This window comes from Papio anubis, chromosome 1 (assembly GCF_008728515.1).
Source record: "Papio anubis isolate 15944 chromosome 1, Panubis1.0, whole genome shotgun sequence".
Taxonomy (NCBI): domain Eukaryota; kingdom Metazoa; phylum Chordata; class Mammalia; order Primates; family Cercopithecidae; genus Papio; species Papio anubis.
In genome coordinates this window covers 127105056-127174915 of record NC_044976.1, presented here as the reverse complement: position 1 = coordinate 127174915, position 69860 = coordinate 127105056, and the positions used below count along the sequence as shown (strand labels likewise).

General features: G+C 50.1%; 2 protein-coding genes and 1 long non-coding RNA gene across 31 annotated transcripts in view; 2 read left to right on the top strand and 1 right to left on the bottom strand.

The window, feature by feature from the left end:
• Positions 1 to 3854, bottom strand: part of LOC110741079 — an 8253-nt gene extending 4399 nt beyond the window's left edge. The window contains exon 1 of the long non-coding RNA XR_002516747.2: positions 2926 to 3854. This is a non-coding gene — a long non-coding RNA (uncharacterized LOC110741079). The remainder of the gene's footprint in view (positions 1 to 2925) is intronic.
• A 28104-nt stretch (positions 3855 to 31958) lies between these two features.
• LOC101005783 (protein CROC-4) lies at positions 31959 to 58450 on the top strand. 29 transcript variants are annotated; one of them, XR_002516685.2, is made up of 8 exons: positions 32003 to 32248; positions 32727 to 32899; positions 35388 to 35462; positions 35728 to 40737; positions 45508 to 47501; positions 54445 to 54578; positions 55219 to 55336; positions 58098 to 58450. XR_002516685.2 is itself a non-coding variant. In XM_017947933.3 (8 exons), exons 1-7 carry the CDS (start codon positions 32191 to 32193, stop codon positions 55331 to 55333), a joined length of 669 nt encoding a protein of 222 aa, XP_017803422.2. In that variant the 5' UTR covers positions 32027 to 32190; the 3' UTR covers positions 55334 to 55336; positions 58098 to 58450. The 29 variants fall into 29 exon arrangements, 9 of the variants coding, with proteins under 9 accessions (XP_021780560.1, XP_017803429.1, XP_017803432.1 ...); XR_002516686.2 differs by lacking the exon at positions 35728 to 40737 and having other exon boundaries at positions 32027 to 32248; positions 45426 to 45521; positions 47402 to 47501; XR_002516684.2 differs by lacking the exon at positions 35728 to 40737 and having other exon boundaries at positions 32027 to 32248; positions 45426 to 45672; positions 47402 to 47501.
• LOC108581774 lies at positions 49147 to 50276 on the top strand. The gene is given in 3 exon segments (XM_017947985.3): positions 49147 to 49732; positions 49735 to 49978; positions 49980 to 50276. Coding segments are annotated over 3 exon segments (549 nt in total). The 5' UTR covers positions 49147 to 49548; the 3' UTR covers positions 50101 to 50276.
• Positions 58451 to 69860: the final 11410 nt, after the last annotated feature.

Genomic DNA, 69860 nt, shown 5'->3' with positions numbered 1-69860 from the left:
GGCAATTCACAGTCTAATGGCCACAAGAGACAAGTGAACCAACAGTTTATACTTGAGTCTGTGTTAAATGTCACATAGAAAGAATGTAAGTGGGCTTTTGGGATCAGAGATGTGGTACACCCAAATCCAAACTAATGAAAATGAGAGGAGGCTTCTTAGAGGAGGTGCTTGAGCTGGATTTTGAAGACATATAGGAGTCGCCTGGGCAAATGAGAGTAAGGAAGACATTCCTTATAGCAGGAATAACACATAAGGTATGGAGAGACTATGGTGGCTTCAGGAAATCAAATACGGTGATGCAGGTCAAAGGAACAGCACATAGAACCGAAGAGGTGGGCAGAGGCCCCATTATAAAGGGCCTTGATTGCCAAGACTTGGACTTTATTTTGCAGAAGATGTTTGGTCATCAAAAGATTTTAAGTAGAGGAGGGATTTGACCAAACTTGCATTTCAGAAAGCTCCTGCCAGTAAAAGTTGCCCTCTGCCAGTAATGCTGAAAATCAACTGGAAAGGAATGCCGCATTGGAGGCAAGTGGCCTGTCAGGATCCTCTACAAGTAGAAATAGTGAGAGCCTACACCCAAGGAAGGCGTAGACAGAAGGATGGAGAAAAAATGAGTTTTGTAGATACTGAAGAGAACACTTACTACTGCTACTAGTCAAAGACATGAAAATAGATGAACTTACTTGGTTTGGGTAAGAAGAGGTCTAGCAAAAAACTGCTCTGCCACGCCTATTTCTATCTTTGAAACCCTTCCTATCTTTAAGGTTTTACTCCTACAATTTTCCCATCATGAAACTTTTCCTGATTTCTCTCCCTCCCCTGTCCCGCCTAGCTGGCTGTGGTATCCTCCAATGAAGTGTCTTAGGAATCTGCCCCCCGCCTTTTTTTTTTTTTTTTTTTTTTTTTTGAGACAGAGTCTCTGTCACCCAGGCTGCAGTGCAGTGGCGTGATCGCAGCTCACTGCAAGCTCCGCCTCGCAGGTTCAAGCGATTCCCCTACCTCAGCCTGCCAAGTAGCTGGGACTACAGGCGCCCGCCACCACGCCCGGCTGATTTTTTGTATTTTTAGTAAAGACAGGGTTTCACCGTGTTAGCCAGGATGGTCTCGACGTCTTGACCTCGTGATACGCCCATCTCGGCCTCCCAAAGTGCTGGGATTACAGGCGTGAGCCACTGCGCCCAGCCAGGAATCTGCCCCTTCTTTATAGCACCTACCTCATTTTACCTGGAAATGTAGGTACCAGTTTCTGTTTTTTCTCTACAGCCGTACTGAAGCTCCTTTTAAAAATGTACTGCCGGCCAGGCATGGTGGCTCACACCTGTAATCCCAGCACTTTGGGAGGCCAAGGCAGGTGGATTACCTGAGGTCAGAGTTCAAGACCAGCCTGGCTAACATGGTGAAACCCCATCTCTACTAAATATACAAAAATTAGGCCGGGCGCAGTGGCTCAAGCCTGTAATCCCAGCACTTCGGGAAGCCAAGCTGGGCAGGAGTTTGAGACCAGCCTGACCAACAAGGTGAAACCCCATCTCTATTAAAAATACAAAAAATTAGCTGGGTGTGGTGGCACCTGTAGTCCCAGCTACTCGGGAGGCTGAGGTAGGGGAATCGCTTGAACCTGGGAGGCAGAGGTTGCAGTGAGCTGAGATCATGCCACTGCACTCCAGCCTGGGCAGCAGAGCAAGACTCCTTCTCAAACAAAAAACCGGGTGTGGTGGTATGCACCTGTAATCCCAGCTACTCGGGAGGCTGAGGCAGGAGAATTGCTCGAACTCGGCAGGTGGAGGGTGCAGTGAGCCAAGATCGTGCCACTGCACACCAGCATGGGTGACAGAGCAAGACTCTGTCTTGGGGGGAAAAGAAAAGAAAAAATGCACTGCCTTGTCCATGTTTGTATCTGGCCCCATGCCTGGCACACAGCATGTGTTCAGTGGGGCTACAATGAAATAATGCATGTGAAAGTGCACTCTGTAAACTGTGGAGAGTACTACAAACCCTATAGATGTTTTAAAATAATACTCAAGAGCATATAACTTTTTGCAGCTTCTCCTCTGCTTTTCAGCTGCAAGATCAGCTCCTGAAGCAGCACAGATCATTAGGGTCCCAGTTTCCTGGACTCAGATATGGGTCCACAGAAGAATTAGCACCCACTAGGCTCCTGTACCCAGAGGCAGGCGGCTCTTGGTAGGCGGGAGGCAAAGGGTGGTATTTGTTCCAGCCAAGAAGGCCAGACTGCCAGACTAGTTCTCTGTAGCTCATCTTCTTCTGACTCACACCCCTGAGTCCCATGGGCTGAGTAACTTTTCCAGCCTTGTGATTGTGGAAACTTGTTTCAGAACAGCGGATGTGAAAGGGACACTTGGGCGACCCCACCCCAGGTTCCAGAATGGCTCGATTCTACTGGAGCCAATACCCAGGCTGAAGTGCAGTGGCGCCATCTCGGCTCACTGCAACCTCCACCTCCTGAGTTCAAGTGATTCTCCTGCCTCAGCCTCCTGAGTAGCTAGGCTTACCGGCAGGCGCCACCACACTTGGCTAATTTTTCTGTTTTTAGTAGAGATGGGGTTTCACCATATTGGTCAGGCTGGTCTCGAACTCCTGACCTCGTGATCCGCCCGCCTCAGCCTCCCAAAGTGTTGGGATGACAGGCGTGAGCCACCGCGCCCGGCACTCTGTTTGCAGTCTTAAATCACTGTGTCACTGCCCAAAGTCCATTCCCCTGCCCTATTTCACAGTTGGTAAACCAGAGGCCCAAGAGGAAAAGGAGGCACTAGGAAGCTCCTATAGCCTCCCGCTCTTCTCCCAGCTAGGTCTAGTTCAGATCAGCCTGGGGGGGGCTCAGGATTTAGTGCTTCCAGTCGGACTGATTTACGTTTGACAATGCTCCCGCCCCCCTCCCCGTCACCCTCTCCACCCTGCCACCTTTGCTTTGTACTTGCTGCCAATTGTTTACAGCTCCAAGGGCTTCGCTCGGGCAGTTTGTTTGGTCTCATAAAGTGCGGTCCCCGCCTTCGCAGGGGAGAGTCACTCCTATTTACTGCGCATCAGCCGCCACGTGCCCCATAAAAGCTGGTGACGACGACGCCGGCCGGAGCTGGGAGGAGAGGGACCCCGCCTACGGGAAGGTCACGAGCCCGCCAGGTCCCGCCCTCACGTGACCTGAGGGGAACGTCCTCGCCTGTGTCACTACCCTCGGCGGAGAGCGAAGGCTGGCGCCGGCCGAGGCATCCAATCCCTGCCCTGCCAGCTATAGCCGGGCGGGGAGGAGGGAGCGGTTCCGGGTTCAGAAAGAGAAAATATCCATCTAAGGCGAAGGGGTAGAAGGGAGGTCGAGGGAAGGCAGTAAAGTCACTTGTTTAATCTCCTCTACGCTGTAAACTCCCCGAAGGGAGAAATCACCATATTCCTATGTGTATGGCACACAGGAGACGCTCAATAAATGGCTGACTGGCAACTGGTCCTCGGACCCCGCTCGGATGCAGCGCCAGTCCCGCCGCCCTACGTAGCAGCCCCTTCACCCCTCTTCCGCGGCGTCCTCCCGGCTGTGACAAGGCAAATGAGGCAATGGTTCGGCCAACCAACGCTTCCAAGCCTGCGGCCCGCGGCCGGGAAGGCGCCTCAATCCGCTTGTCCAACACTGCAGTGGGTGCGGACAAAGACCCCAGTCCACTCTCCGAGCCCCTGCCGATGGGCGGGAAGCGGAGCCTCAGCCTCACTCCGCTGGCTCTGCCAGTGACAGACGGAATCATCAGCCAACTGCACCCGGGCAGGACGCATGCGCACCCAGAAGATGTAGCCCTAGATGGGGAAAAACCGAGCTGAGAGAGCCAATTTTGGCTGGGTCTCTCAAGGTCTTCCCGGAGAGGGTGCGCATGCGTAAATCTAGCACCTTCTGTAAATCCAAAGCCCTGCTCAGTTCGAGGGGGGACAGCGCCCTCTGTCCTCCTGGCCGTTTTCCTGAACTCCTAACCTCAGTCAACACCGCCTTGAGGACCTGGCGCTGCCTGGGAGATCCAGAAGAAAGGAAGCATCTTGGCCCCTGCCTCGGGGGTGACACGACCGTCCCCAAACACAGCGAGTCAGTGGCCTGGGTCTTTGTGCAGTGACCCCTCTAGGAGCCGGGGACCAAGGATGGCACGAACATTGATTTGAGGAGGATGCTTCGCAGTTTACGAAGCGTGTTATATCCATTGTCTCAGAAGTTCCTCACAAAAAAAAAAAAAAAAAAAAAAAAAGGTGGTCAAGAAGCTGATGCTCAGGAAGGTGAAGGGGACGAGTCCAAGGACACTGCCTGTCAAGATGAAATGGCCTGGAACCCAGGCGACCCAACTCCCCATTCAATGCTCTTTGTTTTTATTTTGTTTTTTGAGACAGGGTCTTGCTCTATCGCCCAGGCTGGAGTGCAGTGGCGCGATCTCGACTCACTACAACCCCCGCCTCCCGGGTTCAAGCGATTCTCCTGCCTCAGCCTCTCGAGTAGCTGGGACTACGGCGCCCGCCGCCACGCCCGGCTAAGTTTTTGTATTTTTAGTAGAGACAGGGTGTCACCGTGTTAGCCAGGCTGGTCTGATCTCCTGACCTCAGGTGATCCGCCCGCCTCGGCCTCCCAAAGTGCTGGGATTACAGGCGTGAGCCATTGCTCCTGGCCCCATTCAGTGCTCTTTTACCGTGATAAGCAGTTTCCTTGCTCTCCAGGAGCTTGTGTTTAGTTGGCCTAACAGCACATAAGATCAAGGAAAAGGCGGTTTCAGTCTTTTAAAATTTTTTTTTAATAGACAATGAGTGCTAGAGGCGTTCAGAAACGGGACAGGCCACTTTGTGCTCCTGTGATCTGAAGGCAGCGTGAAGAAGATGAGGCTTGGAAAATGGGTACAAAGTACATAATTGGAGTGGATCAATCTTAGGAATAGGCCAGGCTCACTGATTCACACCTGTAGTCCCAACACTCTGTGAGGCCAGGGCGGGAAGATCACCTGAGCCCAGGAGTTCCAAAACAAGCAAAATTAAGCAATATAGGGTTTACTTATATATGATAAAACTTTGGGAAAAGCAAGGAATGATAAGCACAAAATGTATTAATAGTTACTGTAGAGAGATTGGGGATGGGAGGAGAAAAAACATACAGGTGGATGCCATTGGTAATGGTGCAGTTTTTGGGATAAATGGTAGATTTATGGGTATTCATCTAATTATGTATATAACACATATATCCATTATAATTATTCTTTTGTATGTATAAAATGTAATTTAAAAGATGATAATGGAATCACAGCCTCCCACCCCAGTACATTACACAGTTGAAGAGAGGGAAAGCCAGCCAGGCATGGTGGTTTACGCCGGTAATCCCAGCACTTTGGGAGGCCGAGGCAGGTGGATCACTTGAGTCCAGGAGTTCGAGACCAGCCTGGGCAACATGGTGAAACCCCGTCTCTACTAGAGATTACAAAATTAGCCAGGCGTGGTGGCGTGCACCTGTAGTCCCAGCTACTTGGGAGGTTGAGGTGGGAGGATCGCTCGAACCCAGGAGGTCTAGGCTGTAGTGAGCCGAGATTACACCACTACACTCCAGCCTGGGGGACAGAGCAAGATCCTGTCTTCAAAAAAAAAAAAAAAAAAAAGAGGAGGGTGCGGGGAGGGGGGTGGAAAGACTTATATGTATTGTAGTTGGTTAAAGAGCATTTCTACATACTTTATACTTTATACCAGGTGATTCTCACAAGAAGGATTCAATAATCTGCATGTTAGAGATGAAGAGACTCAACTGAAAGTTACTTAAGGCCAATGGGGACCCTGTGCAGCTATATACCCAGTGTCCCAAGCACTGTGTCTGGCACATTAATAAACACGTTTCATAGGCGAGTGACAGAACCTTGTAATTACCTTGGTGTCTGCTAGAGAAATGAGCTGCCTCTGAAGGTAGGGAGTGCCCTGCACAGCAGCTGGCTGACCACTGTCAGGATCAGAAGTCATATAGAAACAATTCTGTCTTCAGCTGAAGTTTGGATATAGATAACCTCTAAGGTTCTTTTCAACTATAAGGCTCTATGAGTCTTTCAGAGGCTGAAGGCAAAACCATATTAAGATAATAAGTCTGTCCACTTCCACTGGGGTCGTAGAAGTGGTTGCCAAATAAAGGCCTAGATGAAAAGACTTTTTTTTTTTTTTGAGACGGTCTCACTTTGTCACCCAGGCTGGAGTGCAGCAGGCATGATCATTGCTCACTGCATCCTTGAACTCCAGGGCTTGAGCGATCCTCCCTCCTCAGCCTCCCAAGTAGTCGCTGAGACTACAGGTGCACACCACTGTATCTGGCTAATTTTTAAATTTTGTAGAACAAAGTCTTGTCATGTTCCCCAGGCTGGTCTTGGACTCTTGGTTTCAAGTGATCCTCCCTCCTAGACCTCCCAAAGTGTTGGGATTACAGGCATGAGCCACTGCACCTCACCCCCAAAAACATTTGGAAGGACAAGTTAACAGGACTTATTGCCAAAATAGATATGAAGTATGTTGTTATGGTTATGTATATTATTGCATGTTGTGTGTGGTCACAGGATTTTTGATCCACTGTAACTGGAAGAAATGCCTAACGGGCAATTAACAACATAGGATAGTGCTCAAGAGAGATAAGGGGTGATATGTCACACTGAGATATGAGGGAAAGAGCACTGGAGTTGGAGTTAGGAGACCTGATTTCTAGACCTAACCTTGTCTTTAATTAACAGTGTCATCTTGGAAAAATCCCTTCATTTGCCTAAGTCTATTCCCTCATATACTAAAGGTATATACACACAATGATAGCTATAAGGAAGAATGTGCCCATCCCCTTCTTAAGATCCTACTCATCTAGTTAAAAAAACAGATATCCAGTATTAAAACTTGGCTTCTGTGGTGAAACTCCATCCCTACTAAAATACAAAAAATTAGTCGGGCATGGTGGCGGGCACCTGTAGTCCCAGCTACTTGGGAGGCTGAGGCAGGGGAATTACTTGAACCCAGGAGGCAGAGGTTGCAGTGAGCCAAGATGGTACCACTGCACTCCAGCCTGGCAACAGAGCGAGAGTCCGTCTCAAAAATGAAATAAAATAAAATAAAATAAGACACTTTGCTTCCCTCTGTTGTCCCATATTATGTTCGTTTTTCCATTATAGGACTTACCACATTTTACATTGTATGCATGTCTGTCTGCTCCAACAGAAGTGGCTTTTTTGAAGGAAGGAATTCTACCTTGTTCAACTTTATATTCCCCTACAGTGCCTTGCAGAAAGTAGGAGCCCAGTAAATGTGTATTGAATTGCTCAGAATTGTGTGGTGAGGTAGAAAGTATTGCTTAATCTCTCCGAGACTTCAATTTCCTTATTTGTAAATTAAGCTGCTGGTTAATTTCTAAAGTTCTTTTGAGTTACAGAATTCTGTTACCCGACAAGGTTTCACAGATTGAGAAGATTGAATTATTTGATTTCTAAATTCCCTTTCAACTTCAATATTAAATGATTTTATAATACTGAGTTTCAAGTGATCTACATGGAAGTTGAACAAGTTATCAGAGGAAAAACATGTGCAAAAAGACTGAGAACAGGCCGGGCGCGGTGGCTCAAGCCTGTAATCCCAGCACTTTGGGAGGCCGAGACGGGCGGATCACGAGGTCAGGAGATCGAGACCATCCTGGCTAACACGGTGAAACCCCGTCTCTACTAAAAAATACAAAAAAACTAGCCGGGCGAGGTGGCGGGCGCCTGTAGTCCCAGCTACTCGGGAGGCTGAGGCAGGAGAATGGCGTGAACCCGGGAGGCGGAGCTTGCAGTGAGCCAAGATCACGCCACTGCACTCCAGCCTGGGGGGGAAAGAGGGACCCTGTTCCCAAAAAAAAAAAAAAAAAAAAAGACTGAGAACAGAAGTAACATCTAGCTATCCAATACGAGAGAGAGAGAAGCTGAAAATAACATGGAAGAGTCAGTCTGAAAAGCAGGGGAGATAATAATAGAAGGAGTGACAGAATCAGATGCCTAGAGGACTACCATGCAAATGAGTGAAGTGGTCCAGTGGTAAGCATTAGGGAGTTGTGGAGACTGGAGAGGCCACGGCCCATCTAAAGTCAGCTGTGTCATGTTATCGATGTGAGTGTTGCCACATCTTCCGGGTTTTTGTTTGTTTGTTATTGTTGTTTTTGTTTCTTGTTTTTTTGAGACAGACTGGCTGTCACCAGGCTGGAGTACAGTGGCATGATCTCGCCTCACTGCACCCTTCGCCTTCTGGGTTCAAGCGATTCTCCTGCTCAGCCTCCCGAGCAGCTGGGATTACAGGTGCACACCGCCACACCTGGCTAATTTTTGTATTTTTAGTAGAGACGGGGTTTCACCATGTTGGCCAGGCTGATCTCAAACTCCTGGTCTCAGACGATCCGCCCACCTTGGCTTCCCAAAGTGCTGGGATTACAGACATGAGCCACCATCCCTGGCCTAGTTTTTAAGAAGCTGGTAATACAGATTTTTATTTGAAATCTCATTGTTTGTAAGTGTTAGCAACAAGTTCAGTTTACTTTACAATTCTGTGCAGGTCAAAACAAAAACAAAAAGGAAAACACATCATTAGGCCAAATATTTGGGCCACCTATCCATAACCTCTCCAGTATAGTACCAAAGGAGGAACTCTTTTTCACCGTCAAATCATGCATGCTTAAGTATGATGTTAGTGGAAGAGCTCCCCCTCTCTGTTCATAGCAGCTCTGTGATATGCATCCCAACCCTTCCTGGTACTTCCAGGACTTTGCCCCATTGATTATCTCCTCACTCTCCTCTGTTTTCAACGTCTCCTTGTCTACTTGCACCTTCTCTTCATTCTAAGAACATGCTGAAGTCTCTCCACATTCTGAAAACTCACTGCTCCATTGTCCTATAGCCACTTACAGGCATTTTCTAGAAAGTTCTTTCTTTTTTTCTCTTCTCCAACAAATTTCTTGACAACATCAATTACATTTGCTATTTCCTCTCCCTCTCTTCCCACTGTAAGTTGGCTTTACTCCTCAACTCACAGAGTTTGCATCTACCACTTCAGCCTTTCTCAACAGGGCAAAGATCTCCGCTGTGAAATTCATTGACACTGCCCAACTAGGTTAAAACTTCTCACACTCAGATATTAAGTATTATATATTTTTTATTTTAGCACCTAAGAGATGTTCAGTCAGTGTTTATTGAACCAAAGGGGAACCAGTACATGTTTATTGAACCAAAATGGAAAGAGTTTTCAAGAAAGAAGGATGGTCAACGTCATCAAATTTGCAGAAAGATCAAAGACTGTGGTGGCCAAATGAAACCCACTGGATTTTAAGATAAGGAGATTACTAGTAACTTTTGAGGGTGCAATTTCAGTTTAGGGAGTTGGTTGACTTTGCCGTGGTTTATAAGGAAGATGGCTGTGGAGCGAGTGTAAACCATGCATTGGAGAAGTTTGGCACTATAGGGAGGAAACAGCAGGAAATATTGGAGACAATCATGCCAGTTAGAGTTCTCAGGATTGAGAAAATCCTGGCATATTTGTAAGTAAAGGAGACAAAACTAGTGGCATAGGAGATGCTGAAAATGTTTGATAAAGAGAACACCGGAGAGCACACCAACAGAGGTGACGGGAGACAATTGAGAAGTTAGCGGATTCAAGGAATTGGTTGGCCTTTACAAGGAGGTGAGAAGTCACCTCTGAATTAGGCAGAAGGGTTAAAGGCATGAGTCGTAATTATACACAGACCCTTGAGTGAGGAAAGGTGGTGGAGGAGAGCTCCTGCGCATTTTATTTTATTTTATTTTATTTTTATTTTTTGAGATGGAGTCTCGCTCTGTCGCCCAGGCTGGAGTGCAGTGGCCGGATCTCAGCTCACTGCAAGCTCCGCCTCCCGGGTTTACGCCATTCTCCTGCCTCAGCCTCCCGAGTAGCTGAGACTACAGGCGCCCGCCACCTCGCTCGGCTAGTTTTTTGTATTTTTTAGTAGAGACGGAGTTTCACCGTGTTAGCCAGGATGGTCTCGATCTCCTGACCTCGTGATCCACCCGTCTCGGCCTCCCAAAGTGCTGGGATTACAGGCTTGAGCCACCGCGCCCGGCCGCATTTTATTAATAAAGTGGAAACAAGGTTACATGTTTCCAGTAGTCGGCTGGGGTAGTAGAACTATAGATTGCTAGAAATCTTAGAGACTATTCTTTGCAGGCTTTACTCCTTTTGCCCACCTTGTAAATAGTATTGTTTCCTTGCTGAGGATGGGGGTGGCGGTCTGTCTTTGACTGCCCTCTCTTCTTTTTTTTTTTTTTTTTTATTATACTTTAAGTTCTAGGGTACATGTGCACAATGTGCAGGTTTGTTATGTATGTATACATGTGCCATGTTGGTGTGCTGCACCCATCAACTCGTCAGCACCCATCAACTCATCATTTACATCAGGTATAATTCCCAATGCCATCCCTCCCCCAACTCCCCTCCCCACAATAGGCCCTGGTGTGTGATGTTCCCCTTCCCGTGTCCAAGTGACCTCATTGTTCAATTTCCACCTATGAGTGAGACCATGCGGTGTTTGGTTTTCTGTTCTTGCGATAGTTTGCTGAGAATGATGGTTTCCAGCTGCATCCATGTCCCTACAAAGGACATGAACTCATCCTTTTTTATGGCTGCATAGTATTCCATGGTGTGTATGTGCCACATTTTCTTAATCCAGTCTGTCACTCCTTTTCAGGGCAGTATCATCTAGTCCTTAGTTTTAAGCAACCCCTAGAGGCTGATGGCTCCTAATCTACGTCTATAGCTGAAATCTCTCTCGAGCTTCAGACCTATGTGTGCAGCCATGCTTGTGGCATATCCCTAGGATATTTCACAGGTTAAACCTAATAGGAACCCTTTATTTTCAGCACCGACACTGCTAATTTCTCCTAAATTATTTGTCTTAGCTAATGGTCACACTACCTCCCCAGCTGCTCAAGTCAGATACCTCTCTCTCTCCTTCCCTCCCTCTCTCTAAATATGTGTGTGCATGTATCTGTGTATGTACACAGGTAAGTATTTAAAAGAATATGAACATATTTATATTTTATGTATTATATTATGTTTTCTTTTACACTTACTAATGTCATGATCATTTGATCATGCCAATAAATACTTTTCTACATTTTTAGTGCCTGATAAGTATTATCTTCTAACCATGTACTGTATTCTACTGGCTTGTGGAAAATTTGTTTGTTTCCTCTTTTTTTTTTTTTTTGGCTATTAGGAATAGTACTGAGTGAGTCTAGGTGTGGTGGCCCATGCCTGTAATCCCAACACTTTGGGAGGCTGAGGTGGGAGGATCATATGAGCCCAAGAGTAAGACCAGCCTGGGTAACATAAGGAGACCCTGTCTCTACAAAAAATAAAACAATTAGCCAAGAGTGGTAGAGAATGCCTGTGATCCCACTTACTTAGGAGGCTGAGGTGGGAGGATCATATGAGCCTGGGAGGTCAAGGCTTCAGTGAACCATGATCACACAACTGTACTCAGCCTGCGCAAGAGAGTGAGACTCTGTTTCAAATAAATAGAGAGCACTGAACATACTGTACATATATTTTACTTCCTTAGATTGAATACTTAGAACTGCAAATGGAGGGCCATGAAGTATACGCATTTGAAAAATATATATATATATATCTAGATAGATAGATAGATAGATAGATAGATAGATAGATAGATATTTTTTTTTTAGACGGAGTCTCGCTCTGTCGCCCAGGCTGGAGTGCAGTGGCACGATCTCGGCTCACTGCAAGCTCTGCCTTTCGTGTTCACGCACTTCTCCTGCCTCAGCCTCCCCAGTAGCTGGGACTACAGGTGCCCGCCACCACGCCCGGCTAATTTTTTTGTATTTTTAGTAGAGACGGGGTTTCACCATGTTAGCCAGGGTGGTCTCGATCTCCTGACCTCGTGATCCGCCCGCCTTGGCCTCCCAAAGTGCTGGGATTACAGGCGTGAGCCACCGCGCCCGGCCCCCTGAAAATATTTTAATACATTTTGCCAAATTGGCCTTCCAGAAAAATTATACCAGCAGTATATGATAACATCCTTGCCAATATGGATATTATCATTTTTAATTTTTGCCATTGTAGTAGATTATATCTGACCCTCCAACTCTCAGCCACACCTTTTCCCTAAATCCTTCATCATTCCCTTCCATGTACCCTCACAACTCCCCTGGGACACATAACTTAATTGAAAGGCAGAGAAGAGGGACCAATTTCCCATAAGGATAATTTCCAATCTTCTCCACTTTCCTCTAACCCCACTGTTGCTGCTCTTGTTCATAGAGGTTTCTAGGCCAACCTGCGCAAGCTTCCAAAATAATTTTTTTGTATGTGACGGAGTCTCACTCTGTCGCCCAGGCTGGAGTGCAGTGGCTGCTCACTGCAAGCTCCGTCTCCCAGGTTCACGCCATTCTCCTGCCTCAGCCTCCCGAGTAGCTGGGACTACAGGGGCCCGCCACCTTGCCTGGCTAATTTTTTTGTATTTTTAGTAGAGATGGGCTTTCACCGTGTTTGCCAAGATGGTCTCGATGTCCTGACCTCGTGATCCGCCTGCCTCGGCCTCCTAAAGTGCTGGGATTACAGGTGTGAGCCACTGTGCCTGGCCCCAAAATAATTTTTTTGTAACTCTTTAGTATCTTCCTCTAACTCCCTCTCTTCCTAAATTCCTGTCTCTGAGAGATTATCTTCCCCCTCCTTGTTGAGAGTGACCTTTCAAAAGCACTTTGTCCTTCTTTCCTCCCCTAACCTTTGCATTTGTGTTATGCCATTGCTGCCTCCCATTAATAGAGTATTAACTTCTTCCCTCTGCCAAAAACATATTTAAATCTCTTCTATGCAAGAAAAAAGAAAAAGAATTCCATTATCCTCAAACTACCACATTCTTTTCTCCTTCCTTCACCATCAATTTTTTTTGAGATGGAGTCTTGCTCTGTTGCCCAGGCTGGGGCACAGTGGTGCAATCTTGGCTCACTGCAAGCTCCACCTCCTAGGTTCGAGCGATTCTCCTGCCTCAGCCCCTGGAGTAGCTGGGATTACAGGTGCCTGCCACCACGCCTGGCAAATTTTTTTATATTTTTAGTAGAGATGGGGTTTCACCATGTTGGCCAGGCTGGTCTCGAACTCCTGACCTCAGGTGATCTGCCCGCCTCAGCCTCCCAAAGTGTTGAGATTCAGGCATAAGCCACCACGTCCAGCCACCATCAAACTTTAGAGTGCTGAGAAGTGTCTATTGACTCTCATGTACCTCTCAACATCTTGAATTCTGGGGTCCAGCTCCTTACTCCTGAAATTACAGTCTTCAGGGTCCCAGGCAACTTTAAAGCCCTATCAAAAGCCTTGTTCTTCACCTCGTGGTAGTGTGGGGTGCAGGTCACTGCTTTCCCTCCTGAGGCTGTCTTCTCCTGGCTGCATGGTTCGCCCTCTCCTGATTCTCCTCTCTCAGTGGCGGCTGGGATCCTGCAGTTCTGCAGGCCATGTTCATGAGTCTCAACTGTAACTCTCCTAGCTCTTCCTTTCCTCTGGGTTTTCTCACCTGATCCTGTGGCTTCAGTTTTCTCCTTTATCTTGCTGATTCATCGCCCAAATGGAATCCCAGACCCAAATTATGTAGTTGCCTCCTAGACAGCTCTACCTGAACGTGATTCCTCGAATTCCACAGATCTCAAACTGAATTTGTTAGCTAGTTTCCCCCACCATTCCCACTGCCACACACAGACAAAGAGAAAAACCCACCCCTCCCACTGTGTTTCCCATTTTGGTCAATGTCATCATCAAACTTTTAGTCATCATGTTCAAACCCATAAAAATAATAGTTGCCACATACTGAGCGCCTGCTTTATTTGCCAGGTGCCTTACATGCAGAATCAAATCCAATCTTCCCACAATAACTGTGTAAGGCTGATTTACTATGTCCATTTTTATAGATGAGGAAACTACCCGAAAGTGGTGGTATTCAGTAAGTCTAGTTAGTGCCCACACCTCTGCGTGGGGTTTCACCACATAACCTCTCCCTACTCCTCAGTACCATATCCAGCCAGTTTCCAGGTCCTCCATGTTCACTGTATAGTACATCTGCCCTCTCTTTATCTGCCCACCACCAACTCCTTAGGCCAGCCTCACTGTTCCTTGCCCCCCAATACCTTTTTTTTTTTTTGGTAGAGACAACATCTTGCTCTGTTGACCAGGCTGGTCTCAAACTCCTGGCCTCCCAAAGAGTTGGAATTACAGACATGAGACCACAGCACCTGGGCTCACTGTTCTGTTGCCTGGAAATTAGCAAAACTTCTTCAACTATCACTGACAGATGTCATTATACAGCATACTTTTAAACATTACTCCTTGCACGTGAAAATCCTAAATGGTTCCTATTGCTGTGTGGGGTTCTAACCCTTTAGCCTGGTGTCCAACACTCTCTACCCTCCAATGCCAGCCTTATCTCCTGCCTATGCCCTTGGTGAACCTTATATTCCATCTAGCCGAGAACACAAGTTTTCAGCATGCCCTGCACTTCCCCCCACGACCCAAGTCTTTGTTCTTACTATTGCTTCTCTGTAATTCCCTTTCTTCCCTATCTAATCCCCCTCTCATATGTGTCTGTTGAAATCCTACCAATACTTAAAGCCCAGTTCAGCTGCCACCTCCACAGAAAACCCTTTCTTTTTAAAAATTAATTGCCAGGCGTGGTGGCTCACGCCTGTAATCCCAGTACTTTGGGAAGTCAAGGTGGGTGGATCACCTGAGGTCGGGACTTCGAGTCCAGCCTGACCAACATGAAGAAACTCCATCTCTACTAAAAGTACAAAATTAGTGGAGTGTGGTGGCACATGCCTGTAATCCCAGTTACTTGGGAGGCTGAGGCAGGAGAATCGCTTGAACTCGGGAGGCGGAGGGTGCGGTAAGCCAAGATCGCACCACTGCACTCCAGCCTGGGCAACAAGAGCAAAACTGCACCTCAAAAAATAATAATGATACTTAATAATTAAATTTTGAGACAGGGTCTCACTTGTTCACCAAGGCTGGAATGCACTGGCGCAATCATAGCTCATTGCAACCTCGAACTCCTGGGCCCAAGAGATCCTCCCGCCTCAGCCTTCAAAAGTACTGGGATTACAGGCTTGAACCACCATACCCGGCCAGAAAACCCTTTCACGTCTTCCAAGGAGTCATTTAGGTCTACCTCTTCCAACTCCCACTCTTAGTATTTTTGCTTTTTTTAAAACCATATTTTTCCTCATCTCAGAGATACTTTTGTAAATGTTTGTCTCCCCCTCTAGTCTTTTATGTTCTCAGAGGATATAGACTATTTCTTAGTCATCTTTGTGTCTCGAACATTATCTCCCCCACTAAGCAGTGTCCAGAGTAGGCATATACAATGTACCAATTTTAGTTTGACTGATTCTAATTAATCAAACATTCAGTCCACTCTTGCTAATCCTTCCACTTCTGCTTTCCAGGTTCTGTCAGGTGAGCTGTTGTGCTGTATTTCTGACCTGAATTGCCTTTTAGGAGGGAATCAGTACTTGGAAGCTGGAAGATATCAGGGATACCCCTAAAACGAGAGACTATTTTTTTTTTTCCATTGGATTCTGACATAAATAAATTTTGCCCACTTTGACAGTCAGCTGTGTCCTGAGTGTTGGGAAGATGGAAGCCATGTTCTGGGCTTTGAAGTCATGCAGATCTGGGTTCAAGTCCTGCCTCCACCACTTTCTGCTTGTGCGATTCAATGCCCATTGGTTAACCTCCTCATGGAGTTGAGAGGATTAAATACAATGCAAGTAAAACACTTAGAACGGTGCCTAGTAAAGATTAAGAGCTTAATAAATGTTAGGTATAGTAATCATGGGAATAAATAAAATACATTCAAACTGGGTTTTATCTGTTTACACTTGAGCATGAATATGTCTGCGTTTCTAGAAATTCACATCAATGTCAATTAAATGATGCTACTTCCGGGACTTTCTTCTCAACCCAGCTCAGCCCCTCCAGCCGGTCTCCTGCCTTTCCTCTTCCCTGCCATAGCCTGCTGCGGCCACCAGGAGGAGCATTTGTGCCACAGAAGGAGTTTCACTCACCTCTCAGGCAGGAAAAAGCCCTCCTCACTCTCCAGGCCATATCCACTCCCCTCTGGAGAACGGCTTGTGACACCGCTGCCTTCTGCCTGTCTTCTCCTCCCTGCCTGGGAGGAGCTCTCTATTCTAGGTTTCCATTCTCTCATTTTGGACAGCCTGCTGTAAAGACATACCCTCGGCCAGGCGCAGCGGCTCACACCTGTAATCCTAGCGTTTTGGGAGGCCGAGGTGGGCGGATCACTTGAGGTCAGGAGTTCGAAACCAGCTTGCCCATCGTGGTGAAACCCCGTCTCTACTAAAAATACAAAAAATTAGCTGGGCATGGTGGTGCACGCCTGTAATCCCTGCTACTCAGGAGGCTGACGCAGGAGAATCACTTAAACCCGGGAGGCGAAGGTAGCAGCGAGCTGAGATGCTGAGATCGTGCCACCGCAGTCCAGCCTGGGTAACAGAGCAAGACTCCATCTCAAAAAAAAAAAAAAAAAAAAAAAAAAAAGACATATACCCTGAATGAGAGCCAGGAAACCTGTTACTTGCTCAGCTTTTCCACTACATCCCTGTTAATCAACTGCTTGACTTTCTTTTCTTTCTTTCTTCTTTTTCTTTTTCTTTTTTTTTTTGGACACAGGGTCTCACTCTAGTTGTCCAGGCTGGAGTGCAGTGGCCCAATCTCAGCTCACCACAACCTCAACCTCCTGGGCTCAGGTGATCCTCCCACCACAGCCTCCCGAGTAGCTGGGACGACAGGCACATGCCACCTTGCCCAGCTATTGGCTTTCTTTAGCCTGTTTCCTCACCTGTGAAATGGGAATGCTAATACATGCCCTGTGACCCTTGGTAGGGTGCTGTAAAAATGAAATATCCTGACATATACAGACCCTCTTTATAAAATGTCAAATAGGTGGCAGCATTGTCTAACCTCACACTGTGTCATTTCTCTCTCCTGCTGTCTTCAGTGGACACTCTCATCCACCCAGAGCCTTGACTGGAAATGGATTGTTAGGAAGGGATTACAGAGCACCTAGTCTCCACTTATGCTAACGGAAGGGAATGAGTCTGAACCATAGCAAGAAGTACTAGAATTAAATTTACCTGGAATATTCAGAGAAAGGTTAAAGTCACTTTTCACAGAAAGCAAAGGACAGCAAGGGAACTGTCTAGAACAGGATGACAACAGGAATTCCTAGAAACAACTGGCGGGGTAGGGCAACTTGCCTTCATAGCTGGCCAGAGGGAAAGTTTAATATATTTTGCTGAAAGATGGAAAGAATCAGTGAATCTGAATGAATGAAATATAGGTATGATATTTTAAGGTCTTGGGACACTAGGTGGCAGCACAAGGCAACAAACCAAGAGAAGACCAGCACTTCTTCCAATCTGGGGGGCTGCCCCAGGAGGGGCACCTCCTCTGTATTCCCCAGACTTTAAGCACCCTTTCCCCATCTATATCTGTCTTTTCAAATGATGCACTCTCTTCAGTGATAAAGACATTGAAGCAGGCAGGGAAGAGAAAACTGGGGGAGCCAAATACATATTACCTAAGGTTTCTTCTTTTCAGATAGCCCGTGGAATTAGAGTTCTGCGTCTCCAAAAAGGGCATACAAAAGGAACAAAAAATGGGAACATTGCATGAGAAATCTGGATTAGGGTGAGAAGGCATTTAGATAGGGTTACCCAATCTACACTGATTGGGGAAAGATCTGGTGACAGAATTTTTTTTCTTCTTTTTTTTTTTTGAGATGGAGTCTTGCTCTATCGCCCAGGCTGGAGTGCAGTCGTGCGATCTCAGCTCACTGCAGCCTCTGCCTCCTGGGTTCAAGAGATTCTCCTGACTCAACCTCCTGAGTAGCTGGGATTATGGGTGCGTGCCACCACGCCTGGCTAATTTTTGTATTTTTAGTAGAGATGGGGTTTCACCATGTCGGCAAGGCCAATCTCAAACTCCTGACCTCAAGTGATCCTCCCACCTCAGCCTCCCAAAGGGCTGGGATTACAGGAGTGAGCCACCGCGCTTGGCCTAGCATTTTTTTTTTTTTTAAATCAAATAATAGTACCCTGGGGAAGTTACTGCTTCACTCGTTTCTTCCTCAAGACACCACAGACCCCTCTCCTCCAATTTATTGAGAGAGAGAGAGAGACCGTGACTATAGCTCTTCTCAGCAAAGCAAAAGCCAAGCAGAAATCAGGCTGTGTAACTACTGGAAACTCTTCATTGTATTTTTTCACCAAGTATTGGTTCTGTGATACAGGAGATAAAGCACTGCCAAAAGCCAAGGACCTTTGAATAAATTCTCAGTCAGGAAACCCTAAAAAGTTACTGTGGTAGTAGACGGCTACAGGGAGTTGATCATGCCTTGGCCACCATAATGCAAGCCTTCTGAGTCATGAACATAGTGCCAGCGGAAAGATGCCCCCTTCTTAGCTTCACTCTGCTTCGGTTTGTAACTCTAAGACAAAACTGCCTCTCTGTATCATCTCCATTCCTAATGTTGTTCGGTTCGGTGTCCTATTTTAGCAGCCATCAGTGGATATGCAGCCCAGCCATGCCCCTCCCAGTTTCCTTTAACACAATGGAACCAAGACCACCATCTTACCCTCTGTCCTCTCTTCTGTGGGTGGTAATTCCCTGGCCTTTCCTGTTTCCTCCAAGAAGAAATCCCTTCTTCCCATGGTGAGGGAGGATAAGTAGTGAGCATTGTGCTTTTTACACTGAGCTCCTGTAACACTGTCTTTATAATATGCATATAAAGCACTTGTAACAGAACACTAAAAAAAGTCAATGAGGCCGGGCGCGGTGGCTCAAGCCTGTAATCCCAGCACTTTGGGAGGCCGAGACGGGCGGATCACGAGGTCAGGAGATCGAGACCATCCTGGCGAACACGGTGAAACCCCGTCTCTACTAAAAAATACAAAAAAACTAGCCGGGCGAGGTGGTGGGCGCCTGTAGTCCCAGCTACTCCGGAGGCTGAGGCAGGAGAATGGCGGGAACCCGGGAGGCGGAGCTTGCAGTGAGCTGAGATCCGGCCACAGCACTCCAGCCTGGGTGACAGAGCAAGACTCCGTCTCAAAAAAAAAAAAAAAAGTCAATGATTATCGGCCGGGCACAGTGGCTCACCCCTGTAATCCCAGCACTTTGGGAGGCTGAAGTGGGCGGATCACCTGAGGTCAGGAGTTCGAGACCAGCCTGGCCAACCTGGTGAAACCCCTTCTCTACTAAAAATACAAAAATTAGTGGGATGTGGTGGCACGCACCTGTAATCCCAGCTACTTGGGAGGCTGAGGCAGAAGAATCAGTTGAACCCAGGAGGCGGAGGTTGCAGTGAGCCGAGAACACGCCACTGTACTCCAGCCTGGGTGACAGAGTGAGACTCTGTCTCAAAAAAAAAAAAGAAAAAGAAAAAGAAAAAAAAAGTCAGTGATTATCATGGCTACTTATCACTATCTGCGGTCTTTTCCAGTGTACAAGAACTTTGACATGCATTATTTATTCCATTCATTTATTCATTAAACAAATATTTATAAAATGTATGTTATATGCCCAGTACTCTTCTGGGCCATTGATGAAGAAATGGACCACATGGGCATGATCCCTAACCTTCATGAAACTTTGAGGAAGCTTAAAATTTGTAATGTAAGTTGACATATTCACTGCTTTGTATTAGAACTTTGACATTGGAAAGAATGTTAGAAATCAGCTAGTTCAAATTTTATTTTTTATTTTATTTATTTATTTATTTAGAGATCGGGTCTTGCTCTGTCACCCAGGCTAAAGTGCAGTGGTGTGATCTCAGCTCACTGCAGCCTTAACCACCCAAGCTCAAGCGACCCTCTCACCTCAGCCTCCAGTGTAGCTGGGACTACAGGCACATACCACTAAGAAATCAGGTAGTTCAATCACTTACCCAAAACAGAAATTCATTCTTCTAAATCTTGGTCTAAAATCACCAAGAATTGGTGGCCGTTCTTGACTGAACGTCCTCTGTATTTGGTCTTTTCTGACCATTTGTACATTCTTCTTTATGCCAAGCCCTAATGTGGTTCCTTCTCGTTTCCACTCACTGATTCTCCTCCTGTACCATTCAATAAGTCTGCCCCTCTTCTACGCAGATTGCCCATTAAATAGTTAAAGACAGGTACCATAGCTCCAGGATCAGTTTGTTCACAATCCTTCACTTAATGAAGACTTCTTTTTCAAGAATCAGTTGAAGTATTTCCCATGTGCCAGGCACTTTTGTAGGTATTCTTATACAATTTCATTTAACCCTCACTATGAACCCTGTGCAATAAACTTCGTTCTGATTTTATTGATAAGGGAAATGAAGATGAGAGAGGTGAAGTAACCTGCCCATGGCCACATCCCTTATATATGGCAGAGCCCCCTCGACATTTGGTTAATTCTTTTCTCAATGCTCTCTTATATGTCAGTATCTTGCTTCAGATGGAGTCAGTTACAAGTACAGTAACACTCTTCAGCTTTCTTGATTGGAATGTGATTCTTCTTCCCAGAGCCAAAGACCACATTAGGTCTTAGCAGTTCCATTACGTTACTGGCTCATATTAAGCTTATGATTACCTAAATGTTCAGGTCTTTCCCATATGCGTTACTGTCAAGCCTGGTCTTTCACATGCACTGCTTTGTCCTAGGCTCTGCATGTTCAGGTCCTATCCTTCCTTCAAAGACCACCCAGCTCATGCCCACCTCTTTAGTGAAACCTTTCCTGATTCTACATTACCCCCATTGAACATGATCTCTTTCTCTCTCCATAGAATTTCTGTCTATATTTTCTGAGCATTAATTTGTGGCTTTGTTTTTGATCTTTAATTAGGGCAGATGTCTCCTTCCCCGTATGTCCCTTAGTACCTGGTCCATAGAGTCATCCAGCAAACACTTGTCAAATGAACAAATCTTGTAACTAGAAAATTTATATTTTGTCTCTAAATGCAGTGCTTTACATATCCCTGTTGAATTTCTTAAGCAAATTCTAACTTCTCTGCGGTTTGGGACCCATTCTCTGCTCTGTCTCACACAGTGCTCTGTGCAGAGCACCCACCAGGAACCGTACATTTCCCCAGCAGCCTTATGAGGTAGGCATGATCCTTGTTTTACAAATGAGGAAATGGAGAAACAGAGAGTCCGGGAGCCATACCCAGGATCACATAACTCATAAGTAGCAGAGCTGAGCTTCATTCAAAATGAGATCTGCCTGACTCCGATGCCTATGTTGTTTCTGTCACCCTATGCTCCTTTTCTAAAGTAAAACCTGTCTTTACAGGAGACCAGATGCGTCTAGGACAGAGTTATCCCCAACAGGCAGCTGTTTGCCAGAGTCTGGGAGATCTACCTCTGCAGATTGTCCTGCAAAGGATAAGACGGTTGCTGGAAGCCCCTCTAGTTCCTGAACAGGTTAGAAAACAGAGGCTAACAATGATGACTGAAGAACAAAATGGAGTAGAGGCAGCCAAGACAGAAGGAAACTGTGAGAAGAGACTGGATGTTCCTTGTGTGTGGAACTTTTTCCTGATTTCCTCGCGAATAATTCTCTTATCTCCTCTGTCTTTGCTCCAATGCCAGCTTCTCAATGAGGCCCCACCCGGTCCCCTTATGCTGTTTTACATTTCATTTATCGTCCATAGCAGTTATCACCTTTTAATATATAACGTGCATAATCTAATTTCTGCAGCCCAGTTTGCACATACACGCTCCTGGTTCTAGTGATTAACTTCCCTGAGACCTTGGGCTAGAAGGCACTCCCCCAGCCCCTCTCTTGCCCACTTACGAAGCCCCTTTCTGCAACAGAGTAATAACAAATAAGAGAATAAATGTGAAAACCTATAGAACAAATGACTCTTAGATGGAATCAAATTAGTGTTTATGTGGATTTTCGTGTCCTTTTTCCCACAGTTCTGCCAAGGCAGGGATGAAAGTTAGATTTTAACAATTATTTCCCAACAGTCATAGGTGGAAGAAACTCAAAAAGACTAGAAAGGGACCAAAAACGGGCTGGGGTAAGGTGGCCTCAGAGCAGAGACAGCAGGACGGTGGGGCACAGAACAGCCTGTCCCACACCTCCGCAGGGGGCTGATCCTGAGAGACCTCCAGAGCCCCGGGGCCCGCCCCTCTCCCCAATTCCCATCGTCGCAGGCTCCCGAGAAGAATGCAGGTCAGGATCGTAAGTGACCTTTCACACCTCAGACAAGCTAAGTTTGTTTTCTCCTTTTCTGTCCAGCCCTCAGCGGGAGGGAGGGGGAAATGGGATGGGCCTTGTCGAACTTTCTCCTGCTACAATACCCCAGAGGAGTTGAAGTGGAGGGAGTAAAGGATCTATTTATTTTGGCTCAGGAGGGACAATGTAAGCAGATGGTCTTTGATGGGATTAGCGGCGTAATCTCTAAGACCCTGGTAAATTGGAAAATGATCCATTATATTCCACGAACCTTTGGCGGCTTCAGCTCCTGGGGAGGGAGGGGCAGGGCCCGGGGGCACCTTGTTAGAAAGGACCCCCTCTGGGAGCAGCCAAATTCCGCACAGAGAATTTGGGAAAAAGTTCGTTAGCTTCGCAGTGCAAGCCCCTCTCCTCTTGAGAGAGCACAGAAATAAGAATTCTCCCTGTGCCCTCTCGAACCTCTTTTTTCTCCTTTCCCACTCCCCCTCTTTCGGGTGTGCTGGGGTGTCTTCTCTACCACCCCCTGCCCCAGCCCTTTGCATTCCCAGGGTGTTAGGGGACTCTTCTCTGGGGAGAGAATGTTACTGGGCCTCTTGCCTTGGAAGGTCAGAATTCTTTTTAGAATCCCAATAACATCCCTTCCACTGTAATGTCAGTCCATTTCCCACCCACTGTCCTCCAATGCTACAGCCCACAGCCCAGGAGGACTCTTCCACTGGCCATGTATGTCAAGGCAAGGCAGAGAAAGCGCTAAGTAGGGGGAAGGGGCAAACTGCTGGTGAGTGAGGGCTGAAAAATGTGAAAAGGGAGATAAGGTGATAATGAACCATGCTGCCCAACCCTCCATACTCTCACCTCACCTCCGTTCCCCAGAGCTCAAGCGCCTCCAGGCCTCAGATCCCCTCCATCTGGAGATCCCAACCGCAGAGATGGGGCATATGGGAGGCCCATTCAGTATGAGGCGTAGTGTGGTAGGACGCATTGATGTAGTTTGGGTCACATAAGTTATTTGCAGTACGTATGATATCATGCATTCATAGAGCATTTGTAGATTATAAAGAAACTTTGATGTGTAGAATTTCATTTGGATCTTGTAACAACTGAATGAGAAGGGCATTCCAAAGACTGGAAAACAAGGTCAGTGACATGCCTAAGGTCACCCAGTTTAGTAAGTGACAGAGCCAGGACCGAAACTTGACTATTTTTGACTCTTAGTTCACAGCTTTTTCCTTTCTTCAGTCTATCATCTTCCACCACAGAAACTTATGTTTCCTCTTGCCTACGCTTTCATTTCCTGCGGTCACACACGCATTTTCTTTCTTTGACTGTCTCTCGCAAATATGCAAACATACTACGAATACTATATGTGTATTTCATGTGTTTTTTTATCTGTATAAATAGAATAGTGCTACTTCTCTCATTAACTTCTAACTTTTTCACTCAATATTACACTGTGACATCTATTCATGTTCATAAATGTCTAAATTTTTCCTTTGCTGCACAACATCTTGTTTATTCTTTTCAGTATTCAACTCACTTCCAAAACTTCATTGTTACATATCTATCCTTGAACAGGCATTTTATTGAAATTGTATGAAATGTATAGGTTTAACTTGGGCTATTAAAACCAAAACAGTCAAAATATGCATTTTTCCATACATAGAATCTCCGTAATTCTCTGAAAATAAAGTACAGAAATAAGGAAAGTGGGGGTGGAGTGGACAGACAGAGAGGCAGTACAAATTACTCAATTCCAGAGAGGAATACCATCCCTTTTGAGTATGTTAACTTTAACTGTAAAAGATGCAGCAGGTAACTGGTGGAGATTCCAGGAAAAATTTGACTTCCACAGTGTTATATTGCAGGCTATTTCAATGAATTGAGGGATGTTTTATTTTATTTCAGTGTCATTTTTTAAAAGAGCAACGCTTTATGTTGTATATTTAATTATCTGCAATAATTTGAGTCTGGCACAGGGATTCAGAGACTGGTTAAAACTGGAAAGCAAGAGTGACAGGCAGCAAAATACAGCCATTCCCGACAGGTCCTCTGCTCAGCGCCACCCCAAACAAGAAGATAAAACAATATGAACATGACATTCCTGAACTGGAAACACACACACACACACACACCCCGATTTCTTATCCATGAAGAGTCAAGCAGGTACATTAATTTATTGAGTTCGTATTACCACAACCCAGGGAAGTTGGTTTCCGCTCCTCCATTTTGCCTGTTCAGAAGGAGGTCGGAGAGTTTATTTGGCTTGGAGTAACACAGCCAGCCTCAAACTGTGCTCTTCCCAGCACTAGCACCCTCCACCAAGCTGTCTGGCCTTTATGCCATCCTCTTCTGCCGCAGCACCCTGTCTGGTCATTGATCTCATATCAGGGACCCTCCTGGGAAACCCTCTTGCTCCCTGTTCTCCTGGCCTCTCACAGAAGCAGCCCACTCCTCGCCTCCCACCCTCTTAGCGGATGGCTTTCTTTCAGATTGGCCCACACCCAGCCACGCGTTAATACACAGTATGTTTACTGACGAGGTCCAAAATGTTCTGGGATGAGCTTAACTGACCCACTAAATCTAGGTTGGTCTCATTTGGAGTGACTCTTACGTCCCATTCATTCCCAGCTCTGACCATCTTTCCACTGGAGGGACTTCCATGGCTTCCAGCCCCAGACTCTCCGTTTACAAAGGCAAAAAGGGATGGAGGAAGTGACTTGACCAAGGCCACAAAGCTGGTCATAGCAGCCCTTTCCCCACCTGTCCGGGGATGAGGGCGGGGTGTGGGAAGGGAAGCTGTGGGAGGTATTTGTTCAGTTTGTTTGATTCCTCCCACACTGAGGCCAGCGGTAAATTTATTTATCTTTTTTAGGATGGGCAAGCTCTGAATCAGGCCAGCCTCCCCTAATGTGATCCTAGAAACGGCCCTGGATCCGGGAGTGGGGGGGGGGGGGGGCGGGGGTGGGAGTCTGCTGGCTGGGCCCTTCTCGGAGGCACTTTTTCTGTGCCCTACAATGTCACAGCTTCTCTATAGCCCACAGTTTCTCCATCCCCTTTGCCTGCTTCCCAGAGAGCCACGGCCAAGGTCGGCATCTTTGGATGCTGGCCCTACCCTCTACTGGGAACGTAGCGTCTAGGGACAGAATTCGGCAGCTTGGAAAGAAAAGGGAAGGGGAGCGGCTCCCAGCAGCCGCGCAGGGGAGGGGGTACGGGCGCCTCTGGCTAAGCTCCCAGAGTGGCCCGGCTGCCTCTCCCACCGCCCTTCGCTTCTCTTTTTTCCTTTATTTATCTCATTTTTCCTTCTCCCCAGCCTTTCTTCCTCTCTCGCCCGCCTCGCTCTTAACCCCCTCTCTGTCTTCCTCTGTCCCTGTCTCTCTGTGTCTCTCGGTCTCATCTTCCCTCTCCCTGGCTTGCCAGGCTTCCCGCTCGCCCCGGCTTCTCCTGGTTGTTAATTATTCAGCCCCCTGGCCCCACATCCCAGTCCAGGCTGCCGCGTGGAGTTTGCGCGGAGAGGGACGCTGTCCGCTTTCCCCCAGGCTGGGGTCCCGAACGGCTGGCGGGGAGCGGGCCGCGTTCAGCAGTCCCCGCGCTCTCGGCTGCCCAGGCTGGACCAAGGCACCGCTTGACGCCGCGAACCAGACACTGCGCATGCAGGGCCTCGCAGCCTAGAGCACACGCTCGGGGAGACCCGGCGCTGGGAGGCGGCGGCTAGGAGGATTTCCTCGGGCCGGGTTCGGCGGGCGGCGGAGGTGGAGGCCAAGGAGTCCCGCCGCTGCCGGCCCTCGGGCTCCCGCGGCTCTCTGTGGGTGGGGCTGGCTGACCGTCCAGCCGGCTCTTCGCCCGAGCCGGGTGCCGGCGGCAGGCAGCGCGCGGAGGAGGCCCCGGCGCTGCGCACCCGCCCGGCCCCGCCGCGCCGGCGGCCCGAAGCTCCCAAACGCCGCGTCGCCCCGTCTAGGGCCTCCTTCCCTGAGGGCGCCTGGGAGCCCTTTCCTAGCCCTATTGTTTCTTCGCCTTTTCTATCACTTAGTTTAACGCCTTTAACGTCTTTAGTATGTCTCCTTTTTATTTCATTTAGCGTTACTTTATCCCTTTTGTTGAAACGTTTTATTTCTTTTTGAGTGGGTTTTGTTTTTCCTTTTTATCTGTTTCCGATGGATTCTCTTTTCGCTTTCTGTTCACTTCTCGCCTCAGCTCCGGAGCCCGCGCTTTCGTTTCCTCTTCCCCGCGCGCCCGCGGCCCTGCGGCTGGCGTCGGCGGTGCCCGCGGTGGTCCCGCCCGGGCGAGGGCGCGAGGGTCCTGGCTCTGCCCGGGCGAGGGTGCGAGGGTTCTGGTTCCACCCGGAGCTCTGTCCGCGCGCCCAGCGAGTCCGCGCCCCGTGCCGCTGCGGAGCTGAGACTTTGTCGAAAGCGGGAGCCGAATCGCTGCCGCGGGCGAGAGCGCAGAGCAGGCAGAGGCGCCTGCGGGGGCCCTGCCGGCAGGTTCCAGCCTGGTTTTGGCCTGGCCCAGAGGCACACAGAGGGCCCAGACCTGCAGTTCACACGGAGGCCGCAGGCCCACGCTCACTGAGACTCAGGAGCCTGCAGGCCATCGTGCACGAACCACACAGACACCCTCCGAGTTACCCGCGAGCCTCACCGCCAACTCAAGGTTGCAGGCACACCCAGCACACACTGACAATCACACGCATAACAAATATCACACACACACATGCAGCTCCAAACCACACACATACAAAACACTCACAGAGTGTGGACGTACACATGATCACGGGACACATACACGAGAACAGCGCACACATGACTGCACACTGCAGGTAGACACCACACACAGACACGTAAGCCTACTTGCCAACACTCTGCCACCCCAGGGTGTTTTAACCCTAACTCAATCCATCTAGGTGACTCTTAGGCCAGTGTCGGGCAGCTGGAAGGGGACCTGCCTGGTCTCACCAGCGGGCACAGCAGTAGCCTAGCAACTATAAACACGGTCACTCAGAGTTCAGTACCTCTACCTGGACTGAGGTTGCCGGGGCGCCCACACTGGCTGCTTGTGTAGCTGAGGGATGCAGCCAAAATCTAAGAGCCTGAGCCCCAGAAATGAGCATCAGACCTAGAGAACCCTATTTGAAGCAGATACCAGTACTGCACCAAGAAATGGCACCACAGTACAGAGTATGAAGCAGACATGCCATACATGTGCCAGTATGTGTTCAGTGCCACATGCATCATACACGGTACTAGGATTTGGCCAGTACCCACATAGAGACCGCTATTTATGTGAAAACAAGCAGAAGAGATGTATATGGTTCTAGGAATAAATGTCACGTGTGTACAAATATAGATACCAATCTACACCTAAGGAGATGTAAAGTTGAAAATCTCTTTCCAGCTCATGGGTACCGTTATCAAGCTGGAACACTAGCCTGTGTGTCTGTGGTGAAGTCTGGTCTCCTTTCCAGGGCAGAGGGGGTCATATGGTGCCATGAAAGCATTGTGGTGAGGCTGGATTATGGGAGAACTATATGTACCTGAAATGTAATCAAGCCACTGAAAAGGGAGATTTGGGTAGCTTTAGAGGGGAACCCCATGGTAAAGGGCTGTCTGGGCTGTGTCCTTAGAATTGCTGGAAGGTGCTCTCAGCCACAGAAGCAGTAAAAGTGGTGGCCAGGCCTGCATGGCGGAGGATGGAGCCTGTCTGCAGGCAGGTGTCTGTATGCACAGACTATGCTGGGTAAAAACACAAACCTGTTCATGGTACACACAGATAGATCCTGACAACCAAGCCCGGCAAGAGGCAGACAATGTGTGGCCACAGATGGCCAACTGGATTGTCAGGGAGATAAATTTTGTAGGAGAAAATATAAGGATAAGAGACATTTTTGTGCACACACAGAGTTCCGTAGGATTGGAGCTTAATTTTTGTACAGGAGAGCTGCAGAAGAAGGAAAGTACATAGGTAAAAAGAGAAATGCTGGGTGAGCCTCATCCTAGAAGGCCAGAATGAGTGGAGACAGGTCTGTATGGGGCAGCCCAGGGAGAAGCCCATCCATTGTCCAAATGACTCCGGAGTATTATACCATGACACTTGCAGAGAAATGTGCCTGGTGAAGTAGAAAATATATTTGCCAATTTCTTGGTGGAGCCTGGAGGAGAAGCAGGCAGGAGGGAGGGCCATATATACCAGGTCTCTAACATGGGATGGAGAATAGAAACCTTGCCCCTGGGGCTGGCTGTCAGTCTCTGCGTCTGCCCTATCCTTGACCAGGTTTCTGGTGCCTCTCAGCACCTTTCTTTCACTCTTACAGGTCTCCGTCTCTAAGTCTCTGCCCCTGTCAGTTTCTTTCTGTGCTCAATTTGTCTTTCTCTCCCTAACTCTTCAGCTCTTTTACTATTCTGTACAACATGGCCAGAAAGAACAAGAAGCAGTCAGACCTAGGAGCAAATATAAATACAAAAGCATGTCATAGATGCAGAGGTCATTAGTGATAAAGTCCATCCATCTTGCTGGTCTATGTAGATATACATGACAGCAAATTTCCATTTGTGCATAAAAATCCAAGTATAGCCTTGAAGCTTGTTTCTTTTTAGTCTTTTAACCACTGCCTCTTTGGGTGTCTATCTCTTTATTTCTTTCTGGGACCCTTCTTCCTTATGCCACTCAGGGTCCCTGGACACTGCCACAGTTTCAATAATCTTAACTCTCCCCAATATTGCCTTATTTGAAGTTTGGCTCAGATGGGCAAAGGCTTCTTTGAAATAGAGGTAGCTAGATAGCCACATTGCAAGCAGGGATGTGGAGAGAGACATTTGAAACTTGATGGAGATGCTGGTATCTCCAGCATCTATCTAGTTTTGGGGTCGGTCAAACAGACATACACCATTAATCCACCTGGGGAGTGGAGTGACAGAAGGATATGGTGGAGTGCTGGAACCCCAGTGCCTCATTGGTGCTAAGGGCCAGCAGAATCCCACCCAGCGAGGCAGAGGCAAAGGTACCCAACTCGGTGGAGGCAAGTCCCTGGGACAATATAAAGGAAAAACTGTGAAGGTCCCAGCTTCTCAGCCACGGATCTGGTATAAATAACGTCTGAGTAAGAGAGGGATGGAGTACGAAAAGGGAGGCAGTGCTGCAACTCCTTAGATACCGAGGCACCCTGTGGAGATCCGACTGCGGAGCCTAAGAGTGAACCTACCGAAGGTAGCTTAACCTGGAAGGAAGAGGGGCTTGCGGCTCAATCCTGGTGGAAGAAAGGAGGGTCCAGAATTGGACCGTGTCCATGTGGTTTCTGCTCGTCGTGTGTTGGTTGGAATGAATGCATGAGCACACCAAAAGCCACTGCTTGGGGTCCCATGGCCATTGACTAGGTGGTGGAAAAAGGAGAATGGATTCATAATATGGAATGGGCTCTGGATTAAGACTCAGACTCAGCCTCTAAACCATCATGGGGTGGCCCCATCCTGGCCTCCTGCCGAATAAACCTGGAGAGCTCATCCCTTCCAACTCCAAATAAACAGTTCCTTGTTTTCTTGCCAGATCTGAATTCTCTGTGCCTTGCTCTATGTGAGTTTGTGACTCTATCTCTGGCTCCCCCACTCTCTGTGAGCTGCAGTTCTGTCCCTCTTGTCTCTGTCATTGCTTCGAAGCTTTTCTGGCTTCATCTGTCTCTGTTTTCAGGTCTCTGTCTCTTCCCTCCTGCCCCCCGCCCCCGCTGGAATTAGCCTTTGTGAATTCAAAGGCTTCTCACTGAGCTCCTCCCCACTCTTCCCAGAATAACATTGAGTAAAATGAGATAAAACCCTCCCGCCCCTAGGTTTTTTTCTGTCCTACTCCCCTCCTCAGCCCCCTCCTCCAGGGCTACAACCCCCTCTTATAATGTCAGATAATTGCTGGTGTGCAGCTCTGAGGAGCCAGAGCTGATACCAGGGAAGGAGAAAGGGGGAAAGAAATAAATAATAATCTGCCTCCATTCAGCGTATATAGGTTACCTGATTTGCATATATGCTAATAATGCTATAATTACCCTGCTGTTCTGGCCTATGATCAAGTTCTATAAATACATAGGATAGCAGAGCTAGGCCTAGCAACACCACCCCCAAAATCATGGAGTATATGTATGTATATGTGTGCATTTTATGTACACTCTAAACCTATGAGCCTCTCTTTGTTAGAACACACTTCCTTACAGATTCCAGCTCTTCAGACGTTCAGCTACCCCTCTTGTGTTTTGAAGCTACTCCAGAGGAGGGAAGACACGCCTGAATGAGAAAACATTCTAGGTTTTACTTAATTCTTAGTATTAATTTCATTTTGAATATTATGGCTATTTTTAGGAAAATCAGACTTCCCCAAATTATTGAATTTGTTATTATCACCTGGATTCCCCCACCTCTTACAATCCTACACCTTGGGGTACGGGCTGGTGGGTAGGAACAGGAAGCCCCCATCTCTTAGGCCTACTGAGATGTTTCAGAAGGCGCTGCCTACGGGAGAGGAAGTGGAGTCCTCTTCCCCAAACATGCCCCTCATGCCTTAGTCTCCTGGCACACTCACCACTCGAAGGAAACCAGGGGGAAGATACACAGGGGGTTGTGCAAATTTTTGGGTGATGGTGGCAGAAGTGGGGAGGAAGCTTGGAGGAACATAAAAGATGCAATCCACAGCTGTCTGCTTTTAATTATAATTATCCCCTTCGCTTCCTTTCTGGCTAATGAGGGGGGGTGGATTTAAATTTTTTTCTCCCTTTTCTCCCCCTCCCTCCTTTCCCTGGAATTGAGGGGTGGGGTGAGTTCGGGATCCTCCTCCCCTTCCTCCCTTATCCCCTAGTTACTGGGAGAAAGGCAGACTCCAGAGGGTGGTGACAGTATGAAGAGATTTGTAGGAACAAAAGAAGGACAGGTTTGGATTGCTGGACACGTCCCAGAGTTGGAGAGACCCCCCCCATTCCACTGGCACCCCCTCCCATCAACCCCCCAGCTCCCTAGACAAGGAACTCAATGTCTTCCAGCCGGTGAGAAAGGAGCTAACGGGAGCCCTGGTCTAGAGAGAAGGGGGAGGGAAGGGGTGGGGAGTTGCAGGGGGGTGCAAAATTAGTCTCAAAGGATCTTTATTTCTGAGCTAGTGAAGCAGATGTAATCAAGGGGAGAGCAAAATAATCATAATGGGAGGAATGGGGGAGGGGAAGTGGGGCTGGAATGGGGGGACTGGGCCAGGACAGGGCTGAGAATTGGGGGGCAGAGAACAGTGAGTGGGGAGAGTCTCTTGCCTTTTCTCACCCCTCTAAAGTCTCCCTACTTTAAGATGGAGAAAGAAGGACCCAGTCTATAGACTCTGACCTTAGCCCTCAGAATCCCTCATTCAGAGCTGAGGGATCGCCAGGCCAGAAGGTGGCTGGGAAGGCACCAGGGAGAGAAGAGAGCCTCCCGCCCCCAGTTGAGGGAGGTGGTGAGGAGAGGGGAGACTGAAAGCAGTGGGGGAGGGTGAGAGAGGGGAGCCAGCAGAGACTCAAGTGGCCTCCAGGTCTGTGGGACAAAAGTTGGAGGGAGATTTGTGTATGAGAGAGGAGGGGAGGGGGCCGTGGGGAAGGGGGGGCTTTGACAATGAACTTGAGACAAACTTCATTAGCATGCAGGCCTGCTGTCTGTCACGTCGAGCTCAGACCGAGTTCCCATGCAGACCAGGAAGAGTGGGAGGGAGAAAAAGGGAGGGGCTGAGGGTGGGGGTTAGAGAGAGAAAAGAGACCCGACCATTGTACCATTCTGGGCCCCAGCTTCCACCAAATATCGGGACCCCAGCCCTGGAAACCAACCCCCAAATTCCTCTCCCTCCTCTAAGAAAAAGATAATTTATCTCCCACTTTGACTCTGTGGTCCCGCCCCTTCTCTTCTCTTGTCTAGACTTCCAAGTGCTGGCCTTCATCTCCCTGCAAGATGCGCCCCCCTCCAGCTCCCAGCCTTCATCTTCCGACTGTCACTGTCTCCTTCACAAGTAAGATCTGGATTTGTGATTAGTTAAGCTGACCACGAAAGGAGTTGAGGGGAGGCCTGGGAAGGGGGGCCTGAAATGCCCTGAGCCTTCAAATGGCAAACTGTGTCACCTTGCCATGACTCCTCATCAGCTCCTCGCCTTACCCTCCACACACCACTTAATCATTCTCTCAAGTTCCTAAGCGAATTAAAACTCAGAGACTAGGGACCAAGTCTTTCTGTCACACCCTTTCTCTTGCCTCCCTTGGGGATGAGGGTGGCCTGGAGGAACAATAGCTTCCCTTAGCCCCTTCTTCCTGCCTCAGGTTAGAAAAGGCAGTAGGGGAGGTGGCAAGCAGAGTGGAGGTGACAAAGACCCCTGCCCACACAGGCATTGGAAGGAAGAAGGAGGGGTTTCGTCAGAGTGGGCTGTTATTTTGGTGGTGGTGGTGGTAGTGTCTCCAGAGAGGGGCAGCACCCCCTTTTTGCTGCCTTTCCAGGGAGAGCAGCAAGAGAAAGAAAGAGAGAGGCAAGCGAAATTCCTGAATGGATAGACAGATGCTACGTCATCGGAGCTGCATCCTCCACTCCACAAGAGGCTAGGAGCTGGGGGGAGAGAGGCAGTCCAGCCGCAGGGGCCACCCGAACAGTCTCTCCTCCTCACAGAAGCCTGGTAAGTGCCCATTCGGGTCCAGGGAGGATCCCAGCCCCCTCAGACATCTAGGCTGGGTGTGGGAAGAGATCCCCTAAAATCAGTCAGGACGCCCTAACCTTCCTACTTTACCTACTGGCTAATGGAGGCTGGTGCAAAATCATCACAGAAAGAAAAGGCTGATAAAAGATTTAGGGGGTCCCCAAAATGGATGAGGTATGTGTATAGAGGTGGAGCTGGCAGCAGGGCTCTCACCTCCAGCCTCCTGGGCACCTATCGCTGAGCCCAAGGCAGTGGCTCTGCCCACCCGCCCCAGAGTGGCTCCTGGTTCCCCTCCTTCCCCCAGCCCATGCCGGCTGGAGACAGCTCACTAAGTTTGTCAATGGGATTGTAGGGGGGCTTTAGGGTCACGGTGCTACTGATCCTATTAATCTGCCCCTCCCTTCTCTCCACCAGACATGGCCAACATCTTAATGCTTGCACCAGAGGAGAGGCAGGAAGGAAACTGTAGTGGAGATGGGAAGGAAGGGGAAAAATGGTTCTGTATTTGGACTCCTGACCTTGTTTCCTCGATCTGGCTCTTATTCCTTTCTGACCTAGAGACTTCAGCTTTTAGGAGAGGACAAAGTCTGAGGGACTTGGGCATGGGGGGAAAGGAGCCAGATGTCCCCCCATGAAAGAAAGGTGGAGACCATAATTGGGAACAATCCAAAAACATTTTATAGGATTTAGATTAATTTAATCCCCCTTCCCCCCCCCCTTTTCTATGGTATGAGCTGGCAGGTGGGAAAGGGGCTGAGTGGAACCTAAAGGCAAGTGAGGTGTCGGAGAAAATGCTTAGGTTCTAGAAGGGGAGAGAACCCTACCCCAACCCTCTTCACACCCATCTAATGGAGGGGTTGTGTGTGTGTGTGTGTGTGTGTGTGTGTGTGTGTGTGTGTGTGTGTTTCCTACGGAAGGCCAGGAGATATAGAAAGAAGGCACTTTTCCTGCCCCTAGTCCCCCACCCACACTGTGCTTTCTGGGAGACAAGATTGGGGCCATTGTGGGGTAGTGGAGGCTGGAGCGGAGCAGACTATTCTTGGAACCCCAGAGGCCAGATTGCTGGGAGAGGCTAAGGCTGCCAGCCATCATACGTACACACACATGTTCCATGCCTGCTGGGCTGTGTTCTTCATCACCATGTTCCTCTAGGCATTGTGTATGCTTTGTTGGGGGGTGGCAGGGCAGAGATCAGTGATGAGGGGGATAACTGCCCCAGGGACCCCAGAACTCTCATTGATTAGGGTGGAGGGAAGAGCCATCCTTATGTCTGTTTTCTAGCGTGTCAGCAAATTGGTGTGGGGTGGGGGTAGCCCCTTCTTTAGTATGAAGATAATTTCAGACTGAGACATCCCTTTATGAAATGGATGGGCTGGCAGAGCTGAGGCTGGGAGTCAAGTGAGTATTTGTGAGTGTTAGAAGTGGGGAGGGGGCATTCAAAGCACCCCTCCTAGAAATCAGGCTTGGATGTAAGGCTTGTCCTTGCTCCCCAGCCCCCCTTTTTTCTGATTTCCTACATTTAGGTAGGTTATCTTCCTGACTTAAAAAAAATTAGTTGTGGAATTGAGTTTGAGATGGAAGAAGTCACCAGCATACCCAACCCACACACAAACACACACACATATACGTGTAAAAACACTCATCACAGTATTTTAGGAGCTAGGTCACCTGCAGTATACATGCCTCTCCCCCAAATCATAATTTAACCTGATAGCCAAATTCTGGAAAGATAAAACTATAAAGTACTGAGACTGGGTTCCTATCCAACACTAATGAAAAATAAATGCTTTGTCTTCACACCTTTTGTGTGTATGAAAAAGAGAGGGAGAAAATTGATCACTACAGGATCCTGAGAGATATACATGGATAGGTGATAGGTAGATAAGTCGCAACAGAGATGAGTGGAGAAAGCTAGAGAGATAACATGATTGAGAATATCGTAAATGTGTATAACATTTTACAGTTTACACTGCGTTAGATCTAGACAGACAAAAATATATCTCTAACCCTAGTTCCTTCATTCTATCCTAAGCATGCTCTCCCATAGACCCCAGGCAGCAGGAATCTGCAAGGAGATAATGTCCACTGGGCAGGAGATTACTTCCTTAGATTTAAGTCCAAGATCTCCACAGGCTGTTTGAACAGGGCCAAACTCCTGGGCCCAAAGGTTTTGGATGGAGATGGGAGAGGTTGTGAGGATAAGGCTGGGTTAGAGTTGCCCAGGCAAGATGGAGCTGACAGGCCCAGGCCGGAGGCCCTGCCTGCATGTCTAGGCTTTTCTCATTATCCCCCTGTGCAGCCTCAAGCCTGGCGATTGAAGAGGGGAACATAGACTTTGCAGGTCCTGAAGATGCAGGACTAGGAGAAAAGGAGTGGCTGAGAGAGTGATAGGAAGGTTGGGGGTTGTCAGGGAAGGAAGGCTGGACTTCTCAAAGGACTTTAACCTTTGCATTCTCCTCCTTGACAGGAGCTGGATATCCAAGAAGCAGCAGCCTCATTTGTTTTCTGGTGTCATCGTAGGTGGCCACTTATGGCTTTTGGGGTATTTATTTTCTTATTTATTGTTTCTGATGGTGGAGTGGGTGGGGGAGGAAAAGAAAAACTGGCCCTATGTCACCTATGTTTTCTCCTGTTCTCTGTACCCCTCTACCCCACTCCCTGTCTCTTCCAGCTTTCAGCCCCTAATTTTGGTCTATTCCAATTGTAGAAAGACCTACATAGTCAATGATAGGTCACCCTGCTTCCAGTTCTGTGACAAAGAGGAAAGGCATTGGGGATACAGGGAACTCTTTCCCCTTCTCCCGTAGGCTCTTGAGGGCAGAGTTGGAGGCCAATTGACCTTGGGGGAGATGATTGGTTGGAGAAGGGAACAGAGATACTTGTACCTGGGTAACAGAGGTGAGAAAGAAGAGGAGTGTGGGTTATGGTGAATGGGGACCCAAGGAGCTTAAATAACTGTGAGTGGGTATGTATGCCAGGATATACAGCTGCAAGCATTGGGAGGTGGTACTGCTGGGAATATCTGTGGATTTGTTGTTGCATTGGTCTGAGTTGATAAGTTTGAGTATGTGTGCGTGTGTGCGCGGGCGCGCATGTATGTGTATGTGTGTGCGTGTGCACGCGCGCGTGCATGTGTGTGCGTGTGCGTGTGCACGCGCGTGCGTGTGATGCATAGCACCCTTGCACACTCACGCTTATGCCCCTTAAGGAGGCCATTTGCCAATGGTTGAGGGTCTTGCAGAAAGGACTCAGTCTGGATGAACCAACCAACCCTCTACCATCTCTGCCACCTTGTTCTCACCCCCCCCTCCGGACACATAAGGTTCTCAGGCAAGTGAGCAATGTGTGGGCTCAAGAATAGAACTGGGAGTAGGCAAGGAAGGCAGTGCTTACACAGGCCCAAGGAATTCTCAAGCTGGCCCCTCAATAGGAGGAAAATACCACTCTCGTGGGGAGAAGTGTGACATCCTTAGGGACGATATCCTCCAGATTATTTCTCCATACCTCCTACCTTTTCTGCCCACATGAATAGATATTTTATATATATATATATATTTCACACAGACTCAGTATTTTTTACTGCTAATTCTTGTTTTTGTCACTATCCCATAGACAATGCAGATTTCTATAGCAAAAAAATGTATGATATTGTTCATAATGATGCACTTATGAGACAAATAAATATCTGAATCCACCCTCTCCCAAATGCAGCTTTCATCTGTGTCTTCAAGGCAAATTAACCTGGTAACTGAAACAAAGAAAAAAATATATGCTTTTTATTTAATTACCTGACTATTTCAAGAAAGTGCTTGACTGCCAAAATGTATTCTGGAACCTGAATTATAAAGATCCATCCAAGAGCTGCATCCAGAGAGCGTAATTCTGGCCATGTTTTTCTCTACTTGGGCCTCTTCAGGCACACAGACAATAGGTGGGCATCAGGGCTATAAGGGATGGGGGTGGGGATGGGCACTGGCAAAAAATGCGGGCTCCTAGGCTAATCAAGACACTTACAGTCTCACATCAGCACCAGGGCATCGACGTGCTCTCCCCACAGCCCCCTAGAAATTCCCTGGAAGACGCAGGGTGGGGTCTGCAGTCCACCGCTCTACAGAACACTTCAGCTGACTGCGGTCTGCTGGAACCAGAGGACTCTACTCCAACTGAGACCTTCTCAGGGATGCTGAAGCTGGTGGGCCAAGCCCAAAGGGCACCTAATGCACCCATTTTACTCCAGCTGTTATACTGTTCTAGGCCTGCTGTATCTAATTAGTAGAAGGGTCTCCTCTGGTCAAAGGAGCTATCAAATAGTCACGAACACACAACACAATAGACATAACTCTCCCCTCCCCCTCCCCCACAGATCCCACAGAACACAACTTACCAAGACCCTCACTCGCCGTCCGTAATGCCCTCAATCTACCTGATGGCAAATGCAGACTTGCAGACACACTCACGGTACACAGATCTCTATTAATTGATCAATTACTAGGCACCCACTATGCTTTAGGCGTAGTGTTAGTTACCATAGACAAGAATATGTGTGAAATTGCCCCTTCTCTGGAGAGGCTGTCTCATTTGCCACCATCCAGGTAGTTTCTTTTTTGAAACTGGAACAATGGTATACAAACCAATCCCAGTTAACATGATGGTGGGGAGCTTTCTGCTTCTTTCATGACTGATAGCTCTTTCTCCATTGGAATAAAGACAGATGCCCTACTCACCTTTATCCTTGAGCAGGGGTGGTGGGAGACTGGGTTGTCAACCACACCCAGACAAAACCAAACAAAAAATTACTTCATCAGCAACCTTGACAGAAGTGGGGATTTTATGTGGGTAGTGCCAGGACAATTTAGACTAATCTCCATTTTCCTTTGTTGGGGGTCTCTCCTCCTTGTATTTGGACACTCTGTTTAGGCTGAACTACCTACGTAGAACCCAAAGCCTCATTAAGAGGCAGAGGGATCTTGCTCTTTATCAAGCTACTTGGAGAAACTTAGATATATTTTCAGAAGACATCTAAACATACCCATTTCCATCTTGACCTTGGTTTTTTAGGAAGTCCAGCTGGGTCTGAATTTGACCAATAGAGGTGGAGAGGGGGAGCCTCTGATGACAAAACAAAAACAAAAACAAAAGCAAAACAAAAAAACCTTTCTGTTATCTCCCCACTCCAATAAAAATAAAAATACAGCAGTGGCTGAAAGAGAAAGGAGGTTCATGCTGATTCCAGTTGCCTCTTGCGGCACTGTTTGGTCAGCCCAGGCCAGGATAAGCGGTTGTGCTGATAAGCCTGGGCCCCACAGAGGGCAGAGGACTTGGTTGGAAATTAGTAACAGAGGAGAAAGGGGAGAGTTTTAGCTATAGCAGAACAGCTCACTCTTCCTCAATGGCCCCAGCCTCCCAGGTGCTGGTGAGGGGAGGGTAGATAGGGAGGAAGGTTTGCTTAAGGTGCTTTTAAGGGATCTCGTGGGAGGGCAAATGGGGAGATATTTGTAGGGGGAGTTGGTAGTATGTTTGGAGAAGCATAGGCCCTAGCTAGAATTGCTGGAATGTCTGGAGGGTATTGGGGATCCTAGAAATGGGTATGGCGTGGTTTCATGAGAAATCTTTGAGGGGATTTATAGTCACGGAGGGGAACGGCTGGAAAGCCTATAGATTTTCCAGGCCAGATGGGGTATGCATTTAGGGAATGCCTTTAGCAGCATACCAGGAGGTAGGTCTATCTGTGAGAATATTTGAGAGGGGTTCTGGGTTTTTTCATAACTCTACCGCAGAGACAGGGACCCCAATGCTGTGCTCCCCGAGTGCTTCATTCTAAGCTGCAAGAGCACCTGGGAGGGGGCAGGAGGAAAGAAAACAGGGAGTGGACACTATCTCTGTCTCTTTCCTTCTCTCCTCATCATTGGCTGATGTGTTCCCTGTACTGGAGGGTGAAAAAATTGACATTGTGGAAGCATCTAGAAAGCCTTTCCCTTGGGTAAGGGCCTTGAGACCCTGTGGCAACTGACAGAAGGAAAAAGCTATGCCAAGCCCAGCCCTGCGAGCGCCCTGAGACCTGGGAAATTAGATTGTTTTCTTCTGCCCCATATTATCATCCTGGTAGGGAAACACCCGGCTCCCAGGCTTTATCTTATTCCAAACTGCCTCCCACCCAGCAGTCATGTTGCCAACATCAGTGGAAGCGATTATTCAGACATTCTCCAATCTTTGGGGGACGCACTGAATTAAACCCACTGCCCACAGGCTTGCATCTAACCAAGAACAGCTTTCAGGCTTGGCTTTGTCCTGGGCTGTGCAGACAGGCAGATAAAACAATCCAATGGGGACTGATGACAAAACTGGTCATCCCCTGGTGCATGCCCCTGGTGGCCTAGTGTTCAGGGACCAATGGTTATAGGAGCTGGCCCAGGTTAATCTGGCTGACAGGCTCCAGGTATCTGAGTCATAGTTTTTTTTTAGTAAGGCAGTGGAGAGTAGAGTGGGTAGAAGGGTGGCTTGGGACCAGGAATTCGAGCTGCTCCCTGGCAGACCTCAGGTAGGGGCCCACAGCTCGTTCTTCCAGCTCTACTGGACAGCGGGATTTGGATCCTGCCTGCCGCCTAGTATATACCTCTCAAGGTTGAGACCAGGCATTATTCAGCCCTGATTCCCAGCGCAGAGAGGCTGAGCCAGGAATGTCGCGCTGTGCCAGATAAGGAGCCAGGTCGGCAAAGTCTCAGACGGAACCTTGCTGGAGGGCGATCCTCCTCCCATAACCCCAGCTCTCCAGACACACCTGGAGCTGGACCATGGGCTAGAGGTCAGAGTCTCACCATGCTGGGGAAGGGTAAGAAGGCGCTAACAAGGGCCTCCATGGCTGGATGAAAATCTGTGGGTCTTGCCCTGGCTGATGCCAGCTGGAATCCTCACCCCAGCCTTCCCTACCTGGAACTTTGGTGCTGCGAACACATTCAAGAGATATTCCAGTTTCTGCAAGGCAGAAAAGGGGGCTCAGCACCGCTCAACACCCGCATCTCCCTGTAGGAATCCTAAACTTCAGAATCTTTCCCTCATTGTTTTGGGTTGAAAACCAGCAAGACAGGTTCCTGCCCATTCTAAAAGGTTAAGATCACAGTCTGCTAAGGATCAGAACCCAAGAAGCACAAAGAATATTCTGATGGCAGGAGGCAGGTAGGAGTAGAGTCTGCAGTCATCTGGTTCTTTCTGAGGGGGTTTCACCTGGCCTCTTTTCTATCTTTGTGCCCTGGTGTTGGTGCAGCATACCTAGGGCCAAAATGGAATATGTAGAACCTACAAAATGAGTGAGGTTGGAGATCAAAACCACAAATGGCAATGGATTGGAGGTGGCAGGCGGGTCTCGGGGTGAGTGAGGCAGCAGGAGGCTGAGAATCAGCACAGAGACGTAGTAGTCCCCCCATCCCCATTCTCCGGGGGGGAAGGGCGCCCCAATTGCGCTCCCCGGCCGGCCGGGGAAGGGGGAGGGGCGGGGCCGGTGGGGAACGAGCCGGTGACGTCAGACGCGGTAGAGCCAATCAGAGGATGGCCTGGGGAGGGAGTGTGAAAGGATGAATGAAAAGTCCGGAGCCGGAGCGCGCCCGGGCCAGAGCCGCGGCAGAGGCAGAGGAGGGAGCGAGGAGGTGAGACTCGCTCCACCCTGCTCGCCTAGGCTCAACGGAGGCTAAGAGCACGGCGGGCTTCTCTGTCCGGCGTCCGCTGAGCCCCGACATCTGGGACTCAGGGCCCTGGCGCTCCAGGGGCGGGAACTGGCAGGGAGGACCGCGCGGGAGAGCACGGATGGGCACCCTGGGCTCGATGTAAGTGGCCTGGCCAGCATGGGGCACGAGGTGGGAGAGCGCCTCGGAATCCGGCGTGCCTGCGCGTCCGCCACGAGGGGCCGGCCGAGCCCCCACCCTCTTCGGGGCTGCGGTTTCCCTTTCCTGATCGCACCCCCTACCCACCCCTAGGGCACCGCTCGCCTCGAACCCCCGGCCATTTTCACAACCCTGGGTGATCTCTGGTCCTCTTTGCACAAAGCCGTTTCTCCGGGGCTCTGCAGGGCCTGGGACTCTGGTCACCTGCCCGGTCGCCCTCTGCTTTCCTCTCCTCCGCCCTTCTCCTGGGTACTCTCCCGGATCTCTTCCCGGGTGGGGTCTCTGCCGTTTCCTTCTCTCCTCGAGAGACTCGCTGGGGAGTCTCTGGGTCGCCCCCACCCTCCCCCCACAGCCTTTCCCCTCTCTTTGGGTCGCCGGGATTTCCCTGCTTCCTGTTAGGGCATCTCCGGGGTTTTTACCTCCTGGGTTTGGCTGCCTATTTCCCCTTTTCGTCGGCCTTTTGGATCCAGCTCTTTCCCCGACACGGGCTCCGCTTCGCTTCCACCGCCCTTCTGAGTTGGCGACGTGGCCGGGTCGGAGCCGCGGCTCCCCATTTCCATCCCGCGCCAGGCTCGGGCTCCGCCGAAGGCAGGGCTCTGGCTGTCGGATGCGCCCTCGATCTTCCGGAGGAGGGCAGTGGAGAAACGGCGAGGCTGGGGAGGCCTCTGCCTGGGTCCCTGCGGTCTTCCCGGGTGGCACGAAAAGCCCGCGCGTCCCTTCCACCTGGGACCAGCGGAACTCTTGCTCCTGGCCCGAATGAGAGAGCGGGAAATGGGGTACCAGAAGCTTTTTGGGTCTGGGTCGGGGTCAACTCCCGGACTTCGACGCCACCGGTCATTGCGTCCTTTCCACGCCTTTTTCGGTCTCTGTCGTGTCTGTATCCCGGTGTCTGAGGTTTTTGTTGTTGTTTTGTCTCGGACTTCATTTCACTCTTCACTCTCCCCTCCAACTCCACTCGTGTCCCTTCCCTCCTACTCCCGCTGGCGGGCGACCGGGAAGCTAAGGAGGTGCTGGCGGCGGCGGCGGCGGCCGGGAGGCTGCGTGGAAGAGGCGGCGACAGCAGCCAGGAGGCGGGGTTGGTTGTTATCTTTGGTTATCTAGCTGTATGAGTGGTGTGGAGTCTTCATAAAGCTAGATAACCGAAAGTAAAAATAACCCCATACACTGCGCAGAGGGGCCCGGAGAAAGCCGGTCTCAAGGGCCGGAAGGGGAGGCTTGAGCGAGGGGCTAGAACCGCGAGGACTGACCAGCACCAGAGGACACAAGAAGAGGACAGAGACTTCACTGGTTCGGGCGACATTTCACCCCCCAGCACCCCAGTCGGCACAGGTAGGAGTCACAGTCCCATTTCACTTTAGCCAGGTGCCATGTTTTTCCCCCAGCAGAGTTGGAGGGGAGCAAGGAAGCCTCATTGTGGTGCCCTCTGGTGGTCCCCGCTCAGGATGGGGCCTTTTCTGGCAGTCTGGGTCACTGATTGGGAAACTGATCCAAGGGAGAATCAGTTGAAATCTAGCTGCAGAGTTATTTCGGCTCCCGGCTCAGGCCTCTCCCTCCAGCGGGAGCTGATGAACAGTTTCCCACAGGCTGTCCACAGCTATGGCTGGGTGGGGGAGTTTGGAGGAAGTCACCTGAGAACACTGGTCTTTGCTTAAGTCGGCTCCTTAAAGCCATGTAGGGCTATCCAGCTTGGTTGGAAGATGGGGGTGTCTATGTGAAAATAGGTGGAGATAGAACTGAAGGTGCTGGGGGTGGGAGGGTTGCTCAAAAATGTAAGCAGGGTGGCAGAAGAACCTTTTTCCCAGTCTGGGTTCTGAGGCAGTGGAGTGCAGAGCAATCTCGGTTCCATTCGCATTCGCCTTCCTCCTTCCGCCCCAGGACCTGAGGCTAATCTCTTTGAAAGATCCTTATGCTGCTCTGTCATTACTGACCAGAGGGGCTGAGTTGGGGCTTTTTAGGACACCTAACCTTTCCACCCCATCTTCACTCTTGGAAATCATCTCCAAGAACAAATGGCCTCGAGAAGCTCTGAGGATCTCAAACACAAAGGAATGTGTAGCTTAGTATCTATGCTGCCCAGAGAAAGCAAAGAATTAGATTAATCAGGGACTTTTCTAAAAGAATCTATTTATCTGGCTTGACCTAAATATTTTAAGCGAAAGAGTGTTTAGGTGCAGTTGAAAGGAGTATAGTCTAGAGTCACTTTGTGGAATAGAAGTCAACGTAGCCAAAGCTAGAAGTAGCCCCCTCTGCATTTACTGCAGCTCCGCATCCCATACGCCTGCACCTGGCTTTCCACGACACGGGGCAGGAAGGAGTAATAAGGGGGTGGAAGAACTGGACAAAGTGACCTTGACTGACTCCAGTTTCCTGTGTAAATTTAACATTTCCTCCCAGGACCTGATTTTATAGCTAGAAGATAATGATTCAATTATATATTATGTGGGAGAAATATCAGAGAATCCAAACTCAAAAAAATTGTGCTTCAGGGAGCCTAGAATACATATGTCTTCTTCCTTTAGCGATTTAGAGGAAGGCGAGATTAGTAGCTTCTTACTTTCTCAGCCATTTGGATTTGGGTTTTCTGGGGGAGGGGCAGGTGGAGACTGGATTAGGGAGAAAGGGAGCAGGTTTTAGGCGAGGACTAATCATTCCTAACACTACTTCCTGGGCACTAGGCCTGCATCCCTTTCTTTGCTCTTTCAACATTGTGAGATAGTTGTTATTAACCCCATTTTACCAATGAGAAACCACGGACTCAAATGAGTTGCTAATGTTACTCAGTGGTTTCCAACCCAGTGCCCCAACGCTTTTTCTTACTTTCTTTTTTTTTTTTTTTTTTTTGAGATGGAGTTTCACTCTGTCACCACGCTGGAGTGCAGTGATGTGATCTCAGCTCACTGCAACCTCCCCCTCCTGGGTTCAAACAATTCTCCTACCTCAGCCTCCCCAGTAGCTGTGACTACAGGCACGCACCACCATGCCCAGCTAATTTGTATGTATTTTTTTTTAGTAGAGACGGAGTTTCACCATGTTGGCCAGTATGATCTTGATCTCTTGATCTGCCCGCCTTGGCCTCCCAAAATGCTGGGTTTACAGGCGTGAGCCACTGTGCCTGGCCTAACCCAACCCAGTGCTTTTTCTACTGCACTTGCCTGTGGGAACAACTGGAGAGAGATTGGGCAGGGAGGGTAAGACGGGGTTGAGCTAAGATTGGAGGACATGGGGCACAGGAGGGAGAAGGCGCACCAAGAGAAAAGCCCTGCCTGTGAGCAGGGGCTGGGAGCTGGGATGAGAGAAGCAGCACCAAGAAAGATAGGATTCTTTTAAAAACAAACAAACAAACAAACAACAACAACAACAAAAACCTTTCATGTAGCTTGTTGGAAATGTGAATTTGGGATCCACTGAGGCTCATTCACATGAGACTTAGAACCTGTATCAGTAACCACGGTGGGTTTACATCATTATTGTTGTCTCCTGAGGTAGCGCATTTGAGCTACCTCAGGATATCCAAAGGAGAATAGAGGGAACTGGGGGGCTGAGAACTGATGCCCTACAAAACCAGCACCTCAGTGGAAAGGAGGAATAGAGCCCAGGAGGGATGTGGGGGTGAGGGTTTGTGTCTGCCTTATGTGAACATATGGTGTGTGCGTGTGGGTGTGTGGGTGGGGTTGTCAGGAGAGTGATGGGTGACTGTGTTTGTGAGCTGTGTGTGTCTGCTTTATGAGGGTGAGAAACTGAGTGGTGTGTGACCTGGTGTGAGGTTGGATGTGTGTGCCTCCACGGTGGGTGGGAAGCTCGGTCGTGACATTAGGGACACCTGGAGGAACAGACACTCTTGGATTTGGAAGGAGGTTACCAAATGCAGACATCACAGTGACACTGCTGAGTTCTCCCCACCCGCTCTGTACCAGCTCGCATCTCCTCCAACTGAACCCCACAGGGGAACTGTGGGACGGGAGTGCAGGGAAGCCATGTTAAAAGGGGCTCAGAAAGCCCTAACCAGAGTTACCAGTTAGGAAATCTCCTCTCTTGTATAATCACACCTCTGCCTGTGTCTAAGAATTTTCAGTTCTATTCTTTAGATACTGCTACATTACTATTTTTACTGGAAACCAAATTCTAAGCTGACTTCTTTATTCATTTCTCTCCTCAGTCCCTCATTTTAATACCCTCCTATTGAATTCTAGGTCCAGGAAGCCAAAGGCAATTTTCTCTCAAATATTTGACCCAAGTGTTGCATTATCAGCCACACCCTCACTCTGGGACAAATTCTCCTCCCACCCAATTCCAGGCATGGAAAGTGTTTTGTTGATAAGTTCTTACAGTCACAGGAATCATCCTAGTCAGCAAACCGTGGGAGAGACAGAAATAGAAACAGCAAATCTGACCAAACCAAGGTTCATGTTTGGGTGTTTTCATTTATCAAGCACGCAAATCTCTGAGCCTCAATTCTGATATTTGTATAATGAGAATAAGAAACCCTTAGGATTATTGTGTGCAGAAAATGAAGAATTCTATATAAAAGATCGTATACTGTTATGACACTCATGGCTAAAGGGTAATTCTTAGATTGCAGAAAGATTAAAGGCTACAGTTTGGAAAGACTGATAGCATATGATTGGTTTCAGAATGTAAAAAGGGAAGCTCTCGGGCGTGTTCCTGACTGAGGATCTCATAACATTTAACTTGAGGAACTTCCTCCTTTTCCAGCTTTGGAAGTCAAGGTGAGACTCCCGGGGACCTAGGTAGGAAGTATCTGAAGACTTGGGAGAGGAAGCACAGCCCTTGGGAAGTCTGATAAAGGGAAGAGGTTGCAGTCCACGTGGCAGAATGGCCATTGTTTTCTTTCTCCTTAATGGATATTAAGACTTATTGGTAAGAGCACTTAGGATGGGTAAACTGACTTACATAGATAAATACAGCATGTGTAAATGATAATTTCAAGTTTATGCCATTAAGCTCCTAGATTCTAAGTAACTAAAAACACAGTTTATTAAATTAAAGGACAAGTTAGGTAGTGGCTATAATTAACAAATCCTATAAACCTGCCTATCAGCATGCAGACTTGTCTTCATAATTGAGTGACTTTAAGAAGGGATGTCTTCTCTGCCTTCGCCTCACAAACCAACATCCCCCCAGTCCCCAGTGCGATTCCTGAGGTTGGTAACCCACCAGAGACACACAGGCCCCTATGTCTGAAAGTCCTTCTTGAGGTCTGCATGTTCAAGGTTTGAAAGTTGGAATCTGGTTATTTATTTTTTCACCTTCCTTCAAATCACTGGAGGGAAGGAGCAGACAAAACTATAAAAGCATTCTTGGGGCTTTGAGGAGAATGAGGAGCAGAGTTATGGAAGGAAGGGTGGGTGGGTGCGTATTTAGATAGGATAGATAAGGAGAAAAGGGGAACCCCCTCCTTGCCACCCAGGCTCTCCCAGGGCCGAAGTGACACCCCCTCCTCCTCCTGCCCTAATCCCCCCATTAAGGCAGCTCTGAGTTTGTTATGACAGCGGCTGAAGGCTGCTGAATTGCTGTTTGCTGTGTCTGCTAATTGGGCTGAAGGGTTGGAGTCTGGACACTGAAAGGGACCATTGTTGCTGTTTACCTTCCACAGCCGCCTCCCTGGGGACCCTCTGGGTAAAGGGGAGCAGCAGCACCCCCTTAGGGTCATTGCACCCATTTGCTGCACAAGGGACTGCAGTAGGGAGACAGTTTGTCTCATTGCCTTAGGGTGGGTTTGAGCTTCTACAGCACAGAGGAGACAAGCCAACACCTGAGCCAGTCTCATCTCCAGGCCAGGCCTAGGGGCCATCCAGGAGCTCCCAGGAGAGAGGAGTTACATGCTTGTCTTTCTCTTCCCTATTCATTCCCTTCTTCTTTAAGGATCTTTGCTTTGCCTCTTCCTCCAGCTAATCAGACTTCATCCCTGCACCTTTTCTGACCTGCTTTCTTCTAGATCAGTGATTCTCAACTTGGTTATGCACTGAATCACCTGGGGAGCTTTTTTAAAAATGTTGATGTTTGGGCCCAGCCCTAGACCCATGAAATCAGAGTATGAGGAAATGATGCCTAGGCATCATTATTATTTAATGTGCACCTGAAGTTATGAACCACTGATGCAGACTCACCTCTCCACCTGGGAAACACACACACACACGTATGCATGTACCTACATGCCTGTGTAGGTGGAACAGACTGTGCACACACAAACATGCCCCGGCCTTTCCCCGCCTTTCCTCCCAAACTCCTGATATCTATAATACTATCAGACAGGTTGTATATCTTTTTAATTATTATTTCTAAATTCCTTGTAGGAGCCTTAGAATTTAGAACGGAATTTAGAGATCTGTACTTTATCTCCCACCTCAATCTGAGCTCTTCCCCAAGGGAAGGGACTATGATTCCACCTCCCTGTGGATGCCCAAATAGGATCTAGAGGAAGAACACGCTAACTTATCAGAGATTCGATGACTTTTGTGCTTTTCCTTCCTCAAAGTAATATTGACGATTTGGAGGTCTTCAGAGAGGAGAAACTTTCTTCAGGCATCATCTTTCTTTCCCTTTCCTTACTGTTTCCAAATGTTTTTGCTTCTTCTCTTCCCTTTAGCTTCTCACCTGGGGCGGGTGGGTGCTCCAACACCCTCCCACCCTTCTTCCTCCTTGTGGACGACAGAGCCACATCCAGCACCACGGACAGCTCCCGGGCGGTGAGTGAGATGGCTGTGCTGACCCCCTTTGAGAGGGTTAGGAGGGACCCTCCTGTCTGTACAGTCAGCTATCAAAGACTCTAAATTTTTGAATCTGTGGGATTTGTTTGCAGTCAGCCGTGGAGTCTCAGGGAGAGGCAAAGGCTGAGGGAAGTTGGCATTCTGTCTCTGGGCAATTGGGTTTGTCTTCATGTTTGGAAGTCTGAATGAGAAGGGCTGCTCCAGTAGTAGGAAGAATGAAAGTTATATTTCAAGAATGATTTAACCTAGGTCATGTAAGATACGGAGGGCATAGATCTGGTAGAGCTGAAATGAGCCTTAGATATCATCATTCCTATATTCCTCATTTCACAGATCCCATGGGAGTAGAAGAGGTGTGATCAGGTTGCCCAGCTGGTTAGCAGAAATGCCAAGATCCAGGCTCCTGAATTTCAGCCTGGCCCTTTCTATCTGTCTGATACCTCCTTTAGGAGTCTTTCTGCCTCGGTTGGGTGGAGCGGGGCTGTTGCTGGTTGGGGGAGTTTGCAGGTTGCCCCTGTTCCACAGGATGCATGACTGGGCATGTGAGGTGTTCAAGAAAGCCAGGAAAAGGTGGAACAGACTGCTACCTCTGTCTGAAGTGGTTTGGAGGGAAGGCCTCAGGGACAGGGCATACCTAGCAGTAGCTGGCAAGCCCATGGGAGAAAAGGCAAGGGGGCAACCATCTGCCAGGACACAGAGGCCAGTGGATGGCCACAAGTAGTCTCCAGAGGCCAGTGGGAGTCACGCAAACTGGAACGGGGCCTGGGAAAGGCCCTTCTGTGTGCCCAGGCCTGCTCCCCCAACACCGTGCGCCTACAAACAAAGGGACCATTCTCTCTAGGATTTGATGCTGCCATCTCCGGCTGGCAGTGCCAGGTGGTGGGGGCATCGGGGGTGTCAATCCATTATCCCCCCAACTCCTAGGTCCTCTGGGGCTGGATGTTGGGGAGGTGGGTGTTCCATGCTATGTTGCCATGGCAACCTCCCCCCCACTCCCAAAGTACAAAGAGAGACAGTTTTCACCCCCACCCCCAGAAAGAACCTGGGTCTGGCTGGGAATCTTCCCCTGAGAATCCTCCTTTCTGATGCACAAGCCATGGCATGCATAAGCGTCACCCTCTTTTCAGCACTGGAAGCTGAGGGTTCTGCCATCGGCAGGCCACATAGGCAAGGAAGCTGGTGCATGCAGTGTCTCTGGGCAAGGTAATGCAAGTGAGCACCAGCCCCTTATACTTAACCCCCTCTCTTCCCAAGCTCGCCTGCCCCTCACCTACCACAGCCAAGGACATCCCAGGACTTCTCAGCTGAAGCGATGGGGCTTTGACCTTCTACTCTTTCCCAGAAGTGAGGGACACCCGGCTACCTCCAGCAAACCTCTAGGCTGTGGGAACAGAGAAGAGGAGGGGGCCATTCCTGCCACCCTCCATCTGCACCCTCCGCCATTACTCATTAGGCATTCTGCCCCCTCCTTCCGCTCGTTAAGCCTGATTTGCATACATTTGCATAATACAGTTCATTTGCATTCCAGGAGGCTCATGGTAGAAGCCAGGAAAAAAGGGGAGGGGGGCTGGAGAAGAGAAAAAAAGGGAGAGATTTTGTTTTCATCAAAGTGTTGGGGGAGGGACTAGGGGGAGGTGGCAGGAAGAGGACAGAAATAAAAACTTACACTACTTTCTTTCTTTCTGCCCTCCCTCCCTGAGCTGGACTCAAATGCCAAAGAGAGATGCCAAGGGGCCAGCTTTTCTGTCCTTTTTTGTCTTGCTTCCTCCGGCCTTGGCTCCCCAGCCTGGCCCCCCACCTTGTTGGGCTGAGGCTTCGGAAAGAAAGAGGCAGGGGTAGGAGGCAAAGCTGTGGGAACGGAAGCGGAGGGTGAGGGAGGCCGCCATCTTAGGTAACTGGCGCCTGTAAGATGGCTGCCTGACCAGGTGTGCACTGAAAGCCTGCTCTGGTTAGTGGACATGGAAGAGACTGAGGCCCTAAGAAGGACTTCCTGGCTGACCAGAAATACTGTTGAATCTTCCTGCTAATGGAATTGGGAAGAGAGGATGGAGAGAGAAGGAAGGAGGGAAAGACCAGGAATGGCGGCCCCCAGAAAAGATGTAAGGTTGAGCACAGGAGCAGGGGTGGTAGCGAGGCCTCAGCACGTGGCTTAGTTCCCAGAGGACTTAGAGGACTGTGAGTAATAAGAAAAGTACTGGAGGAATCAGAATGGGGAATATCAGCAGGAGGAGTGAGAGGGTAGGATGTGGCCAGGCAGTATCATTTGCCAGTTTGAGGGTCTCTCTGGGGCCTGTGAAAGGTGACTGTGTACTTGAGGAAATGCTCCACCTTCTCTCCTCAGCCCAGCACTTTGGTTTCCATCTTTATAACTCTGGTAAAACTGCACCCTTTCAGAGGCCACTCATAGCCTCCTCAACAAAGACCTCTGGCCCTTCCCAAGCCCAGTCCTCCTTGACCTATGGAAAATTTTATGCTATTTTCTCAGTCTTTTCCTTTGACCTTCGGTTATTCTGTTATATCCATGATCATCTGTTCTTGGTTCCATTCATTCAGTCCTCCAGATGGACCAGTTCCTTAACTAGAAGGGGTCCCCAGGTTCTGCTGGTAGCACTTTGTTTTCTCTTCCTTCTCACTCTTCTCACCACTTTTATCACTTCAGCCATCACTTGAAGTTATAAATTCTCCCTCCTTTCTTTTTTTTCTTTTTTTCTCTCTTTCTTTCTTTTTTTTTTTTTTTCTTTTTGAGGCAGAGTCTTGCTCTGTCACCCAGGCTGGAGTGCAATGGTGCAATCTCAGCTCACTGCAACCTCTGCCTCCCAGGTGCAGGCGATTCTTCTGCCTCAGCCTCCTGAGTAGCTGGAATTACAGGCACGTGCCACCACACCAGGCTAATTTTTGTATTTTTAGTAGAGACAGGGTTTCACCATGTTGGCCAGGCTGGTCTTGAACTCCTACCTCAGGTGATCCACCCTCTGTGGCCTCCCAGGGTGCCAGGATTATAGGTGTGAGCCACTGCACCCAGCCTCTCTCCCTCGTTTCTTTAGTCTTGACCTGTTTATTATTTTTTTTTTTTTTTTTGAGATGGAGTCTCGCTCTGTCACCTAGGCTGGAATGCAGTGGCGCAATCTCGGCTCACTGCAACCCTCCTGGGTTCAAGCGATTCTCCTGCCTCAACCTCCTGAGTAGCTGGGACTACAGGTGTGCGCCACCATTCCCAGCTAATTTTTTGTATTTTTAGTAGAGACGGGGTTTCACAGTGTTAGCCAGGATCATCTCAATCACTTGACCTTGTGATCCACCCACCTCGGCCTCCCCAAGTGCTGGGATTACAGGGGTGAGCCACCGTGCCCAGCCTAGTCTTGACCTCTTTTAAACTCTGGATTGACACCCCCAACTGCCAACTACCACCTGTGGTCCTGCCATTTGTCCCCAGTTCAAGGATTAGAACCGTATATCTGCTTGGCCAAGCCTGGATCACATGCCTAGGCTCTAGCTGCAAGGAGGGCCCAGAGAGTACCTGTGTTTTTAGTTTCTGTAGTGGCATAGAAGTACCACTTCCCACCAAAACCCGGGAGGTGGGCCATTCCCCAGGCAGTTTGGATGCTCCCTCCGCATTGTGCTTCTGCTGCCCTACCTCTGTCGGTGGCCTCATTAAAATCCTAGGCCCCCAGGTTCAACTCCTGAACATTTTCCTGGACTTGTCCCCACATCCAAATCAGCCACATCAAAGCCCATCACTTCTTCCTGTGTAGCACCTCTCTCATCCATACCCTTCCCTCTGGTACCCCTGCCTCCATGTCAGGGCATTCATTCAGGAGGCACTGAGGGTCTCCTTTGTGAGAGGAGCTATGCTCAAGGGGAGCATGGAATACAACGCTGCTCTGAGGAACTGGCAGTCTACTGGGTGAGGCAGACACACGAATGATTAGGAGACAGTCTGGAAAGCATTGTCCTGCAGACCTGTGGGGAGCGCAGGAAGGCTTCCTGGAGGATGCCAAGGAATAAGCGATACGAGATAAAACAGGCATTTGGCAGTCTACTGAGTCTGGGGAGGTGAATGGTGGACAGTCCACAGCATTCAAGAAGGCAGAGAGGTAAGGAAGAGCAGGGTATGTTTGGACACTAGCATGGCCATCGCAGGGAGTCTGCTGGGAGGAGAAGGGAAGCAGAGGTAGGAGTTGCTCTGTAAAGCACCTTATGTGCTATACCAGGGAGGCTGGGGCAGTTAACTGATAGCCTCAGAGGTGCCAGGTGTAGGGCGTGGCTGGAGAGCAACACATAACCACTCCTAGGAGGGATGAGGACTCCGGCATCTGGTTGTCCACTGAGCCCAGCCAGACACTTAACTGACTCTCAGCTAGTTCCAAACAAATGAAGGACATATGAAAGACCTGGAAGCCACTTGAGGAAGGGATGTCTCTACGACCCGCCTTCAGAATCCCTCCTTCCCCCTCCACATGGCGGGGCAGCAAGCTTATGGAAGCTTTCTGGGGAGAGATGTGGAGAAGAGGAGGTTGGTGTCCCTCAGCACAGTGAGCACCCTGAGGTCAGGGCAGGGGATGGGCTGCTGGGGTTTGGGGGACAGGGATACTGGCTCTGACTTTGTGGGACAACAAGCTGGTCTCTGAGCTCTCTTACAAGAAAGAAAGAAAGGAAGGGAGGGAGGGAGGGAGAGAGGGTGGGCACAGTGGCCCAAGCCTGTAATCTCAGCACTTTGGGAGGCCAAGACATGTGGATCGCCTGAGGTCAGGAGTTCGAGACCAGCCTGGCCAACATGGTGAAACCTTGTCTCTACTAAAAATACAAAAATTAGCTGGGCATGGTGGCCCATGCCTGTAATCCCAGCTATTTGGGAGGCTGAGGCAGGAGAATCATTTGAACCTGGGAGGCAGAGGTTGCAGTGAGCTGAAATCGCACCACTACACTCCAGTCTGGGCAGCAGAGCAAGACTCTGTTTCAAAAAAAAAAAAAAAGGTTCAGTGGTTAGGGCTGTGTGGCTCAGGGAGCTGGAGCAAAGCAGCAGAGAAGGAGCTCAGTCCTGGAACCATCCTGAGGGAGGGAGTTAGGGGTAAGGTAGTAGCCAGGGCCAAGGCTCCGAGGGAATTCTTCCTCAAGAAAGGGGATGAGAGGCTGGAGAGGCAGATGGGAAGATGGTGAGGCTGCTGCTGGCCGCTGGGCGGAATGTAAGTGGGAGTGCCCACCACCACCCATCCCCCAGGCCCAGCTTGTGCACAAAGACTTCTCTGTGAGTGGCCATGGAAGTGGCCCTGTCAGGTGAGGGGGCTTAACTCCCAGGGAGTGGGGTGGAATGGGGCTGGAGGAAGGGAGGGCTGAGAGGTGGCCTCAGGCTTTAACCAGGTCTGGGCAGGAAGGAGAGAGAAGCTGAGACCAGGCCAGGGTCTCACAGTGAGGCCGTCCATGGTCTGGTCCAGCTGTCCCCAGGATGGGCTCCTCTCCATCATCCAACCAAGGCCCCAGGGCCCCAGCACCAAGGCGCTGACCTGCCCCTGCCTTCTCCCCATGTCTTCCCGGCTATAACTCCTGATCCTGCCAGGCCTCTCCAGCCTTCCTTCCCCTCCTTATACATGCTGTCTCCTGACGCTCTTGGGACTGATCCCGCTTGGGACTGACCCTGCTTGAGCGTCTCTCATCTTCCCAGCATGGGGTCTCCCTCCAGCTCCTGCACAGTGCTCCCGCTTCTGGGAGGGCTGTGTTGAGAGGATGGAAAGACAAGATGGACCATAGCTAAAAAGGAGTCCCAAAGCTACCCTAGTCTCCACACCCACTCTTGCCTTCCCTGGGAGAGGCTCCTCTCCTGGCCTGGCCTCAGTGTCACCTACTGCTAATCAGCAATGTGTAGAGACCTTTCTCCCATCCCCCCACCTCCAAGACCTTGTTGGGCACACTGGATTTTACTGGGTTTTTTTGTTTGTTTGTTTGTTTGTTTTTGGAGACGGAGTCTTGCTCTGTCACCCAGGCTGGAGTGCAGTGGCACGATCTCAGCTCACTGCAACCTCCACCTCCCAGGTTCAAGCGATTCTCCTGCCTCAGCCTCCGGAGTAGCTGGGATTACAGGTGCCTGCTACCACACCCGGCTAATTTTTGTAGTTTTAGTAGAGACAGGGTTTCTCCATGTTGACTAGGCTGGTCTCGAACTCCTAACCTCAAGTGATCTGCCCACTTTGACCTCCCAAAGTGCTGGGATTACAGGTGTGAGCCACTGTGCCCAGCCTGCACTGGCCCTTCTAGTGAATGTTTGGGTTCAGGGTGCATGAAGCAGCAGAATGCTGGTGGACACCACCTCAGCTTGCAGGCTGCTCTGGGTTTGATAGTCAGTGGGGCTCTGTCCACAGGAAGGACAGCAAAAGAAGGAGCTTTTGGTTTTTGACTCTGAAATTGGATAGGCTGGTCAGGATACAAATTCTGGCTTCCCCCACTTACCAGCTGGGTGACCTTAGGCAAGTCCCTTCATGTCTTTGGACCCTAACTGCCTTCCTTGGTTATCCTGAAGATCAAACAGGATGATGGGAATGAGTGTTTTCTAAGGCTGTGTGCAGATGTTTAGTGTTAAATGCTAAGTGCAGAGGGACGCAGTTATGGGGCCATTGAGATAGGTGGGGGCAATCAAGGAAGGGGGGTTGTGAGGGCCATGGATCATCGGGTGCAGTCCATCACGGAGGCCTGACTGAGAAATGTGGCTGGGCTCCGTGGCTGGGGCTTTCGTGGTCTGAAGGAGGTGAGCATCTTGCTGAGGCTGTTTCAAGAGGGACCCGTTGTTAACAATTAGGTGGTGAACTCCATGATGGCAGCTTCTTTTATCCACTGGCCTGGTGCGAATGCTGCCCAACATACCAGGAGGAGGGGACAGGTAGGGTGCAGCTCAGCCACATTGCCCCTAACCTGCCCTGCTCCCTCCCTGCAGCCCTCATCTCCTCGTCCTCCAGGCAGCACAAGCCATTGTGGAATCTCCACCGGGTGTACAGAACGGTGCCTGTGCATCCTGCTGCTCAGGACCTCTCAAGTCCCCGATGTGATGGCTCCTCAGCATCATCAGGAGTGAGCATAATTCAGACCTATTTAGATCTATCAGCCTATGGGCCAGGGGGACCTTCAGCAGGACAGTCTTTTGTCTCCAAGCAGTCATTCCTTGTTATACAAGCAAGAGTCAGGAGGAGGAATGGTTTTGGCATCATCCCCCACAGACAGCAATGGGGCCTTTAGGCCTGGAGGGAAGGACCAGGCTGAGGCTGGCATATGGAGGTTGAGCCCTGGGCACGGGGCATCAGCTTCACCCGGCTGGGGATGCCTTCTGCTGGGCTTGTCCATCTGGCACCAGCTGGCTTCCCAGCACCGCCCCCACAACCAACCAGACTCCTTCTTCTGCTGTTGCCATGACAATTGGCTGCCATATTGTACCTCAGAGCACTAGCTCCTATCTGGATTTTCCTGTGGGGTTCCTAGAGGGTGGAAGATGGGTCTCCAGGGATTTATCCCTTTCTCCTGATATCCATCCAATAAAAATTCATAATAACATGATTTTTTAAAATAGTCTAAGTGGAGGATTACTATGTGTCAGGCTCTGTGCCAGACACTACATGTTATTTAATGTGGCTAAGAAAGAATTAATGAGATAGAATTCAAGAGGTTCCCATCCAGTTTCCTGCTACTACGACAGACTTTTTCTCTCTCCAACCAGGAAATTCCATGATCTTGCTTATTCCTGTCTTGGGAAGTCCTTCTCCATGTCTAACCAAGATCTATACGGCTATAGCACCAACTCTTTGGTTCTTGGCTTGGCATGGCTGAGTTGAGAGGTAAGGAAGGAATGCCACCTAGCTTTAGTGACTTCATAAAGGTTCCTGGGCCGGGTGTGGTGGCTCATGCCTGTAATCCCAGCACTTTGGGAGGCCGAGGTGGGCGGATCACGAGGTCAGGAGATCGAGACCATCCTGGCTAACACGGTGAAACCCCGTCTCTACTAAAAATACAAAAAATTAGCCGGGCGCGGTGGCGGGCGCCTGTAGTCCCAGCTACTCGGAGGCTGAGGCAGGAGAATGGTGTGAACCCGGGAGACGGAGCTTGCAGTGAGCCGAGATCGCGCCACTGCACTCCAGCCTGGGCGACAGAGCGAGACTCTGTCTCAAAAAAAAAAAAAAAAAAAGGGTTCCTGGACTCCAGCTATTAGAATTGGGAAACTGAGACTTGCCTAGCTTGGTGAGAGGTCTGAGTGCCCCTTAAAGTCTTGGGAGCCCCCACCCAAACCTTCTGTTTACAGAAGAGGAGTAAATGCCACATAATGCTTTGAAATTCCCCCTCTGTGTCCCCATCAGCACCCCAGAAAGAGTCAGGAGCCGGAGACCATGGAATAGCAATAGTCTCCCAGGCCCTCTGGGCTCCCCCTTTGGAAGCCAGTCTCCCAGCTCCTGCCTTGCGGGGAACGTTCCAACAGGGCCTCAGATCCTGGGATAGCGAGAGTTCCCTCCTTCTGGACCCCAACTGGAAGGCAGAGAATGGTCACTTTGACCTCGAGGGGCATCTATAAGGGGCACTAAGCAGAGGCTAGCTTTGCTGAGGGAATCCTGAATGAGGAGCAGGTGGAGAGAAAAAGGAAGCCATTCTCAACTGAGGAAGGGTGGGCTGGGAGGGAGGGGCTGGGGATAATTTATGATATCATTGTTCCCCCACCCCACTTACTTCCCAGCTACTGTACCGTTGCTAGGAGAGCTTGGCTCTGTCTGGGGCTGGGAGGGTGTAACAGGCGGAAGGCTGTTCCATCTGCACTCCTCCTTCCCCACCCAGGGGAGGGCACCGCATGGAGCTGCATCCACCACCCCTTCCCAGGCCCTGACAGACACCAGTCTCTTCTGTCGTTCCCCCAAATCTAGCCACTCAAGGAATAGCAGGACTCCCAGGTGGGCTGAGGATCCAGAGCAAGGAATGGGCAAGGGAGTATGGAAGGAGAGACACTGGCAGACTTAGAGGGGCACTCAGGAACAGCTGGCCCACCTCGAGACCTGGGAGCCAGCCCGGGCCAGGAAGAGGGCCAGAGGGAGTCAGGGAAACAGTCCTGGCAGAGCCCAGGTTTGGAGAAGACAGAGTCCTTACATTTGAGGGGTTCCTGATGCAATGGGCAAGGCGGACCTCTCATCCCCACTCCTCCACACTGTCAAGATCCAGGTTGGAAAGCTGGCAAAGGTAGGGGAAGGAGGAGCTGGGGCAGGGAGGAGGGAGGTGAGCTGGGAGAGGCTGAGGAGAGTCTAGGAAGAAGAAAGGCCGCACTGGTCTAAGTGGAGCTGGGCCATGCCTGGCCATGGCTGAGATCCCCTCCTCTTTCTGAAATTCTCTTCTCAGATCTTAAGGCTCTTGGAGAAGTCAAGGGAGGTGAACTTTGGGGGTTTCCAAAGCTGCTGGCTCCCAACCCTGGATGGGGCAGGAAAGGAAGGCTGTGCCCACAGCTGTGCCTGACACCTGATTCCTGCGCAGCCCCTACTGGGTTTATTTGCCTTTCCTGGACATAGCTTCCCCACCCCAGAAAGGAGGGAGCTGACCCTGATTTGTGCCCATTTGGTTGTGCAAGCCCCTCCGTAGCCATTATCTCAGCTAATCTTCCCAACAGCCCTGAAAACCAGGTGATACTGTCCCCACTTTATGAAGGAGGAATCAAAGCCTCAGGAAGGCTAAGACACTTTCCCAGAGTCACAGGACTGGTACGTTGGGCTGGGCTTCAAGTGGGGCTTCGTAGACCCCAAAGCATATGTCCCCTTCCCCCGCTGTGCTGACTTCTGAAACACAAATGGAGGGACTGAGAGAAGAGAGGACCAGATAGGTGGAATTCTTGGCATGTTCTCCAGTGTAGGCGTAAAGTCTGAGAGATGATAAACATCTTGCAGGTTGAAGACAGGATTGGGGAAGAGGCCATGGGAGCTGTGGAAGTGACCAAAAGTCTACTGGGCTGGTTCTTAGCCCAAGTGCAGCCTGCTCCCTGCCTTCCTGAAAAAAGTCCCCTGGGCTCCCTGCCTAATCTCTCCTGTTCTTGGGATCTGAGTTTCCGCCTTAGGCATTTCCCTTATCCCCCCGTTGCCTTGGATAGAGCACCTGGAAGAGCTGCCTAGACTCAAGCCACTGTCATGGCGGATCCCTTTGTGATGACCCCTTCCCTAGCTCCTCACCTTGGCTGATGAACATGAGCTCCTTCCAAGACCGCTGGAAGTTTGTCCTCTGCCTCCTCCTAAAGTCTCCATCCAAAGAGTAGTTTTTGGCCGGGCATGGTGGCTCACGCCTGTAATTCCAACACTTTGGGAGGCCGAGGCGGGTGGATCACTTGAGGTCAAGAGTTCGAGACCAGCCTGGCCAGCACGGCAAAACCCCGTCTCTAATTTAGCCGGGTATGGTGGCATGCGCCTGTAATCCCAGCTACTCAAAGGGTGAGGTATAAGAATTACTTGAACCTGGGAGGCAGAGGCTGCAGTGAGCCAAGATCATGCCACTGCACTCCAGCCTGGATGACAGAATGAGACTCCATCTCAAAAAAAAAAAAAAGGTATTTTTCTTTACGCTTGACAATTTTCTTTTCAGACCAAAAAGAAGAATGTACTTCATCCAGTTGGACTGGATTCCCTCTGAGAAGCCTTCCCAATTGACTAAAAGATGAGGCTAGGCTCTAGCAAGTTGAAGTGGAGAACCAGCTCCTTCAAGAAGCTTTCAGCAGAATGGAAGTGGGGAGGACCCAGATTCCAGCCCAGGCAGCCCGTTGTACCTTGAGCCATCTGGGATAAGACTTTGACCCATGACTCCCATATCCACAACCTGTCCATCCTGGCCCTTCCCAGTTTATCCTGTGTCATTTGAACTGGGATTCCCACATCCTCTGAGATGGAAGTCCCATCTCAAGTCTTCAATAAAGACTCTTGAATATTGAATCACATTAATAGTGGTTGTGGATATACCTGGACAGGGTTGGAAGGGGAGGGGCTGCAAGAGAGGGGGCAATACTGGGCTTCCTCCAACAGAGATCGGTGATACAGAAGCCAACCTTGCAACAGAAGTGGGGGAGCCTCTAATACCAGAACTCCTACCTGGTAGGGTGTGGGGCGGTGAGTGAACATCTTGGCTCCTTCCACCGCCCTCAGCCACCCCAAGGCCAGAACTCCATCCATGATCCGGTCAGTCCCAAGTCCAAGTCATGGGCTAATGCTTCCAGCCAAGGAAGCACCTAGGTGCCATACTAGGGACCAAGAGAATGGGAGAGGGTCGTGACGCTCCCCCACAGTGCCTGTGTAGGAGGTTACTGGGTGGCCTTCTGTCTCCTCCACAAAAGGACTCTCTTAAATGTCCTCCTGGGTTTGAACAGACCACATAAAGGGAGCACCCCTCCCCCAAAAGGGTCTTCCATTCCTGCTTCTTCTCTGTCCACCCTCAGAGGAAACATAAGGGAATGAATATGATTATTTTTGTTTTTGTTTTTTTTTGAGACGGAGTCTCGCTCTGTCGCCCAGGCTGGAGTGCAGTGGCCGGATCTCAGCTCACTACAAGCTCCGCCTCCCGGGTTCACGCCATTCTCCTGCCTCAGCCTCCCGAGTAGCTGGGACTACAGGCGCCCGCCACCTCGCCCGGCTAGTTATGAATATGATTATTAAGAGGGATTCAGATTAGACAGCAGGTAGGACTTCCCAACAATAACAAGGCCTGAGGGGGAACTTGAGGGGGCAGAAAAGTCATAGCAAAAAACTAGGACTGTGCTCTTGACCCCATTTTCTCCATAACACATCTGTATCCAACATGCTCCCCTAAAAGACAGGCCCCTTCTCGTCTCTAAAGAGCCTTGCTGGATGATGTTAGCAGAGCCCAGACTGGCAGCACCATTTAAGCTCTCCATCACCTTCCAGAAAATCCTCCCTCCCTTCCATAATCCCTCCATGGAACTATGAATCCTGGAAATTGTCTAAATGAAAAAGCTTAAGATAACACACATGACACAATTCTAACAGCACAAAAGGGAAATTACATCTCCTTCCTACCCGTGTCCCCAGCCACCCATCTCCTCTCCCAAGAGGCAACAACTGGTACCTATGTCCTTCTCGGGCTACTCCATAGACACCCAAGCACATGTGTATAAATTCCTCCTTTCCATTTAAACACTGACTGCAGCCTTTTTAGCTCTTCTAGACCAGGACTTCTAGCCCGAGGTCAATCTGGACCTCAGGGGATGCTTGCAAATACTAAAATTGCATGCAGCATGCTGGCCAGGCGCCTGGGCACTATTTGCAGGAGGAGGGCCAACATAATGAGCCACCTGGTTTAGCCCAGTTCCTCATTTTATAGAGGAAACTGAGGCCAGAGAAGAGAAGGGCTATGTCCAGGGTCCTCAGCATGGTGGGGGCCTATCAGGAGAAGAATCCCAGGCTCCCCCTGACCTATATGTCCAGGAGCCCTAGAACTGGGACTTGGAGGGCTGACTGAGACTGAGGATGCTGCTGGGAGGAGGAGGCAGTTTCCTTTGCATCACCGTCTGGCGTATCTAAGGGGCTGAGCTCAGTCTCACCATGCCTGGGAGCTCATCAGTGCTTCTGAGGTTCCAGCCCTCATTTCGGGGCCCTCCCACCTCCTAGCCTTGCCAGGACCCACTGTGGCCCTGGGGAGGTGGGGTGAATGGAGGCAGGATCTGGCTTGGGGTCGATCCGATCCATATGAAAGCAGCTTCTCAGGTCTGCCCGCCCCACCCCCGCTTTTGTTTGTACCCCACAACCTGAGCATCAGTCTTCATGGTTCCCTTACCATAGTGTTGGGGGGCCTAAGCAGGGAGAGGCAGCCAGCCACTGTGGCCAGCCCTCTGTCTCCTCTCCTGGCCTCTGGCTTGGAGGGGAGGCTCCCAGTGGGGGAGCTGGGGCAGGCAGGAGGAGGTGGGTGGAAAGGACTCCTCTGAGCACAGGAAAGAAAAGCAAGCAGGAGAGGGCCCCAGAGGGTGGGCTGCCTTTTGGAAACAGAATGACCCAGACCCAGACAGGGGCAGAAGGGGCGGGGAAGGGCCCCTCCCTGGACAGAGATGTCAGGACTGGGGTGGGAGGACCCAGGCAGGACACTTTGGAATGTGCTCTCAGAGTCCCACTGAGCATATGCAGATGAGGCCTGTCTGTATGCAAATGAGCCCGTCTGTATGCAGATGAGGAGAGAGGGCATTCTCTTCTCAGGGTTACCATAGAGCCCACCTCCTCCCCTTCGCTCTGGGCTCCAGCTGCAGGGCAGCCTGGGAAGAGTCCAGGCCCACGGAGAGACAACCTGCAATAGAAGGTTAGACTTCAGGAAGGACTTACCAAAAAAAATGGCTAGTTCTGGGAAAGGAACTGGAGATGAAATAGGGAATATAGAGAGGCTGTGAGAGAGCCAGGTAAAAAAGATGGGGGTGGACCACGAAAGGACATCTCAGCCACAGGAAAACACAGGCAAACTCACAGAAAGCTTTGAGAGGGAGGCTGGGGAAGAAGAGGAAAGGAGCGGCGACTGAGCAGCCACTCCCTGCTGAGTCCCGCACAGAACGCCTTCCACTCAGTCTCACCGGATCCCAGCGATAACCTTGTGAGGCCTTTTGCAGAGGAGGCCTAGAGAAGCGGAGAGTCTCACCCACATCACACAGTTTGCAAGTGGCAAGGCCCTGGCCTGTCTGACTCTATGGCAGGCAGCCACAGCTTAGACCCTTCCCACTGCTTCCTGGCAGACACTGAACAGCTCTTCCTACCTGAGGGGAGAGGAGGGGCACTAGGGGTTGGAGAGCCATGCCTTGAACAGGGGCCTGATATACCCTGAGGGGAGGTCCAGTTGGGTCTCAGCCAAGGTAGGGCCTGCAGAGGGCTGAGAATTGCCAGTGCAGTGCCAGAGAAGGCTACTGGGGGAACTTGGGTGGGCTGCAACCAAGAGGAGACCATCCTGGCTGGGAAAGATGCCAGGGATGATCCAGTGGGGGAAACTGAGACCCAGAGAGGTTAAACCAGTTGCCCCCTCACTCAGCAGGTCCAAGTAGAAGCTAGGCCTAAACTCTAGCCCCTGGGCCCCCAGCCCCTTCCTAGGAGTGCAGAGGCCAGAGGTGGAGGGGTCTCTGAGAACAGCCTCTCCTCTTCCTCGGGTGGCCCCTGACACATCCAGTGGCGCAGCCAAGGCCTTTGTGGAGAAGCTGTGGGGAAGAGAGGCCCCTTGTTGGCCCATTCATCGTGCCGGAGGCTCGGCTGATGCCAGCCCCCGGCACCGGCTGGGCTCTCCTTCCTGGGGGTGCCAGCCAGCCCCCACCCGCTGCCACAGCCCGCTCCCCAGCTCTGTCGTTTCCTGGAGCCTCGGGGTTTGGCCGTGGTCCCGGCTGAAGGATGGCGGGGAGCCCCAGCCCCCGCGCCCCCCGCACCTCGCCTTTCACACGCTGGCACCAGAGCCGTGGGAACGCTGGACGGCAGCTGGGCACCGGTGCCCGGCTCTGCCCACCCCTAGACCAGCCAACCTCAGAGAAGGGGAGAGGAACAGGCTGCCCCCAAAAAAAGCCCCTCCAGGATGGGGCCGTAGAAATACTTAGCACTAATTATGAATCTGGGGACAAACAAGGCATTTGCAAGTCAATTAGTGACAGAACTTTCCCAGGAAAGAGGTTCATCCAGGCTCAGCTTCAGACAGGGCCACATGCTGGGTCATCTTGTCCCTCCCCCTGCCTCTGCCCTGCTCGAAGCTCCAGGGATACAGACCGACCCCATGTTCTGCCAGCCCCTATGTGGCTGAGGGTGCCAGGGTCCTGAGCGAGCCTGGGGGGGTGGTGGGAGGGAAAGGCTGAGCCCTCCTGAGGTCAGCTGGAGGTCAAAATAGGGCTGTCACCAGGAGACATTCTGCCAAGGCTCTGGCCTCAATTCCACCTGTGACAGAACCTGGTGGCTCCTGGAAGGAGATGCCAAAGAGTCCACTGGCCCAGACAGGGTGGCCCGAGTGGGCTGACAGGGAAATAGAAGTCATTGTAAAAGGGCCAGTGGGAGATGCTTCCCAGATAACACAAAGAAACCAGGAGAAGAGGAGACCAAGGGGGAAGACAAAGAGTCTTCAGGCATCTCAGCAATTGTCCCCAGGCCAGGAGGCACACTGCGAGAATTTCAGCTCTGCCTGCAGGGGAGCCTCCAGGTAGACCAGCACGGATATCTGGGGCCACTGCCCGTGGAGAAAGAGACAGAGCAACAGATCTTGCTCCTCCTGGGACAGAGAGGCCTTTAGCTGGGAAAGGGGCTCTCTACCAAGAGAACCCCTCAATTGGAGAAAGAGAGAGAAGGAAAGGGGCTGTGTAGGGCAAAAGCCCTAGAGCCAGCCCCACCATCTGAGGGAGATTAAGGGATTATTATTAAATGGTGTTTGAGGGGCTCCAAGCAGGTGGGTTGGGGCCGGTGCTAATGATCTAATTGCTGCTTCACCAGGGCTTCCGCCGGGGCCTGGCTGCTGGGGCTCTGTAATGAGTCGGGCGTTTTTTTAAGGGAGGTGGAAGAGAAGAGGCGGAGCTGAAGGGCCAGGAGGGGAAGTCTTTTTCTTCACTTTGAGCGCTCAGCACACGTGCTCACATGCTCTGGCCGGTCCTTCCCTTAACGCCTTCCCTAGAAAACCAAGATGAAGCCTGCAGCCTAACGGAGTCATGGGAGGCCTGGAGAAGGCTTCTGGGAGCCGGGAGTGAGCAAAGAGGGTGCTTAGATCCCCACAGAGAGAGGACACTGAGACAGGGGATGGTACGGGAAAGAGAGGTGTCCTTGGAATAATTATAGCAGATGTTGGAAGTAAATGCTCGGTGCCACAAAGTGAAAATAGCACTCAGGCAAATGTTCTCTCAACAAGGCAATTTACTTCTATAGCAGGGTGCGTCTCGCGGATGGAGCAATGACGAGAGCACGCCAGACAAGGGAGGAGAAGGGGGTCTTATTCCTAATGCAGCTAGTCCCTACTGCTATATCTTTTCCCTATTGGCTAGGGTTGGGCCGCATAGTCTAAACTAATTCTGATTGGCTATTTTAAAGAGAGCGAGGGTACGAGCTGGAGTGGTGGGGTGAGTAGTTTTGGTGGGAAGGACGGTTACAGAACAGGTGACTAAAGATGACTAAGGACAGAGCAGGTGATAGCGGCTAGGAGGGAGTTGTTTACTGAGAGTAGAGGCAAGAAGACATAAAGAATGAGGAAGTTAAATTTTAAAATGGAGAACAAGGCCGGGTGCAGTGGCTCACGCCTGTAATCCCAGCACTTTGGGAGGCCAAGGTGGGAGGATCACCTGAGATCGGGAGTTCCAGACCAGCCTGATCAACGTGGAGAAACCCCGTCTCTATTAAATATACAAAATTAGCCGGGTGTAGTGGCGCATGCCTGTAATCCCAGCTACTCGGGAGGCTGAGGCAGGAGAATTGCTTGAACCCAGGAGGCAGAGATTGCGGTGAGCCGAGATGGAGCCATTGCACTCCAGCCTGGGCAACAAGAGCAAAACTCCGTCTCAAATAAATAAATAAATATAAATAAGTAAAATGGAGAACAAAGAAAAGGGGAGCTGAACATACTGATACGTTGATTCTTTGGAGAGGGACTCAGAACTCATTATACTTAACAATTTTCTCCCTCTTGAATTTTAAAGGAAGTTAACAGGCTAAAACCTTTGAAGAGGAATTTATTATATCCCACACAGAGTACAACTGAAAATGTAGTCTGTGTCAGGCACTGTACTGAGCACTTGACAAACTGACTTAACCCTCACAACCATACAGTAAAGTCTGAGAAGGGCTGGGCGCAGTGGCTCACACCTGTAATCCCAGCACTTTGGGAGGCCAAGGCAGGCGGATCACCTGAGGTCAAGAGTTCGAGACCAGCCTGGCCAACATGGTGAAACCCTGTCTCTACCGAAAATACAAAAATCAGCTGAGCATGGTGACAGGCACCTGTAATCCCAGCTACTCAGGAGGCTGAGGCAGGAGAATTGCTTAAACCCAGAAGGCGGAGGTTGCTGTGAGCCAAGATCACGCCATTGCACTCCAGCCTAGGGGTCAAGAGCAAGACTCCATCTCAAAAAAAAAAAAAAAAAAAAAAAGACTGAGGAGGAGATACGCTCCCCCAACTAAGTAGATGTCAAGGGTCCCCAAAGACCAGGGGTGGCCCTTTTCAGTCCCTTCCTTCTTCGTGGGATGGGTCAGATGGTGAAACCCTCTCTAGACTCTGAGAGTCTACAGGCTGGAGGTCAAGAGTGTGCAGCTTGCAGCCCAAAGACCTCTGGCTATGGGAGTCCAGACTCACCCAGTTTGTGCAGGCTGCTCTTTTGCCTCTCGTGCAAAAAGCACCCGTGGGCCCGGGTGTGGTGGCTCACGCTTGTAATCTCAGCACTTTGAGAGTCTGAGGCAGGAGGATCACTGGGGCCCAGGAGTTCAAGACCAGCCTGGGCAACATGGAGAAACCCTATCTCTACAAAAAAAAGTTTTAAAAATTAGCCAGGCATGGGCCGGGCGCGGTGGCTCAGGCCTATAATCCCAGCACTTTGGGAGGCCGAGGCGGATAGATCACAAGGCCAGGAGATCAAGACCATCCTGGCTAACACGGTGAAACCCCATCTCTACTAAAAATACAAAAAAATTAGCTGGGCGTGGTGTGGGGGCGCCTGTAGTCCCAGCTATTTGCGAGACTGAGGCGGGAGAATGGCGTGAACCCAGGAGGTGGAGCTTGCAGCGAACCGAGATCGCACCACTGCACTCCAGCCTGGGTGACAGAGCAAGACTCCATCTCAAAAACCAAACAAAAAAAAATTAGCCAGGCATGGTGGCTTAGGGCTGTAATCCCAGCTGCTCAGGAGGCTGAGGTGGGAGGATCGCTTGAGCCCAGGGGCAGAGGGTACGGTGAGTTGATCTGGCCACTGCACTTCAGCCTGGACAACAGAGCAAGACTCTGTCACAATAAATAAATAAATACATACATACATACATACAGAAAGCACCCTGTGAACCTGGATGCACAGTGGTGTCACACCACTGAGGCTTTGCACATGCTGTTCCCTCTCCTTGGGAAGCCATCCCTGCTGCTCACTGTCACCAGTGAACTTCCACCCACATGGCGATACTCTGGGGTCTTCCTTTCCCCTCCATCCCTGGGCTCCCCTCAGAGTTGAGGGTCAGTTATGTCTGGCAACCCAGAGCCAGGCTGAGAGGGTGCTCACTACTTTTTCAGGACAAACAAATGAATGGCCTTGTGAGGGGTGGGCATTCACCTTTATAAACAAAAGGCCTGAGACGGTAGCTCTGGGAGAACAACCAGGAACCAGGTGCGTGGGCTGTCTCTGGGATGGGAAATGGGTGCAGAGACGCAGCGGACAGCAGGCCTCCTACTGTATAGTATACTCTTTTGCACCTTAAAAGTTTTGGTATTGTTGTTGTTATTGTTTTGTTGTTGTTGTTGTTGTTGTTTGAGATGGGGTCTCGCTCTGTTGCTCTGTCACAGGCGTGAGCCACCGCGCCCAGCCACTGCACCTTAAAAGTGAAACAAATTTAATTTAAAATATTATTACTTTTTTTTTTTTTTTTTTTTTTAGCCTGGAAGGACAGTGTTTAACCCCAAAGGCCAGAGCATAAGAGAACCTCTGGCTGGGCACAGTGGCTCATGCCTGTTATCCCAACACTTTGAGAGGCCGAGGTGGGCGAATCACCTGAGGTCAGGAGTTCAAGACCAGCCTGGCCAACATGGTGAAACCCTGTCTCTACTAAAAATACAAAAATTAACCAGGCGCTGGTAATCCCAGCTACTCAGGAGGCTGAGGCAGGAGAATCGCTTGAACCCAGAAGGTGGAGGTTGCAGTGAGCCTAGACAACGCCACCGCACTCCAGCCTGGGCAACAAGAGCAAAACTCCATCTCAAAAAAATAAAAAGAGAGAGAGAGAGAGAGGAACCAGTGGCATTTCAGTCCCTTCTCTTGGTCTTCCCCTTTCATCACTCTACCCCTGCCTCCTGCTGGGCCATCTGGGCCCATTCATGGTGGCCCACACTTACCCTCATCCTTCAGGAGCCTCTCAGGATGATTCGCTTCCCATCTGCCATCCCCCAGTTGGTATCGTGAACAGAGCACCTGGATTCTCACTAGTTGTGTGCACATTGAGCAAGTCACTGAAGCACCTGCCCGTGAGGGGTGGGACTGTGATGGCTACTCCCCTACTGCAGCTGGGGAACAGGAGCGAGACATCACCAGGAGAACAGGGCTTCCGCTTGCCCTTCCCTGCACACAGTGAAGGGGATCTTGCTGCCCCGTTGCTAATCTGCAGTGTGCTCTTCCCCAGGCCACGTCCCCTCTCCGAACCTCAGTTGTCCCTACTGGTACATCGTTGCATCCCTGCCCTTCCCTTGCCTGTGCAGCTGAGCCGAAGAGAAAGAAACTGTAGTCTCTCAATTTTAGCTTTCTCATCTGAAAAATGGGGATATAAATAGTAGCTATTTCCCAGAGCTGTCAGGGGAATTAAATGAGATAATGTATGTAAAGTGTTTGGTGTAGGAGAGGACTCATAAATGGTGGCCTTCATTATAGTTATTAAATGGGAGGGACCCGGCAAGATGTACTAGTATGGGGAAGGGACTTCTCATTACTACTCCAGCTGGGAATAAAGAGGCCTTGTGGAAATAGCCCTTCGCCCTCCCAGGACCCTCTGACAAAAAGACGCAGTGGCTGTGGATGGGGCCGACAAAGTCAGAGTGAATGGTACATAATGGGACACTTAGGGGCTTATCCCAGGCTGGGAGTGCTGGGAAATAACCCTCCGGCTGTGGCTGCAGGTGCCAAAGGATCCCACAGGCCCAAAACACAGCTGACAGGCCATCCCTTTCCTTGGCAACTGGGCCAAGAGCCTCTGGACACCGCATCACCCAGGCTTTCACTCACAGGATTGAGGGCATCCCAGCCAGGTGCTGCTCTTCTTGCTGGGGCACTGGCCAACCGGCCTGCACAAATGAACCCCAAGACCTCTGACCTCATTACCTTTAACCTAGTGTAGCCCACTGGCAAGAATCAAAACAAATAGGTAAAATACTTACAGAGTGCCAGACCGTAATAAATGATCTGGAGAAAAACAAGGAAAGGGTACAAGGCAAGGCTGGGATGGGGATGGTGAATTGCAATTTAAAGTAAGGCACCTCCAGCGTGGCCAACATGGTAAAACATGATGAAAATTTTTTGTAAAAATACAAAAATCAGCTGGACATGGTGGTGGGCACCTGTAATCCCAGCTACTCAAGAGGCTGAGGCACAAGAGTCGCTTGAATGCAGGAGGCAGAGGCTGCAGCGAGCCGAGATGGCACCACTGCACTACAGCCTATGTGACAGTGAGACTCTGCCTCAAAAATAAAATAAAATAAGGTGCTTAGGGAAAACCAGGTTTTGTTCCACTTTTTCTTGTGGAAATTTAAAAATAGATATAAAATAAACAGAATAGTATAATGAGCCCCCCATCCCTCGTCTAGCTTCAACATCTGCCAATCTTGTTTCATCTGCACTCCCACCTCCTTTTCCCCCACTTCCCGTGTAATTTTGAAGCAAATCCCAGACATCTCCTCCCATGAAGGATGTGATTCAAGCAAAGACCAAGGGAGGCGCAGAATCGGCCCTCGGGTTGTTTGGGAGGTAAGCATTTCGGTCAGAGGCACAGCATGTACAAAAGCCTTGTACCTGGTACAGTATCAGGGCTTTCAAAAAACAAACAAACAAACAAACAAAAAAGAAGGATCCAGCTCTAATTTAATTTGTCCCTAACTGGATGTGCAACCTTAGACAAGTCTGCTAAGTGCTCAGTTTGTCATCTGTGAAACGGGGCTAATGCCTTCATCCCATCGGGAATTTGTAGGAGTGGAATGAGAATCCCCGTGTTTCATTAAAGAGGACATGGCTGGGTCAAAGGTCACTGTCTGCTCCCAGGCAGGTCTGGCCCCCAGAGGAACTCAGTGTCTCAGGGGAAATGAGACAAAGCCCCAGGGTACCCAATGTTAGGTGGGGGTTGAGAGGGAGGCTGGGGTGGTTTCCTGGAGAAGCCACCCCTGGGCTCAGTCGGGCAGGCCACACTGATGGGGAGGGGGTCTGAGCCCAAGCTTGGTCATGTGTGTTGGCCTAGCCCTCGCCCCACCCCCCAGAGATGGGCCACTGAATCCCAGGCTGCTGGAGACAAGAGAGGGGCTGGAGGCCTGAATGGCCAACTGTTCTCTGGGGAGGTTTGGCCCCCTTTAAAGATCCTCCTCACCACCTCCACCTCCCTCCCAGGGTGATTATCGCCAGAGAGGCCTTTCCTGGGGGACACAAAGAGACCCTCAACTCCCATCCTCAAGGCAGGATAATGGGCCATTCACACTGAGGGGACCCCAGCCCCACACCTGGCCCTCTCAGGCAGCCCCCGACCGCCCCATTGTCCCAGGCCCACCCTGCACACGGGTGTCAGTGGCAGAGAAGCCCAAGCGCCCAGCTGGGGGCACTCTTGGCCCTTCCCCCACCTCTCCAGCCGCCTGGACTCTGGGCCCGATGTGGGGGAGGTGGGCCTGCCATTCATCCCACACCCGCTCACTCGGAATTTCGCTCCTCTTGAAGGTCCTTACAGAGCGATGGGAAAATCGGAGGGAATAATTAGGAAAATCATTAGCGTCTCAAGGCCCATCTGAGAGGGATTAAGGGATTAAAAGCCTTCCAACCAATCTCTCCTACTTTAAGGTTGTTGTCGGGGTTTTGTTTTCAGGACTTTTTTTCTCTTCTTATTCCCTGGGTTGGGGGAGACTAAAGTCTTGGTGGATTCTTCCTTCAAAAGCTGTAGGAAAAAGTCAAGACATTGAAGTTGGGGTGGAGAAGAATGGGGGGAAGCAGGTGTGTGGGGGAGGTTCCTTCCCAAGCTCTCCTGGGCTGCTGTGGATCACTTCTTGGGGTGTAAGTGGATGGCAGAAGAGGGTGCAGAGGTCAGGCTGGGCTAGAGGGGAAGCCTAGGCAGCAGACAGCTCCTGGAAAGGCCCCCAGGGCCCACCCTGCCTGGCAGATCACATCTTACCTCCTGGAGTCCCAGCTGAGAGCAAGCAGGCTCTCCTGCCCCAACAGGGTCCAAGTGGGGCAAACTGGACCAGAGGGCTCCTTGCCACCCCTCCTGCTCTGGTAGCCCGAGGCTGGAGGTCAGGCAGGGGACAGCAAAGCAGGGGAGTGGATGGAGGGTGGCCCGGAGACAGGGGCAGGAAAGGCTTCATCCCCAAAGCCAGAGTGGGCTTCCACTGCCCTCGAGGACACACAGCCGCTGTCCTCGCGCAGAGCACGGCCCCGTTGTGGTGAATAGATAAACAGACAGTTCATTGCAGGCAGTGTGAGGTGGG

Coding starts and splice junctions, on each gene's coding strand:
- LOC101005783 (XM_017947933.3), top strand. CDS start 32,191: ATGCGCCCCCCTCCAGCTCCCAGCCTTCATCTTCCGACTGTCACTGTC. Junction 47,502..54,444: donor CCACGGACAGCTCCCGGGCG/GTGAGTGAGATG, acceptor CCCTCCCTGCAG/CCCTCATCTCCTCGTCCTCC. Junction 54,579..55,218: donor GCTCCTCAGCATCATCAGGA/GTGAGCATAATT, acceptor CTCTCCAACCAG/GAAATTCCATGATCTTGCTT.